The following is a 61,889-nucleotide window of genomic DNA, read 5'->3' on the forward strand; positions in this document are numbered from 1 at the left end:
TGTGAAATATGTGAGGTCTTCTCCAGCTAGGCTTCAACGCTTTAAGGGATGTGTTAAGAAAATGAAAATTAAGAGTAAAAGCCTTGTTTCTCTTGATGTTGAAACAAGGTGGAATTCAACATACTTGATGCTAGAAAGTATCATCAAGTTTCAAGATGCTTTTGATTTATTGGAGGAGCAAGATAGTAAGTACAGGTCCAAGCTTTTATCATTGAAGGGGTTGCCCAATGAAGAGGATTGGGAGCATGTTAGGTGTATGTTACCTTTCGTGAGAGTTTTTTATACATCTACTTTGCGTATTTCTAGCTCTTTGTATGTAACCAGCAACAATTACTTTCATGAAGTCTTTGGCATTGGAGCAATAATAATAATAAAAAAGATGATAACAAGTGATGATGGTTTTAAAAATATGGATGCTAAAATGAAAGAGAAATATGATAAGTATTGGAGCAATTCATCGAACATAAATGTGTTTTTATTTATTGCTCCAATTCTTGATCCACGATACAAGTTAGGTTATGTTTCCTTCATTATTAGCCAAACTTATGATAAAGAAAAAGTCAATAATTTGTGTGATCAAGTAGAGAAAGTATTGTGAGATTTGTATGCTCATTACTCACATGAAGTTCGAGTTATTAATGAAAATTCGACACGTAGTTCCGAAAATGTTGAAGAAGAAATTGTTATTGATGTTGATGATGATCCGACAACTTTCTTGAATAACCAATACAAAAGATTGTTGGAAGAGAACTCAAGTGGTACATGTAATTTATAAGTTGTCTTTCTTTTATTTTTGTTATTTATACTTACATAATTGATTTTTACTATTGTAATATTTTTTGATAATTATAGTTGCAAAGTGTGAGTTGGATTGGTATTTGGGTGAGTAATGTGAGTCTTTGGACAAAAAGTTCGATTTACTTACTTGGTGGAAGAAAAATAAGCAAGGTTTCTGGTCATCGCGACAATTACTAGGGATGTTTTGGCAATTCCCGCCTCAACTGTAGCCTCAGAATCTTCAAGGCCCAAAAAAATAACTTAATGGACCGAGATCTTTAATAACAAATTCACTGTTCAACCATGAGATACATGAGCGTATATATTTTGGTTTACCTATAAGACTGAGTTCATCAACATAAACAAGTAAACACATAAGACACATGCCTTTTTGATAGACAAATAGGGAAGTGTCTACACGGCTACAAATAACACCAAGTGTAGATAAGAAGGTACTCAGTCGATGAAACCAAACACGAGGAACTTGTTTGAGGCCATAAAGATCTTTCTGTTGACGACATACATGATTAGGAAACTTGTGATCAAGAACGCTAGGAGGTTGTTCCATAAAAACAGTTTCAGTTAGATACCATTTAAAATTGCATTTTTGACATCTAGTTGTTGTAAAGGCCATTTATGCAAAACCGTCAAGGATAATACAATACAAATAGTGGAAGCTTTAACAACCGGATTGAAAGTAAGGGAATAATCAAGACCTGGTACTCGTGTAAAACCTTGAGCAACCAACTGTGCCTTAAACCTTTCAAGTGAGCCATCAGAGTGATATTTGGTGCGAAATACCAATTTAGAACCAATGACATTTGAACCATTGGGTCTTGGAAAGAGATCCCATTTGTTGTTTGTGCGCAAAGCTATTATCTCTTCTTTCATGGCCGAGAACTAGTTGGGGTCTTTAACAACGCTTTTAAACCCAAAAAGCTCTTTATTGGAAAAAAGAGCAAGGTGAAGGGGATTATGTTGGAGTGCTGAAAAATCAGCAATGTGTTTAGGCTTGAAGATCCCTGCCTTCGATCGTGTTAACATAGTATGTTAACATGTGGATTGGGCCGGAAGAGTTGGAGAATCAAGAGTTGGACCGGTTTAGACTGGTGGGTGACCATTTGCAAGTGTTTGGACTGTAGAAATAGTGGGCTCGGTTCTATGAGAATCAGAGCAAAGAGAGCACCGAGAGCAGTCAGGAGGAGGACTGAGAGAGGGCCCATCAGAAGGTGGATCAGGAGGCCCAAACACTGAAGGTGCAGCATGGGCATGCCGAGTAGTTCGTGTGGGTTGTTCGTCGGTGGTAGGAGATGCAAGTGTAGGACCATCACAGTAGCTAGAGAAAACCAAAGTTGCAAGATCAATAGGAGAGACTTGTCTAGTAAACAGAAAATATGTTTCATCAAACATTGCGTGACAAGTGGTATAAACATGAGATGAAACCAAATCAAGACACCTGAGCTGTAGCCTTTGTATTGAATCTCATAACCAATGAAGACGCATTCAACACTTCGGGGAGCCATCTTATGAGGAGAATAATCACGTAAATAAGGAAAGACTCGACAACCAAAAACATGAAATGTGTCATAATTCGGATGTGAACCAAAAAGTAGCTCAAATGGCGTCTTGTGATCAAGTACCTTTGTGGCCAAGCGGTTTATGATGTAAGCGGCTGAAACAAAAGCATCCACCAATAAGGAGGCAAAGGCATGGGCATTAAAAAACATTGCAACTCCAGTTTTAGTAATATGGTGATGTTTTCTTTCAGCCCGTCCATTCTGTTGAGGTACATACACATACACACAAGATACCCTATGATGAGTTCCATTTTCCACAAAAGGCTACCAATATTATATAGTTTTTGTTGACGATTATTCTCGATTTTCTTTGTTTATCTACTTATGGTCAAAGCCGATATGTTTGAAGTTAATAAGAGATAATAACTTTGTGGAGAGGACTTTATTAAGTATTTATAATACAATTACAAATAGGGACAATACAATTTGAATAAGTTTAAATATAACAAGATATACTCTATGCTAGCCACTGGACATGGGATTATCGCTAATAGAAAGCATCTTTTAAATTATTCTCGCCATACCAATGATCTTTCCAAAAACTTTTATCCCACTTCCAACCACTCTTTTAAATAGACTATCAAAAGGAATTCCTTTATTTTCAAATTCATAACCAATTTGAGAGATGCTTGACCAAACACACTTTATAATCTTTTTACCAATTGCCTTACCATCAATAAGCTTAAAATTATGAATGGTTTTTATACAAGAACACCAAAGGAAATTTCACAATAGATAGACGTGCTCAATTCATCCACATCATTTATATTCTTTGATTTGTTATTTCTTATTGGACGGTTATTCTGATTTACTCCTTTTTTTCATCGCCATGTCCAACCGCTACTTCTTTCTAAACCACTATTTTGAAAACCGGCCGACCGGTTCAACCTTGGACCAGTGAGGAGGCCGATTTTCAAATGGCAAAAAACCGCTATATAATCAAACCGGAAGAAACCGCCCGGTTCACTAAAAAACCGATTCAACCAGACCAGTTTAACCATTTAAAAAACCCGTTTGTAGTCGTTGGCTATAAATCCGAATTGACCACTGCCGTTCCATTATAGCTTTGCGAGATTTGCTTTGATTATATAGGGCGCTCTCCCTTTTTCCTTTACTTCCCTCAACCAATGTGGGACAAACTAAAAACCCACAAAGTGTTCAACTTTATATTTTTATTTGTTCTATATTAAATGCAAGAAGATTTAACAATACATAAAAAATTAAGATTAGATAAACATATGAAAATTTGAGCTGGCTTGATATGGAATTCTATTAAAAAATCGTTGCTTATGTGTTTGAACTCCATATATATATATATATATATATATATATATATATATATATATATATATATATATATATATATATATATATATATATATATATATGAGTAGGATCAAATGAGAACACCCAAAAGGTTGAAAACGCGAAAACAGATCTGAACCATTTAAAAAACTAAATCTAAGGTTATTATTGAATGGGTCATTTATGTAAAATTTCAAAAGTTACAGGTATTAAAGTGTAACTTCAAATGGTGATAAGGGTATTATAGTAATTGGACCTTTACCACCGTTATTTAATTCCTGTAATTCCTCAATCACTCGCCTATTTCCTTCTATTTCCCATCTCTCTCTTCATCTCTCTCTGTAAACCTAGGTACGCCTCCACCCTACATCATCGATCCACCACAAAAGGGAAAAGAATGGTGAGACAGATTGGAATCGATGAAGCCAAAAAGGGGGAAAGAGAAACAGGATCTCTGAATTGCTTTTGATCAGAAGGAGAGGATTCACGAACGGAGCAGGGATCTGGAGGCATAGTCGATTGGGGAATGTTCGATCCTCGTCTGATCGAGTGACAATGAACGGAAACAGGTCAGAAATCATTTGGGCTGCTCTCGGTTTTTTTTGTTTGAATCAGCGAAAGAGCACTCCTACAAGTCGATGTTAGTTCATCGGTTTTCATTGGAGATTCTAGACCAGCAATCGATTTCAAGTTGGAAGGTATGGTCTCGATTTTGCTTGAATGTTGTTGTGAAGATAAAGGTTGATGATGGAGGCTATGTCGATGGTGGTTTCCTGGTTACGAAGGGTAAAGGGTATGATTAGGGCTTCCTTTTATCTTTCATTTATTCAGAATCGATTCATTGATATATCACCTTTATTCGATGTTTTGAGTTGCAAATCCGTCTCTTTCACTTTAAATCCATCTCTTTCACTTTCAATTTTGTGTTTTTCCAATTTCGGGGTTTTCTATCAAGAACATGAAATGATGAAGTATGAAATTGTTTCAGGAGCGAAGAAAGAAGAATAGGGAGCACCTCCACCGATTTGGTGGTTCATCGCAGTAGTGGAGTGGTTGGGGCTATTCTGGCAACCTCTTCACCACTTCGTTTTCTTGTTCCAGTTACTGTCGATGAGAGGGGGAGGAAGGCAGAAAGAAAACGACAACAAGGGGTGTTTGGGTTGCTTGGTGTGTAGTAAAACAGTGGGAGAAAACGGAGGGGGCTGCTGCCCTTGGCTCGCCGGAAACCACCAGCAAACACCTCTGGTGGGGGTGTTTTTGTTGCACCTCGAAGATAGGAGAAAAAGAAGGGAGTGAGAGAGGAAATGGAAGAATGAAAATTTGTATTTATCTATGAATAGCAGTTATTCATTTGTGGATAGCAGTGCATTCATGTGTGAATAACAGTGAATGAATAGCAGTGCATTCATGTGTGAATAGAAGTGTATTCATTTGTGAATAACAGTGAATGAATGTATTTATTTATGATTACAAGTATTCATTTATTCAATTATGAATAACAGGGTACTCATTTGTTAATAGCAGTGTATTCATTTGTGAATAACAGTGTAAGCATGTGTTAATGAGTATATTTATTTATGATTAGAGGTATTCTTTTTATGAAGAAATGATAATTTTTACACTCTTTTTATTTTCAATTGATTAAAAAAAGGAATTAGATTACTTGTAAATTGATGTGTATTTATTTGTGATTGGAGTAGTATCAGATTTTTTGAAAAAAAAAATCATTTATGAATACAAATATACTAATTTGGTGTTCGATTTCTATTCATTTTTTTGAACACAAAAAAAAATGAAATTAGAGAAAAAAAATTGATTTTTTTAAGAATTTTTTTCAGTTTTAAAATAAATTTTGGTAAAAATGTTATATTCCATTAATAAGAAAAATAAAAAATTGAATATTTATTTCTTTTTTGGTAACTGATCCTAAATTTAAGGGAATTTGATTGAATTTTATTTTATTTTAATTTAATTAAAATATACATTTACTAGTATGCCCTTATATATTGATTGGCCCAGAATTGTTCTCGCGTTCTCAACCTTTTAGGTGTTCTCATTTGATCCTCTTCCTATATATATATATATATATATATATATATATATATATATATATATATATATATATATATATATATAGAGAGAGAGAGAGAGAGAGGAAGGATCATTTGAGAACTCATAGTTTCCCGAGAACCCGAGAACTAATTTTAGGCCCTAAGATCAAAAAAATAAAGGGTTGAGATCGCTTGTGGCATTTTTGTAAATAAATGGAAAAAAATGACACGGGGGTATCTTTATTTTTTTGATGCAAGGGTGTTATTGGAACTAAAATATCATATTAAATGTCATCCCTAATTCTAAGAACGTCAAATCTTTTTCTCTCACACAAAACCCAGCGTCGCACCCCTGTATCATGAGAGATCTCTTCCTTTCTCCGTCTGTGATGGCTTCTAATCCCGACTAAATTCCCACTGTGTTGTCAAAGTCGATGGTGCTTCTGATTACACATATTACTTTATCAAATCGATCCAATAGATAGTGTGTAATTATGATTCAGTTGATGATTTAACTAAGCCACAATCGTAGATCTGGAATGAAACTCCATCCACCGCCTCCTTCCGACGAATCTCTTCCTGCACGATCTCTTCGCCGCCGATTCCCACTAAAATTACCGCCACATTGAGTATCGAGCTCGATGCACACAGTAAGGTTCAACGATCGATCCAATGATTTCACCTGGATATCAGCGATGATATCTCACACTCTCATTCGGTGCTACCTTCTAATCGCAACTAAATTCCAACGAAGTTGGCGAACGCGATGTTGCGAACGGCGTCAGAATCATCGAACGTTGCCTCTCCCCTTCCTCCAAATCTGATCGTTCACCACATTTGTGCGCCTATATTCCTCTATTCCGATCTCGTTTCACCGGAAACCATATGATACCAGATCCCATTACACTAACCGCTGCTGCTATTGAATCTCACATCATTGCTGAGTCGACACAAACGTTTCTACCTCCTCCACTTGTAAGCATCTACTGTGAGTAAATCCAGTCTCATTATTGTTACGTCGATCACCATTACTGTGAGTAAATCCTGTCTCATTATCGTAATTAGTTCGCAAAGAATACACACTTTGTAAGCATCCACGTATTTGCAATTTAACTATTCGATGTTTTGCGTGTTAGAGATTTATCGCCTTTTAGCTGTTTGATAGTTTGCAGATTACAATCTGCTATCTGTAATGCATGATATCTGGGACTGATGCCCTATTTCTTTGTTAATTATTGATAATTGTCGTCTAACTATTTTCTGGTTCTTATTGAATGTCTGTTTTAGGTTGCTTAGTTAGCCAACATGTGTATTGTTAGCCTTTTGCTTTCTTTATTGTTTCCTTCTTTGGTAGAGTTTTGGGATTATGATTATCTCAACTAGTTTGTGACACAACTGAGTTTAGTTGAGACCTGAGGAAGTTGATTGATTATATTGAATTTTTGAAATAAAAGCTGAGTTTTGAAATAATTTCTTTGTTAATTATTGATAATTTATCCTCAACTTATTTACCTTGACTCTATTTGATGAAAATATATCCAGTTATATCTTACATTTTATTTTCTTGCAGATATTGTTTCGGTAATTGATATTTGGTTCTATATGTTGTATGATGATATTCGTGGGTGCAACACACCTGATTACATTACTCTAGATCCTCATCATTGCTAGTCACTCTAGGATGCAACAAGGTAATTTTGAAAAGAAAATATAAAGTCAATTTGTCAGTTTTAGAGTTTTTTATATTGTAATTGAATTGTTTTCTACTTTTTATATAGTTGGAAGAGTTGCCTTTCCCAAAATCACCGGAAGAAGTTAAAGTATGTTAAAAGAAAAAGGCAGATAGAAGGTTAGTTTGTTGGCTGCCATAAAAGTTTTTGATATGGGATTTGAATTCTCATCTTTATTGCATCAACTGTCATATTCTGATTGTAATCTAATATCAAACCATTTTGCATTGGAACAACATTATGGAGCTGGAAAATGATCAAACAGAAGAATCCTCCTTGTATGAAGAATCAAACATAAATGATACTTCAGATAATGATACTGATCCATTCGGCGACCAAAGATCAAAATGTGCAGGTATATAGGTACTAACTTGGTATCTATACATGTACATATTTTTTTCACATATTTGTTTACTAACTTGGTATCTATACATGTACATATTTTTTCACATACTAACTTGGTGATTCACTTGTGATTCACATATGAATTACATGTGATTCACATGTAAATCACATATGAATTACGTGTGATTCACATATGAATTACATGTGATTCACATGTAAATCACATGTAATTCACATATGAATTACATGTGATTCATATGAATTACATGTGATTCTTGGCTAATGGAAAATCCATATGATGATATAATGAACAATCACATTTAATTAAATCACATATGAATTACATGTGATTCACATATGAATTACATGTGATTCACATGTAATTCACATATGAATTACATATGATTCACATGTAAATCACATATGAATTACATGTGATTCACATATGAATTACATGTTATTCACATGTAATTCACATGTAATTCACATATGAATTACATGTGATTCACATGTAAATCACAGATTATTACATGTGATTCACATGTAAATCACATATGTATTTTTGTGAGTGTTTTTGCATCAATCAGATTCTTTTTATTTTTCTTGTAGATTTGGAAGAAATTGTGGTGAATATTGAAGATGTGAAAAATGATAAATTGAAGAAAATATGGAAATATTGACACGAAGACATTAAATGCTTTGAAATTTTGTAGCATTTTTTTGCTTTTTATATTTTATATTGTATCGAATAAAATACTTATTGTATTGTGTTTATAGATTAGTAAATAAAATGAGTTTTCTTATGATTTTCTTACAAATATTATAGAATATGAAATATGCATATATGCATTTGTAAAAATATGCATAAATGTACCAAAAATGTTGATTTTTTTGGTTAAAAATTTATAGTATTTTTTAAATATTCCAGTTTTTTTTCTTGATTTTTAAATGTTTTTAAAAAAATGCAGTTTTTTTTAAAAAAAATCTTTTTTTCAATCTTTTTTTCAAAAATTCATGTTTTCTATAAAAAAAACTAAGAAATCTACACTTTTTTTTCAAAAAAACTGAAAAATACTATTTTTAAAAAAAACTGAAAATTCTATTTTAAAAAAAAAACCGAAAATACTATTTTTAAAAAAATCTGCAAAAAAGTGAATTTTTTTTCAAAAATTCATGTTTTCTTTAAAAAATTAAAAAATCTGCACTTTAAAAAAAAACTGAAAAAAATACTATTTTTAAAAAAATCCGAAAACTTGATTTATTATGTAATTTTTTAGACATTTCTATTAATATGTAGAATAACACAAAAAATTAGACATTAAATGAAATCTATAAGATTACAATCATACCCTTAATGAATTAGTTTTGATCTAAGGGTCCACTTTTAGTTCTCGGGAAACTATGAGTTGTCAACCGATCTCAACCCTATATATATATATATATATATATATATATATATATATATATATATATATATATATATATATATATATATATATATATATATACACACACACACACACACACATCCGGTTTTTCCGGTTTTTAGACCGATCGAACCAGTTGAATCGTCGGACCAGTAAGACAAACAGGTTCGATGTCCAGTCTAGTTTTCAAAACCTTTTTCTAAACCCACGTCGTCGGCTCTGAAGTTGGATTCCTTTTCATGCAGTGGCCCTAATCGACTGCGAACACATAATACGTTTGACTTGTTCTCTTCCTTTCTATGCACACCAATGACAATTTACAACCCTACCATTCCGTTTTTCATTCTAATCATGTTCTTGCACTTTGGTTTATCACAATTCACACAGCATGTTTGTTTTTTTACTCATATGTTATTTTTCTTACTTTTTCTCAAGAATGGTATAATCATTTTTTTTGCAAAATTCCACTACTGTTTGTTATTTAACTTTGCTTTTCTGCTATTTGTTTGTATATATGATGCTAAGGATCAATGTGTTCAAGACTAAATCACTAAGCTCAAGATTCACACTATGTGTGTTCAGATGTCTTGCTTCCGCCAAAACCGAACCGGTAAATCTAAGAAAACTTGATGCAAGGTTGAGACGATTAGTGCATATTGGCTTCGAAGCAGGCTCAAAAGCTTATCGACTTTTTAATCTAACGAATCGGAAAATAGTAATAAGTCGAGATATTCGTTTTGATGAAACTAGAGAGTGGAATTGGAGTAGCATTTCCAAACCTGATGATCAACTATCGGGTACGTCTACAATACAAAGGAACCATTGTATTTTCAAGTTTTAGAGCTTACTCTTTATCGAAAAAAAAGAAATCTAAAAATATCTAAATTCTAAACTTTTTATCCTCTTTCCATTCATATCAAATTCGATATATATATATATATATATATATATATATATATATATATATATATATATATATATATATATATATATATATATATATATATTACTTTTTTGATCTGTTCAGATTCACTTTGAGTCTGCACAGATTCACAGATTCACAGTGTGAATCTGAACACATAAAAAAAGTAAAAAAAAAAAATTATCGAATCTGATATTAATGGAAAAATGATTAAAAGTTATTAATTTCTATATTTTTAGTTTTTTTTTAAATAAGCTGTAAAAGTTGAGAAAATGTTGGTTCCTTGGTTTTTAGGTTTAAAATGGTTTTTGTTGAACCCTACCACACACACACACACACATATATATATATATATATATATATATATATATATATATATATATATATATATATATATATATATATATATATATACACACACATCCGGTTTTTAGACCGATCGAACCAGTTGAACCGTCGGCCCAGTAAGACAACCGGTTCGATGTCCAGTCTAGTTTTCAAAACCTTGTTCTAAACCCACATCCTCGGCTCTGAAGTTGGATTCCTTTTCATGCAGTGGCCCTAATCGACTGCGAACGCATAATACGTTTGAGTTGTTCTCTTCCTTTCTGTGCACTCCAATGACAGTTTACAACCTTACCATTCCGTTTTTCATTCTAATCATATTCTTGCACTTTGGTTTATCACAATTCACACAGCATGTTTGTTTTTTTCCTCATATGTTATTTTTCTTACTTTTTCTCAAGAATGGTATAATCAATTTTTTTTGCAAAATGTCACTACTGTTTGTTATTTAACTTTGCTTTTCTGCTATTTGTTTGTATATATGATGCTAAGAATCAATGCTTTCAAGACTAAATCACTAATTTTCGAACATGTCTTAGGGGTTGAGGGTTCAACCCATAGCTGAAGATAATACCAAAGTTCCCATGAGGGCAAAATGGTCATAATAATTTTTAACAATCTTGAAAGGCATTTTTGTCCGAATGGAAATTGAATAGATAGATGAAATGGCATACCTGAACGAGTTCACTAATAAAGCTAAGTCCCCCAGGTCCAATCACAGATCACCTGTGAACAATTAAGATTTTATAATAAGAATTAAAGAAAATTCCATATTTGCTCTCATTACTTTGACCATGTGTTGTCTTGCTTTCATATCTGGGAACATGTGGAATGTAAATAAGCTTATTAAATCGCATCCTCCTTATATTAGTTGGTAGTAGTAACTTTCTTAGCTATTGAATAAGAGTTGTTTATTTACTAAAATACCCTTCTAGGATTTACAGATAGTCTACCGACAGAGTAGGGGCATGGTCTGCAAGTATTTCATGCCTGTGTAGAAGTGTGGTTAATTAAGTGGTGGTTTTTATTTGAACAACAATTTCACTCATTTCCTTCAGCACTTAGGGATTCAATCTTAAGGTATATCTAACAAGCCATGTACGTTGCTATTTCCTCCAATGTCCTATATCAAATAAATGAGTGGATATTTTTTCTTATTAACTGTTGTAAAGTTTAATGAAACAATAATATGAACTTAACATAAATTACAACAAAACTCTAAAGATGTATATTGGATAGTGGTATCTTTATTTGATCAACAAAGCCTGATCCAGGTGCTTATTCTATTCATATCCCCACAACAAATTTAAAAATTGCCCATCTAATACATAAAAAATCACATCTTTCATTAAATTGCTATACAAGATCATGTGTCTTTTTTTTTTCTTTTTTTTTCTATTAACTTTTCATTTCCGGTGTCGGTAAAAATAGTAACGTACACTGCTACTTCCTCCAATGTCCTAAGTCAAATAAATGAGTTGAATAATTTAATAAAAAACCATACAAATTTAATTTGATAAATAAAACCTTTTACGTGTAATTGGTTTAGCCTATCATGGTTTTACCTTGGGTAAAGGCATGTTTATACAATAATGTTTCTCATTTATTTTTACCAATTTATGCAGCAAAGATGTTTTCCACATCTTACAATGATTATTCTTTTTTTTTAATTAAATCATAACCAGTCATGTTTAGACCAAATCATCACCTTTGAAATATAGGGGCAGAACAGTTTGCACCTTGTTGACGTGTTACTCCAGAACTTGACCATTCACATTTGCAACCTTTGGAAAAATTTCTTCTATCCGATAATAGGTCTCCCCCTCCCCTTAATTCCTTCAGGTTTCATTGTCAGCCAGTGCCACCATTTATCACTTTTTTTTTGTCATATTTGGTTGCACGCTTGCTTTGTTTCGTGGTAAGGTCTCTCACAGGATTGTGCTCGAATGCCATGTAAATGTTTGATTTAACAAAAAAAATATATATATACATTAATGATTGAAAGGGATCAACTTAAGCCTAAGAAATGCATGGTTGGAAATATACAAAAAGAGATGAGAGTATTTGGAGTGCTTCACAGGAAATAGGAGAATATTTTTTTTCCTTCACATTGTTCTTGATTTGTCAATTTGGGTCCTGGAAACTAAGTAACATTACAAGAACCAAAAACATAACAACATTACACCAATTCTAAGCATATAGAATTATAAATAACACCCACAACCAAAACTACATACCAGCTAAGCCACATCCAGTTTGCATATGTTAACCAATAAACCAAAACAATTAATGTCTTCATTTCGTGTCAACGAAACCTACGATACCTTACAATTCCTTCATATTCCAATTGCCTGATCAAGTCTTCAAGGCTCTCACCTTCAGAATAGTCATCCACATAGGAACGCCTGGGGAAATCCAGATCATCAAGGTAATCATAGTCATGAAGTTGAGGATGAATCCTGCTGTTGTCTGTAGAGTCATGCTTAAAGTCTTTGATTCGTTCCATACACAGTTCTCCTAAATTTCCATGAAGATCGAGGTTATAACACATACGAACGTCTAGGGATTCAAGGTAATGGCAGCCATCAAGAATGGCCTGAAGTCCATCATTTGTGATGTTACTATTAGACAGCTGTAAATGGCGAAACTCAGGCATGCTATTCGCAATGGCAAGGGCATCTTTGTCACTTTCGATGAATGCTTCACTGAAGTACTCTTTGGCCAACATGAAGGACTTTAGCTGAGGGCAATTCCGTCCAATAACTTCAATGTCTTCTGCTTTCGTAGAGATATAAGTAAGGTGAAGTTTCTCCAATCGTGGTACCTTTTTGACTGCCTGACTCAACCCACTACTCGTCATATTATAGCAGTTTGTAAGGCAAAGACGATTCAGCTTATTTGACCTGGTGACAAATCACCACTCAGAGCCAAAGAAAACAACATATTTTCAGTAATTTAAAACTACTACAAACCAATAAAATATCTGGCAGCAAACATAAACAACGTCTCAAGGGAAATTTTCAATCACTAGAAATTTTTGATAAAGAGGGTATTCACGTCTTTTGCACAGAAGAGAGATCCAGAGCAACACACAGGTGTCATAACTTCCACTGGTGGTTGTAACTTCCGGCCGAAGTTGCAATCATTCTTCATCTCAAGTGTCCGTTCAATTATATTTTAGTCAGATCGTATGTAACCAAATTAATAGTCTCTCCAGGAAATACCAGAAGCCACAAGACGTGGATGATAAAATTGTACCAAAATTCGTATTTCCATAAATTAAGCAGTGGCTTAGACATGTTAAAAAAGGCTAGATGTGTATATATTTTCTACAAATGATGAATGCTTATGAGTATGAAATTGAATAGCGAGTGGAGGGGGAGGAAACAAACCGTAGCAAAACGTGATCAAGGAGATCGTCTGTGCCAAATCCCTCGATACTGAAATCGATCAATTCCCCACAACTTAGATGGACTGCCTGCTTGGTCAGCGTTTCTATGGTGTAATCCCTGGCCCAGTCATCAACAGGTTTGATCATCTCGATGACCATCCACAATGCCGGATCCTTGCAAATTCTCCGCCAAGGTGTACATACTTTCATTGCGCTGTTGAGTATTTCTGAAGTACGCAATCTATGAAATATATTTACCATCAGTTCTTCAGGCATTTTCAACCAATTTGGAGGTTCCTTTGTTGCCGACGAAGTCTCTGCGGCGGAGGTTGACGCCATTTCAACTTTGAAATGCGATGATTTTATCGATTTGGTTTCATCTTTATCAAGTAAGCGTCGTTTCGGTTGTGGAAAATCAGTTTTTTCTGTTGGAGTCTTGGAGAAGGGTGAACTATAAAAACCGTCCCAGACTTTTGTGTACTCTACAGATTCAGCCCTTCGAAAGAAACAAAATTGCAAGTTCACTGGATTCTTAATTACTTCAAAAAAAAATCATCAATAACTAACTTACTTTTGTCCGATTTAGTTCTATAGAATTTATTTATTTTTATGAAAAATAGTAATCAACTTCTGATTTTTTTTTTACTTTTTGTTTTAGGCAATCAATTATCAAAAATAACAACATACTTCTGATAATTTACAAAAAATAACATCCTACTTTTAGTTGGATTTCTATAATAAAATAAATTGCAAGTGACATTCGGGTGGCTAAAGAGAATGGCTTAGAATAGAAGATCAAGGGGATTACTCGAATATGAAATCATTTCCATAGAAACTCAACAAGATTTTTTTGGAACTATGTCATATGTATGTGAGCATATTCTGTAAGAAGTATTCGGTATTGCTACTCATTAAAAAAAATACTATTCATATTTATGTACTTCTTTTTAAATCCAAAATGGGGCTAATCTCAGCAAGCTCATATAATTAAGCTAAAAGATTGTTTTAAGTTTTATGTAAATACTTCCAACTATCTTCGCTCCTCCTCATAAGCTTGTGAGTGTGAAAACATGCAATTTACAGTTTACATCGACAAATCACAAAACTAATTCGATGTATGTTATTTTTATCAATTAGTAAAACAATTACGAATTCTACTAACTTCAATAACTGGATTGACTTAACCATAATTCCAGTGACCAACTTCCCAGCTTGTCTCATAGCTAAAGACTACATCAAAGCCTAGTGCAGTCAGCCCCCGAAGGGGCCGACCCTGTGCTTTCGCTGATTGAAAGTATCACATATCATAACACATATTTTTCAAATTGAGAATTTTTTCGATTGAAAATTGATTTGATTTGCCTTTGGCTTTGATTGCTTCAATCATTTTGAGCCAAGTTGCAACCATAAGTGTGTCTTAACTCTATTATAGTCCCCAATATTAGACATATGCATCCAAATTAATACGCTATACAACACATATACAACACAACACGTAACGCAAGCCAAATTAAAGTAGATTATAAATTTGTACCAAAACTCCTACCCTATATATTGTTTTTTAGGCTTAGAAAGATGCAATAAATGTCTTTATTTTTTCAGTCATGATAGTGTGTACTTTGTACGTGTGGGACATGACTATGAAATTGCATAGCCATGGGAAGGGGAAGAAACCTAAACCTACCGTGGTGCAATGTGATGAAGGTGATCTTCAGTGGGAAAACCCCTCAATACTAAAATCAATCGGTTCCCATAGCTGAGATCGATTGTCTGCTTATCTCCACATTGTAATTGTATCACAATTATCAAGAGATATGGGAATATCGACGACCTTCCGTATCAGAATCCTTTGCAAATTCTCCCCAAGTTGTGCATACTTTCCCTGTGCACTCTGGAGTATTTCTATGGTGCCCAATTTTTAAAGTATATTTTCCATTGGTTCATCAGGCATTTCTAGCCAATTTGGAGATTCCTTCATTGTCGAAGATACCTCTGAGGTGGAGATCGCTGCCATTTCAACTATGAAATACGATGATTTCACATATGTGTCTCGATTTAAAAAGTTAAGCTTGGTTTGGTTGATCAAAAACCTTGTTTTCTATTGGAGAAGTGTAAATTACAAAAAAAAAAAAAAATTGTGTTTTTGTGTGTTCTTCAACTACAATCCTTGAGAGAAAAAAATATTTCTTGTTCAGTTTATCCTTAGTTATCTAATAAAGCAAATAGTCTACATAAAATAAAAATTACTTTTTCCCATTTTTTGTTTTGGGGAATTTACTTTTTTCAACTGAGAATAGCAACCAACTTCTCATTTCTTTCATTTGGGCACCCGGCTATTGAAAATAGTGATATACTTCTGATTTTTCACAAGAAAAAGCGAACTTTTTAGTATGATGCTATAACAAAAGTATGATGCTATAATTAATAATAGTGTTCATAAACGGGTATACACTACTTCCGTTTCGGAGGTTATAAACGGGTATATGGAAGGTATAACCGTTTTCCCACCACCTTTCAACTTCGAAATTTCCCTAATGAAGGTTATGAACACTATTGGAAGTCATAACCACTAGTAGAGTTATAACAACTCCATGGAAGTGAAAACAACTACTATACGTTATAACCACTAGTGGAATTTATGACAAGTCCATGGATTTTAAAGCCACTACTGGAAGTTATAACCACTATACACTACTTCCGTTTCGGAGGTTATAAACGGGTATATGGAAGTTATAACCGTTTTCCCACCAGCTTTCAACTCCGAAATTCCATATACCTTTTGTTGGGCCTTAGACAAAACTATTCTTATACAAGTGTGGATTCTGCACCTCCTAGCTTGTAATAGATTATAGTGTTAATCCCCTTGGCACTCGTGTATACCCTAGTTACATCAAATGGTCGGTGACACTAAAATCACCAACAATAAATGATGTGAAAGTAAATCACATTTAGGTATCACCTGTTATGTATAACTATACAGAATCAAACAACAATACTCATTTTTTTCGAATTCCAACATCAATATGTTTTTACCAATTTATCACATAAAATATAACGCAAGATATATTCAATCACAGGATATATATATATATATATATATATATATATATATATATATATATATATATATATATATTAAAACGATAACACGAGATATATCACAGAAAACATATATTAGCATCAAATTAACTTTCTATGCATACGGGAACAATATTGATACCCTCCAAACTCCAAAGATATACAATTTTTTCACCAAATCTTACTATACATTATCCAAAAAATTTCCACATGTTCTCAAAGGATTGATCATATTTTGTCAAAACTGAACTGAGGGCTTGTTGTGTTGAGTTCTATTATAGTCCCATTTTCCAATTATTAGACGTATACATCCAAATTAATACTCTACGCAACACTTATACAAACCAAAAAACATAGATGATAATGCTTTTACAATAATTGGCACTCCCTAAACTACCTTTTTTTATTAGTAACTAAAAATAAGGAGCGAAGTGTCTATTTTGCATTATTGATGGCGTGTAGATTGGCAGTATGAATATGAAATATAATAGCGATAGAGCAACTAGTCTGCAGCCATGAATCTATAGCTGCAAAGTGACTTCAGGGTAGGCTCAGGAGACACTGTAGGGGCAGCTGAGTTGCGTTGTGGTGTAAGTATTGCTGTTTACGGCTGCATGTACGCACCGCAGTGTATGGCTGCGTGTAGGACTGCAGTGCTCAAACACTGAGTCAGATATTCATTGTTGTTCATTTAGGTCCACTCCATAGCTTTAGGTCAACTTGTCTCTAAAAATAGAGCTCCGTTATAATGTATGGAAGCATTTTTTTGACAACTGTTGATAAAAACCTCTCTGGGTCGTCCGTGAACATGGTTTAATCTAATCGAGTGAACCACATTAAATCCTTGTGTTCTTTATTTTTCTTGGCATATTTATTTGTCGTGTTCGTGTGCGTTTATCAGATCTTATTCCTAACATTGTACCTCAGTGTCTGAGGAATAAAAACCATCATGTGATATACACACACACTCGAGAGGCTCATTTAGTACACCCAATGTAGTGGCTTTTGAATAGAAGCGCACGGAGCATAGGAAGCAGAATCACATCGAGATGACTTTATTATTATTAGACAAGTATTAAAGTGAACAAGCGTTAATGAGGATATAATCATTGGAATTGTTAAAAGAGCAATATATTTGAAATTAAACAAATATCTTGAATGACCTTCAGATGTGGTGTTTTATCAATACTCTTCTTCTGCGTAAAAGATTTGGTCAAATTCACTTTATAAATTATAATGTCATAGCTAGAGATACCATAATGTGAAGGTAACACTTTTTCGAAAGCAAAAAGATGTGTTAAGTTTCTGTTTCAATTAAAGTTGTAAATTGTTGTAGATTTTCCCATTTGGGTCCTGGAGACCTGCAGCTAGCATGAAAGGAACAAAAACATATATACCCACCCACATCAAACAAACTCTAAGCAGAAAGATAGATAGTATCTCAATATCTCTAGCTAATTTATCAAAGCTGCAGACCAGCTAAACCCAATCATAGCAATCCTAATCGGAAACCAAGGAACAACCCATATAATCATCAGAGTCATCATTGTATTATGTTGATCAGCTGTGCTTAAAATCTTTGATCCGTTCCACGCACCTTTGTACTAAATTTCCATCAAGATTAAATCTACAACGCATATAAATGTCTAGGGATTGAAGGTGAGGGCATCCGTTAAGAATGGCCTCCAATCCATCATTTGTCATCTCATCACCATAAATCTGTAAATGGCGTAACTCGGGCATGTTGTTTGCAATGGCAACAGCATGATCATCACATGTATATATGATGAACGGCTTTCTGGTTATCATACATATTTTGAAGGACTTGAGCTGAGAGCAATTCCGTCCAATAACTTCAATGTCTTTTGCTTGCATATAGGGACAATTAATGTGAAGTTTCTCCAACTCATGTGGTACCCTTTTGACTCCCCTACTCAGCCCACTGCTCGTCATATCAAAGCAGCACCGAAGGGAAAGACGCTTCAGCTTTCTTGAGCTGGAGCCACAGAAAAGAAACAGATAACAAACATAAACAACAATTAAATGCTGTGAAATTAAAAAATATTTAGGTAGCATTTGTTATGTTGTACTAAGCTGATAACCGTGGTATCATGTTTATAGTCGTGTTAGAAGGCAAACTTTCTTCAGATTTCGAAGGGTTTATAGTATATTGTCTGAATTCAACCAATTTGGGCCAAGTTACAACCAATTTTCATCTCAAGTGTGCCTTCAATTCTATTATAGTCCCAATTTTCCAGATATTAATTAATACTCTATGCAACAAATAACAGAAGCAGATAAACGTAGATCATAATTTCTTTTTTACCATAAAAATTCTTACTCGCTAACATATGAAACTAGGATGTTGCGTATTGTGTCCAGCATGAGTATTAAATTGAATAGCAATCGGAAAGTGAAAGGGAAAACCTACCGTAGCACAATGTGATGAAGGAGATCATCGGTGCAAAAGCCCTCGATACTGATATCTATCAGTTCCCCACAGCTGAGGTCGACTGCCTGCTTAATCAGCATCTCGAGATTCTGATTCGTATCACAACCATCCTGCCATTTGTTAATATCGATGACCTTCCACATCGCCGGATCCTTGCAAATTCTTCGCCACGTTCTGCATACTTGCCCTGCGCTCCTGAGTTTTTCCGCTGTACGCAATCTTTGAAGTATATCTGCCATCAGTTCGTGAGGCATGTCCAGCCAATTTGGAGATTCCTTCCTTACCGACAACGTCTCGACGGCGGAGGTCGACGCCATTTTAGCTATGAATTACGATGATTTTACCGCATTATTTATCGAAAATCCCCTTTTCTATCGGAATAAAATGATTTACAAATAGTCTCCCTAGCCTTTTTCGTGTTTTACAAATTCATTCCTTTACGAAAAACAATATTTTTAATAAAGCAAATCATATAACTTTGTCCAACATTTAAAAGGCAAAAATGCAGAAAAACACAACCATTTATCACCAAAGGGATTCTACCTCAATAGTATTTGGTGTTGCCCTTATTTCTTGAGGCCGATGGTTCAAGTCTTATTGTGGACATAGATGAATTTAAGGTGTAGTTTAGGTTAGAATTGTCGTTTCAAAAAAAAATTATAACTAACATTCAGAAAAACCTTTACATTTTGTTTATATGCAAAAAAAAAACCCCTTATATTGTTAGTCATTTTTCACATTAACCGAAATATCAAGTTGTTTTAAGAAATTACCGGTTGTTACATTTATTTTTTTTCGTTAAGTTAACACAAAAACAAAAATAAGTGATGTTGTTTCTTGTCTAAGATAAAACACGAGAAATAGACCATTTACTCAACAACTACTTTACTCAAACAAATATAAGTGATGTTGTTTATTTTTTTCAATGTCAACCTAAAACAACATAAATTTCATGACATAAAACAACCGATAACTTCTTAGAAAATTGAATATTTGGGTAAATCTGAAAGGTAATTGAAAATATAAGGGTTTTTTGTATATAAATAATTAGTAATGGTTTTTTCTGAATGTTGGTAGATAAATGGTTGAGTTTTTTATATTTTGTCCATTTTTAAATTAGGGAAATTTACTTTTCTATTTTCGAAAAATAAGAACTAGTATATGATTTCTTTCGTTTAAAAAAATGATAAATTATACCATCTACGGCCAACGTCAACCCACCCCAAAGTCCAAATAGGAGGCCAGTTTCTTTAAATTCATTCGACGCGGCCAACATTTATCAACATAAAAAATTAAGTAAACTTTTGAATCTCCACCTGCAGGTTGACCCATATAAATTTCTTCATCATTCTCCCCGTGAAGAATTCCCGTCTTTACATCAAGTTGCTAATCCAAATTGTGATGTGCTACTAACGAATAAATAAATTCTATTTGACTCTGCATGTTCAAGTGACTCAATGAATAAGATAGACCGATCCATTTCCAACTTCTCAAAGATTCAACCCATAAGGAATCATTACAAATCTCGATAATTGAAAAAGTTTCCTACTTCGACATCATTATTTGAGTCAAGTTTTACTTTTACAGTAATGTCTACATTTGATTATCATAAGAAATAAAAATTTATGTTTCTTTTCGAATAGAATTATCAATGATTTAAAGCAAATAAGCTAAATTGATCGAACAATAAAAAGAAATATCATTGTTAAATATTTAAATTTGAATATAGATGTGTATCGAACTACTAGTGACAAAATCGCATTGTGATCGATCCTCCTTTTGTCTATAACCGTTAGCTACGAGTTGTGCCTTGTACCATGTTGACTTGGCACCCGATAACCCGATTTTATTCTTGAAAACTCATTTGCACCTGAAGACCCATTTACCATTTGGTAACTCTACAAGATATCATGTCTTGTAACATGTGAACCACATGTCATGAAAACCATATCGAATCGGGGACTTACTTATCTCCTTGAGCTATAGAATGAAATTGAGTTTTATTGACACCTTCCGAACATGACCCACCTCTCATGCAAGCTAACCTTAAATCTATTAGACTTTGTAGACATGTATTTTCGGGCTATTTAGTGGCCCAATTTGGTCATCGTTGAAGTTGTTTCTTACCACAATCGGACTGCCATTAGAAGCTATTCGGGATGAACTATGTGTGTAGCCTCGAACACTATTTTTTTCCTTTCTTTTTGGTTGTTATGAACATCTAAATAAAAACTTGTTTGGTTGTTTTAGTTAGGTGTGAGCTTTTGTGAAACAACCCAAAAACAGTGATATTTTTTTTTTCATTTTAAAAACCATTAATTCCGTACGTCAAATGTCTCAACACAAAAACAGTGATATTTTTTTCCTTTCTTTTTGGTTGTTATGAACATCTAAATAATAAATTGTTTGGTTGTTTTAGTTAGGTGTGAGCTTTTGTGAAACAACCCAAAAACAGTGATATTTTTTTTCATTTTAAAAACCATTAATTTCGTACGTCAAATGTCTCAACACCAACCGTAATACAATATGTCAAATCATCATAGTGAAAATAATCATAAATGCGGAATCATGAGGGAGATGCGATGCAATCACATCGGGCCCTTCCCTTTCGAACTGGAAGTACCTGAAATATAAACCACATAACCGTAAACAAAAAGCCTAGTGAGTTTACCCAAAATACTACATGCCATACATACAATTTCCATGGGCTACCCCCATGGTCTTTTCCATGGAATGACATGAGCTACCCTAGGGTCTTACAACCAAGTATCATGGGCTACCCCCATGGTCTTTCCTTGAAATTCCATGGGCTACCCCCATGGTATAACATCCAAATGACATGGGCTACCCCCATGGTCCTTCATCGATTTCCATGGGCTATCCCATGGTCTTTCATATAAATGCCACAGGCTAACCCCAAGGTCTTCCATGAAAGTATCACAAAGACAACTAGCATCCCACACAATCCAATGGGTCGGCATTGGTGCCTTCGACCCACAAGTATAGTGAGAAGACTCACCTATCAGTTAATGATCAACTGCTACTTCTCCTACTGTTGAGAGAACAGATGCAATATACCACCTATACAGCCATACAAGGTACACCCTTAGCTTACCTTTCAAAACTATGGGCTTGACCAAAAGTCAAATCAAGCCAAAAAGTCAACGGTCAATGTTAACTCGCCACATCATGTCCATCCTTGGGTCACGCAAAAACAGACGCAGTTTTCCCCGGTCGCCATGTCGTGGCAACCTAGGGCCATGTTGTAACATCCGGGAATTTGGGTATATCTGTTTAACCCTTCCTCTTCTCCAAATTGTCAAGAGAAGCCCCTTTATGGAAATGTTGCAAAGGAGTACGCTGCGCGTACTGAAGAGTACGCTGCGCGTACTCATTCGCTTTTAATAAACGCGGACTCCATGAAGTACGCTGGGTGTAACCGGCCCAGATGCAAAACCCTAATTTAGACTTGAGCCCTATATAAAGAAGGTTATGGCCTTATCCTCAGCCACCATTTGAGTGAGTGAAACCCTAAAAGAGAGCCAACCTTCGTTCTAAGCTTGTGTGAGTGTTTTTGGAGCTAAAGTGCCTTTGTGTGTTAGTAATGAAGAAGAGGAGATTCTTGTGAAGGCTAAAAGTTGGAGTGCAAGCTTGGATCTGAGTTCTGCAGAGGGAGAAGCTTCACTTGGAGGTAAAAAGCTCAGAACTTTCCTTGTTGTTATGGTTGTGTGCTTCTTGGACCAATTTTAGGGTTTTTGGTCCCAAGCTTGAGGCTTTATGAGTTGATGCACTCCAGAGCTTAATAACATGTCCTTTTAAGTGTTTCTTGTGGTGGAGAACCATAAAAATAAGGCCTAGATCGTGTGAATCTACCCATGCATGAGTTATGAGCACTTTGGGTTAAGAAAGCAAGAGTTTTCATGTGTTGTGGCCTTATCAGCCATGCAAAGGCTTAAAGTTGTTAACTTTATGGAGTAAGAGATGTTAGGAAGTCCAGATCCAAGAGTTGAGCTAAGGTCTTAACGGGTTAAGACCCAGAAAATGGATTAAGCAAGCCTGATGGTACGCGCCGCGTAATTCCAGTACGCCCCGCGTACTGGGTTGAGGTCCCCGATCAGTTCCTTGAGTGTTTGGGTACGCTGAGCGTACCAGGGGGTGTACGCCCCGCGTAACTCCTTCTGGGGGTTTTTGGGCTAAGCATGTTGTTGGGCCTTGAGTGTTGGGCCGGGAGTTTGGACCTCATGTAATAGAGTCTTGGACTAGAGAAGTGTATGTATGTGCTTTGGGCCTTTGGTTTGGACTTGCCTTTTTGGTTGGGATTTGGGCCGTGTGAGGGCCCATTTATTATTGGGCCTTGGTAGGCCCAATGGACTTAGGGCATTAATGGGCGGATAGGTGGTCTATCTTTAGACCCGATAAGTGAGAGGTTGGACTTAGCTCCTAATTGAGATTATTGTGGGTTTGGCACAGAGTTAGAGTCTGGTGCGTAGCAGCAGTGATTATAGGAGCTGTTCTTCATCCGAGGTGAGTCTTCTCACTATACATTACCTAGAGTGGTATTTATGTGTAGACCAGAGGGTCTTGTGTGCTATGTGTATGTATGAGATTATGTGCATTGTGATATATGTATGCTATGTGTTGTATAGACCGGACCGGAGGGTCCAACGATATAGACCGGACCGAAGGGTCCAACGATACAGATCGGACCGAAGGGTCCAACGAGCTATGACCGGACCAGAGGGTCCAACGAGCTACGGGACTGGAGGGTTCCGCTGAGACACATCGACCGGGGGGTCGTACTGTAGCCTCGAGTGGCGTATGTGTTGTATGTGGTATTTTGGGGAACTCACTAAGCTTTGTGTTTACCGTGTTATGTGTTTTGTGTTTCAGGTTTTCTAGAGATCGCGGGACGGCACCGGCTTGATTGTACACACCAGAGAAAGAGTTATATTTTGAGGATCCTGGATTATTAATGGAGTTGTGCTCTGTAATTTGAATAAACGAGATTTTATACAATTTGTTATGAAAAGTATGCGGTTTTAAAATGAAAAATTTGTTTGAAAATTTACGGCGTTACAAGTTGGTATCAGAGCCTTGGTTTGAGGGATTCGGATGCACCTTCGGGTATATCTGGACTCAAACTGAGGAATTGAGGAAAATTTTCAAAATAAATGATTTTTTTCTAAAACGAGCAAGAGTTCCTAAGAGAAAACGAGAAAGAGCAGTGTGTACAATCAGCCAGAGCCCGAACGGTGATTTCCTAAAATACCCTTACCTTATGTGTTTATGAGATATTATGAGATATTATGCATGCTAGAGATAGGCTAGGTATTTCATATTTTAGGACTAGAGTGGCCTGATTTGTGATGCCTTAGCCTAGGAGTTGCTGTTATATGTGATGCGTTTTCGAGTATGTGCTGAGTAAGTGTATCCAGCGGGAATCCTTGTAGAGAGGGATTGAGTAGAGGAGTAATCTAGGAAAGATACCTAGATGAGCATTTGTGGAGCCTACCGAGAGAGTAGCTAGATACCCGCGGGGGTAGAGTTTCAGAGTTCGGTGATGTCTTTTGAGTATGAGTAGAGCAAGTGGAGTTATCACCTAGAGCGGGTTTTACGTGTTATTTCGATGCCCGAATGCTGCTTGCTTCGTGCTTTGTGGAATTCCCGATGATGGGAGTCGGCTACCAAGTGAATGTGACGATATTCAGGAGGTAGATGACTGGCATCATAAGGAGTTTCTCAGCAGCTGATGGCGGAGAAGTGTAAGAACCTAGGAAGAGCCTAGGAAGTGACCTTAGTCAGATGAGTACGCGGACAGAGTAGAGCATTTCGCTGGGGAGCGAGCACGCGTGTTGGGATTGGTGATTGAGAATGTTGAGCAGCTACTTAGGGAATCGGGAATGGTCCGTGTAAAGAGTATGGGTAGATGTGGCAGGTAGTATGGGCCTGTACTACTGAAAGCAGAGGACCCATACTCGATGCAGGGAGTATTCCAGACGTTCTAAGTAGCAGATCGAGAGGTGATGTCATGTTTCGAGTACCATGATTGGTAGCAGATCGAGAGGTGATGGCATGGTTCGAGTACCATGATTGGTAGCAGATCGAGAGGTGATGTCATGGTTCGAGTACCATGATTGGTAGCAGATCGAGAGGTGATGGCATGGTTCGAGTACCATGATTGGTAGCAGATCGAGAGGTGATTTCATGGTTCGAGTACCATGATTTGTAGCAGATCGAGAGGTGGCCGCATGGTTCGAGTACCATGACCCGTGGCAGTTAGTGTTATTGGTTCTACCGGTTATTCCGTGGTGATTGGCTAGACCGAGATCAGATGTGAAAGAGTATGGGGCCAGAGGGCCATGATGAACGAGTTTTAATGGAGCATACCTTAAAAGGGGAAATCGAGTTAGCTCCGAGGGATTGTTGGTGACATGCCAATTGGAGTCGCAAGACTCAGGAATGAGTAGAGATGGCGGTTATGGAGGATTATGGCATGAGTTGAGCAATCAGCCGATAGTGGAGATGTCATTTTCTATGACCTGAGCGGTGCTATTTCTGTTCCTATGGGAAACAGGAGAGGTATTGAGATTTCCGGTTTCCATGGTTGGGGGTGAGCCCTGTAGGGTAGCTTTGGTTACGATCTTTCATCAGAGTATTTGGGCAGTAGGTCTGCCGAGAGGTAATGTTAGAGCATGAGCAGGTTGTCATCGGGGACTGAGATGGTTAAGGACAAGGATACACCCTATTGAGCATAGTAGGGCATGTATTAGCTGCAGCGGCAGATGATCAAGAAGAGGATATTGGGGCGGTGGCTCTTATTGTCATGATGAGAAGTTTCTGAGGATTTCATTGGAGATTCGGGGTATTTGGAATTGCTTGACCTCCATCGGGGAGATCATCGAGCATTGCGTATCACCTTCCAAGAGTAGGTGCGATGTTGTTAGTAAAAACAATATGTGGGTTAGATTGTTGGCGAACCAATTGGTGATGGTTCGAACCCTGAATGGGGGAGAACCGGGTACTTTTGAGGAGATTAGAGATTTGTTCAAGGGTGGTTAGAGAACTGGATAGAGAGGCTTGCGGTGTGGATTCCTGAGACCAGAGTTATTGGTGGTCAAGGGGAGGTGCAGAGTGAGATAGTGCATGTGGTATGTGTTTGAGAAAGAATGAGTGTCTCCATGGCAAGTGGCCATTGGTCGGAGACCTTGTGGTGGTTAGGAATCCTTCAAGGTTAAAAAGGTGAATTCGAGGTGGTTGGCTTGTGAGGTTAGTTCGGCGGTTGAGAGTTTCTGGTTCAGAGTATGGGCTATTATATGCAGTATGGGAAGGAAAGAAGTTGATTGAGCAATCAACTTCAGGGTTATTATGAGTATTCTTGCATGAGTTTTGAGCAATAGAGGAGGAAGTCTCGGATTGTCATCTTCGTGTTCTGAGTCGTCGGCAATTTCTCCGTGTTTTAATTTGGGAGATGGAATATTCCGGGGTATCCGAGTTTAATGTCCTAAATCTCGGATTATTTTGAGTTTGAGTTTGAGATGACAAGTGGTGCATCGGGTGTCTATGGTTTCGGTGGGGGCCCTTCAGCTAATTGACATCAAATGGATTTATTTGAGAGTGTGAATTGCAGCGAGAAAAAGAGGTTTTTGTCACGACGGTGGTCGTCCGAAGTAGTGATTCTTAGCCTGGATGGGTGTGTGTGTACCTATCTATGCTGGGCCGCAAAGCATGAGTTAATGATCGCAGTGTGATGTCAACCTGAGGATGAGATTGTGAAGTGGTAAGAGTTAGTGGGGTGGGACTGCGAAGAGCTGCAGTTCAATGAGTTAGTGCAAAAGGGTGTTGTGATGCTACGGGGAGCCGTAGTACTCACTAGTCAGAGGAGGGTGTTGTGATGCTACGGGGAGCCGTAGTACTCACTAGTCAGAGAGAGGGTGTTGTGATGCTACGGGGAGTCGTAGTACTCACTAGTCAGAAGAGGGTGTTGTGATGCTACGGGGAGCCGTAGTACTCACTAGTCAGAAGAGGGTGTTGTGATGCTACGGGGAGCCGTAGTACTCACTATTCAGAGAGAAGGTGTTGTGATGCTACGGGGAGCCGTAGTACTCACTAGTCAGAGGAGGGTGTTGTGATGCTACGGGGAGCCGTAGTACTCACTAGTCAGAGAGAGGGTGTTGTGATGCTACGGGGAGCCGTAGTACTCACTAGTCAGAAGAGGGTGTTGTGATGCTACGGGGAGCCGTAGTACTCACTAGTCAGAGAGGGGGTGTTGTGATGCTACGGGGAGCCGTAGTACTCACTAGTCAGTAGGAGGTTGTTGTGATGCTATGGGGAACCGTAGTACGCACTAGTTAGCGAGAGGTTGTTATGATGAAGCATTCTTGATCAGAGCATGACACAGAAGAGTTTTAAGCATGAGTAGCCCTAATCTATGAGTTTTTGGGAGCCTGGTGGTCGGACCAGGGGCGAGACCGGGGTCTCCTCAATGATCGGGAATCATTATATTCTAAGTAAGGTGTGGACATCGCAATCCGAAGGGATTGGATAAGTGAAGTACGCATGGGTTGCGGGTCACGAGTCATGAGTTGATTGGGTCTTGGGGACGAGTGGTTACAACTACGGGTCGGACCAAACTCTCGAGTTGAGTTGAGTCCTGGTGGTGTGTTGGATAGGTGAGATGAGATTCTGGAATCGGAGGTGGGATTCCATATGAGGGGTATTGTTTGTCATCTGATGTCTTAGACCTGAGTAGGTCAGGGCCTTGGTTCGGGAGGTGCAGCGGGATGCACGAAACTATTGAGCAGTAATCGACAGAGTTCAGGGGTGATCCGATCTTCAATAGAGTGTAGTGTTCGCTTGAGGGAAGCGAACTGCGTGACTTGTGCGTCACTAAGAGTCGAGACAGTTATTATAAGATGGGAATCGGTGAAACCTTTTTGGTTATGGGATGGGTGAGCATGAGGTTCATCTATTGGGTTATTAAAGTAAGAGAATATTCCCAGGCGAGCATGATCAATTTCTGGTGTCCAAGATTAGAGTTTTGGGTTCATCCCCTCTGATGAATCCTGATGTTGGTGTTTACAGTAGGTCCTGGAGAAAGGGGGGAGATTATGATCTTTCTGTCCTTTTGAGTTGAGATCGGGTTTGATCAGGGAATCAGGGTTGGTAGAGTGTTCTTAGAGTCTATTAGTCGGCGGGCGGTTAACAGGAGGATGATTCGAGTGTGATCTGGCCAGGAGATAGACCGCAAGAGTTTTCAAGCTCTGAAGATTCAGATTGAGTACCGCAGCGACAGTCGGGTCTGCCCTTTTGGGTCAGGAGACCCTGGTGGGATCGAGTATCTGTGGAAGCGATTGTTGTATGGTTTAAGGACCTTCGCTAGTGCATCTCGGGTAGTTGGGTTCGATCTATGTATGGTAAGGAGCGATTTCGAGGGCGAAATCTAATTCAAGTGGGGGAGAATTGTAACATCCGGGAATTTGGGTATATCTGTTTAACCCTTCCTCTTCTCCAAATTGTCAAGAGAAGCCCCTTTATGGAAATGTTGCAAAGGAGTACGTTGGGCGTACTGAAGAGTACGCTGCGCGTACTCATTCGCTTTTAATAAACGTGGACTCCATGAAGTACGCTGGGCGTTACCGGCCCAGATGCAAAACCCTAATTTAGACTTGAGCCCTATATAAAGAAGGTTATGGCCTTATCCTCAGCCACCATTTGAGTGAGTGAAACCCTAAAAGAGAGCCAACCTTCGTTCTAAGCTTGTGTGAGTGTTTTTGGAGCTAAAGTGCCTTTGTGTGTTCGTAAAGAAGAAGAGGAGATTCTTGTGAAGGCTAGAAGTTGGAGTGCAAGCTTGGATCTGAGTTCTGCAGAGGGGGAAGCTTCACTTGGAGGTAAAAAGCTCAGAACTTTCCTTGTTGTTATGGTTGTGTGCTTCTTGGACCAATTTTAGGGTTTTTGGTTCCAAGCTTGAGGCTTTATGAGTTGATGCACTCCATAGCTTAATAACCTGTCCTTTTAAGTGTTTCTTGTGGTGGAGAACCATAAAAATAAGGCCTTGATCATGTGAATCTACCCATGCATGAGTTATGAGCACTTTGGGTTAAGAAAGCAAGAGTTTTCATGTGTTGTGGCCTTATCAGCCATGCAAAGGCTTAAAGTTGTTAACTTTATGGAGTAAGAGATGTTAGGAAGTCCAGATCCAAGATTTGAGCTAAGGTCTTAACGGATTAAGACCCAGAAAATGGATTAAGCAAGCCTGATGGTACGCGGCGCGTAATTCCAGTACGCCCTGCGTACTGGGTTGAGGTCCCCGATCAGTTCCTTGAGTGGTTGGGTACGCTGAGCGTACCAGGGGGGGTACGCCCCGCGTAACTCCTTCTGGGGGTTTTTGGTCTAAGCATTTTGTTGGGCCTTGAGTGTTGGGCCGAGAGTTTGGACCTCATGTAATAGAGTCTTGGACTAGAGAAGTGTATGTATGTGCTTTGGGCCTTTGGTTTGGACTTGCCTTTTTGGTTGGGATTTGGGCCGTGTGAGGGCCCATTTATTATTGGGCCTTGGTGGGCCCAATGGACTTAGGGCATTAATGGGCGGATAGGTGGTCTATCTTTAGACCCGATAAGTGAGAGGTTGGACTTAGCTCCTAATTGAGATTATTGTGGGTTTGGCACAGAGTTAGAGTCCGGTGCGTAGCAGCAGTGATTATAAGAGTTGTTCTTCATCCGAGGTGAGTCTTCTCACTATACATTACCTAGAGTGGTATTTATGTGTAGACCAGAGGGTCTTGTGTGCTATGTGTATGTATGAGATTATGTGCATTGTGATATATGTATGCTATGTGTTGTATAGACCGGACCGGAGGGTCCAACGATATAGACCGGACCGAAGGGTCCAACGATACAGATCGGACCGAAGGGTCCAACGAGTTATGACCGGACCAGAGGGTCCAACGAGCTACGGGACTGGAGGGTTCCGCTGAGACACATCGACCGGGGGGTCGTACTGTAGCCTCGAGTGGCGCATGTGTTGTATGTGGTATTTTGGGGAACTCACTAAGCTTTGTGCTTACCGTGTTATGTGTTTTGTGTTTCAGGTTTTCTCGAGATCGCGGGACGGCACCGGCTTGATTGTACACACCAGAGAAAGAGTTATATTTTGAGGATCCTGGATTATTAATGGAGTTGTGCTCTGTAATTTGAATAAACGAGATTTTATACAATTTGTTATGAAAAGTATGCGGTTTTAAAATGAAAAATATGTTTGAAAATTTACGGCGTTACACATGTCATGTGTAACGTCTGGTTCCTGGTATGCATTTAACTTATTTATTTATTCATTTTAAGAGAGGAACTCGACGAGTTGGTGGCCCTAACTCGTCGAGTATAAGGCAGATTATGTGCGGGGTTTGAGCCATTTACTCGACGAGTCAAGAGCCCTCGACTCGACGAGTAGCTCGGCCAGGATGAAACCCTAATTTCAGGGTTTTGCACCCTATTTAAGCTCCTTAACCCCCACCCCTTGGCCTCATTTACGACCTCCTTGTCCCAAAGCCTAATCCACGAAACCCTAGAGCTTTCTTTGAGTGTGTGAGCCATTTTGAGTGATCTTGTGTGCTTTTGAAGCTTGTGGAAGAAGAAGAAGAAGAAGATAAAGGGCTCAAGAGGGAAAGAGTAGAGTCAGAAGCTACACTCTATTTGCTACATTTTCTGGTAATCAAGTTTTTATCTTGGCCATTAGTTCATTAGATCTATTTATGTCCTCTTTATGTGGGTTTTGGTCTAAGATTGGTAGCTTTTGGGAAATGGTCGACCCAAGAGGGTATTCTTCCAGATCTAGTGCTTAGATGGACTGTTATGATATAAAGGTGCAAACTTTATGCCATTGGAGCCCCCATGCAAGCTTTAGAGAGTCATATTGGCCTTTTTAGCCCCAAAAGTCCATGCATGTGGGAAAGGTGGGAATTTTACGTGTCCAAGTAGTGTTAGGGGTTTAGATCTGAGGTTGTAAGCTTGAGTTTGGTGTAAGGAAGGCTTAAGGACCAAGTTCTAGGTCCCAAGGAATTAGGGTTTGAGCTAAACCCTTTAAGAAGTGGTATTAATGGGTAAAGTCAGAAACTTTACCCTTAAAAGGACATTTTCAGGGTTTATATGAAGTATGAAGCTTGGATCTGAAGTGTAGGGGCTTAATCCATTAAGATAGCCAAACAGACAGGGGAAATTGACGAGTCTAGTAAAGGACTCGATGAGTTGAAGCCGGGATGTCCCGATTGTATGCCAGGAAGAACTCGACGAGCCTGTGAAGGGACTCGACGAGTTGACTCGGTTGACCATGAGTCTGAGCAGTATAGGAACTCGCCGAGTTGGGAGATAACTCGACGATTTGGGTTGACTGTAAGTTGACCTTGAATTTGACCTTGACCAGGATGTTGAATTTGACCAGGGGTAAAATGGTTATTTTACCCTAAGAAGGATTATCAGATTTTGATTAAGTGTTATTGTGAAATTGATAGTCGGGGAGTCGTTGGAGCAGCCTAAAATTTAGGGTTTCATCCAGACAGGTCTACTCGTCGAGTCGGGGCTTTCGACTCAGCGAGTAGACTCTTCCACCCGCATCCATGATTCACCTCTTACTCGACGAGTTGGGGCCTCCAACTCGTCGAGTCCCAGTGTAAAAATGAAAAAATTCATATTTAAAATACATAACGGGAACCGGGCGTTACACAACGTTTGAGACTTTGAGGCAGAGGTTGTGCGAGGCGCCGATCTTAGCCCTGGCAGAGGGCGTAGAGGATTTTGCAGTATACTGCGATGCGTCCATTTCGGGTTTGGGCGCAGTATTGATGCAGAGAGGGCACGTCATCGCCTACGCCTCAAGGCAGCTGAAGCCTCACGAGGCGAACTACCCGACGCATGATTTGGAGTTGGGGGCGGTTGTCTTCGCCCTCAAGATTTGGCGACATTAACTCTATGGGGTCCGTTGTACCATTTACACGGATCACAAGAGTCTGAGGTAACTCATGGATCATCTGAATCTGAACATGAGGCAGCGTCGGTGGCTAGACGTGGTGAAGGATTACGACTGTCAGATCCTCTACCACCCGGGGAAGACCAACGTTGTGGTCGATGCTCTTAGCCACAAGGCAGCCCCGATTAGAGATATTTGCTTACGGATGACAGTAGTGACTCCGCTTTTGGAGCAGATCCGAGAGACCCAAAAGGAGGCTATGAAGGAGGAACATCGGAAGAGCGAGCGAATTGTGGGTCAGGTTTCCTCCTTCGACTATGATAGTCGTGGGTTGTTGACACTACACCGTAGGGTGTGGGTCCCATATCATGGAGGCATGCGCCAGGTTTTGATGGAAGAGGCGCACAAATCCAGGTTTTCTATTCATCTCAGGGCGACGAAGATGTACAGAGATCTTCGTCCTGATTACTCGTGGCCCTACATGAAGCGGGATGTAGCCTGGTATGTCGAGAGATGCCTGACCTGCAGGATGGTCAAGGCCGAGCACCAGAGGCCTCACGGCAAGACGCAACCATTAGATATCCCCATGTGGAAGTGGGAAGATATTACTATGGATTTCATCACAAAGCTTCCCAAGACCGCACGGGGAGTGGATTTGATTTGGGTCATCATGGATCGATTAACCAAGAGTGACCATTTCATTCCGATCCAGGAGAGCATTTCGGCCGAGAAGCTGGCCGACATCTACATTCGAGAGGTAGTAGCACGACACGGAGTGCCAGTCTCCGTGATTTCTGACAGAGACGTGCGGTTCACTTCCAGATTTTGGAAGAAGTTTCACGACGAGTTGGGTACTCGTCTGCACTTTAACATCGCTTTTCACCCGCAGACGGATGGTCAGAGCGAGCGGACCATCCAGACTTTGGAGGATATGCTGCGGGCATGCGTTTTAGACTTCGGTGTAGCTGGGACACCTACCTTCCCTTGGTAGATTTTTCCTACAATAATAGCTACCACGCGAGTATTGACCGTCCTCCCTTCGAGATGTTATATGGGAGGAAGTGTAGGACCTCGATATGTTGGGGTGAGGTTGGGCAGAGGGTCATGGGGAGTACCGAAGGTGTCACCTTGGAAAGGTGTCATCCGGTTCAGGAAGCGGGGCAAGTTGGGCCCTAGGTACATTGGACCTTTCAGGGTTGCAGCCCGGGTAGGCAAGGTGGCATATAGGTTGGATCTGCCAGCCGAGCTTAGCCAGATTCACAGTACCTTTCACGTCTCCCAGCTGCGGAAGTGCCTAGTAGATGACTTTGCAGTGGTGCCTCTAGAGGATATTCAGGTTGATGACAGCCTGAACTACATCGAGCGACCAGTAGCTATCATCGACAGGAAGTCAAAGGATCTGAGGAACAAGAGGGTCGAGCTGGTGAAGGTGCACTGGCAGCATCGCAAGGGCTCAGAATGGACTTAGGAGCCGGAGGACGAGATGAGGGAGCACTACCCCGAGCTCTTTCAGATGCAGCAACAGACTTCGAGGACGAAGTCTAATATAAGTGGGGGAGATTTGTAACGCCTGGTTCCGAGTACGTATTTTAAATATGAGTTTTGCATATTTATACTGGGACTCGACGAGTTGAGGCCCCAAACTCGTCGAGTAGGGGCGAATCTTGGACGCGGGTGGAAGAGTCTACTCGACGAGTCGGAAGCCCCGACTCGACGAGTAGATCTGTCTGATTAAAACCCTAAATTTTAGGGTTTGCACCTTATTTAAACACCTTATATAGCCTCCACTCCAGCCTCCATCACCCTCAGAGTTGTTTTAGGACTTGAACTAGATAGGGAAGTTTCCTTCTTTTCTGTTGAGGCTCATTCTGGAGCATCCCGCGCATCTCTGTCAAGCCCTCCAACCTCTTATTTCTTGGTATATGTTGTCTTTCCTCAAGGCTAAACCCAAAGGTATCTAAGGGAATCAAACCCAACTTTTCAGGTAGCTGCTTCAATTACATGCATCTCACCCCCACGCTCGTTCGTTCCCCACGCTCGGTTGACTTGCCATATTAGTCTTACAATACGCTCAATTCAAATGAATATCTCGAGTTCAACAACTATTGAGTAAAGCCTAAACCTTACTCCTTTCCTTCTATCAGAACTGGCAACAGATCTCTAGATCCGATGCAACTAGAAGTCAGTCGATTCCGTCTGAGAATGGTTTTAGTCCAAACCTTTTTTGTCGAGTGAAACTCCGCTTCTTAAGAGCTTCTTTGGGCATGCCTGGAAAAGTTCTATTGCTATTTCGCGAGGCAATCCACATCGATGTAATGAAAGTGAAGGGCCCACGACAATCACGGACCGCCCTGAATAATCGACTCGTTTACCAAGCAGATTCTCGCGAACTCTTCCTTCTTTGCCTTCAGTTACATCTGAAAGCGACTTTCTCAAAACCCTAATTAGTTTGTGAGTGTTCTTGAGCTATTTTGTGCCATTTTAGTGATTTAAAGCTTGGAGAAGGAAGGAAAGGCTTGGAGATCCAAGAAGAAGGCAGTAGATCCAGAGTTTTGGTTGCATTTCCAGTTTGTTTGAGGTAAAAAGCTTCAACCTTGGCTTTCCATCACTTAGATCTTCTTTAGGGCTTGCATCTTGTCATTTTTGGGACATTTCTAAATCACTCTCGGGATTTGAGTGTATATTAGAGTGATGACTTCAGATCTGGGAACATTTGAGCTCAGGAAGCTCAAAGTTGCCACCTTTATTGAGCTATGGCCCTATCCCATGCATTAGGACTCCTTTATGGCTTAGTTTTGGTGTTCTAGCTTCATAACACCCATACATGCACGTAAAGTTTGTAACTTTACGTGTTATATCGACCCTAGGAGGTCAGATCTATGCTTTGGATGCAATAAGCCCGACTGAAATCGACTGTATGGACTTGGACTTTGGGGGACTCGACGAGTCGTTCATAGGACTCAGCGAGTCGGGTCATGGTTCCCCAACCTTTTCTGTTTCTGAGTAATCTGGTTGAGTCTAGAAGAGGACTCAACAAGATGGACGTGAATATGGACTTGAAGATCAAAGAACTCTACGAGTTCCAGGATGAACTCGGCGAGTTCAAGACAAATGTCCCAACTGATATGAAGCAGGACTCGACGAGTTCAAGGATGAACTCGGCGAGTCATGAGCAAAAGGTCCCGATTCTTAATGAAGGAGAACTCGACGAGTTCTTGAAAGACTCGACGAGTAGGATCGAAGTTCCAGTATTTTGTGGATCATGGAACTCGACGAGTTGGTGGACCAACTCGGCGAGTTAAGTCAACCAGATGTTGAATCTGACCAAAAGTTGACTTTGACCAAGGTGTTGACCTTGACTTTGACTTTGACCTGAGTTGACCCTTGAAAGGGTTACGAGTATGAAATGGTAATTAAGGAAGGTTGTTATGTGTAGGAGTTTGAGAGGAGTTGACCCCAGCATCGAGGACAGTTCAGTTACTACACGGCATTGAGGTGAGTTACCTTCCAGTAGAAGTGGGTATAAGGCCACAATGCCGGCCCACTAGTAGGAGATGTTTGTTAGATGATTGTCTTCATGATAATCGTCTGGTGTGCCACTATGCTTTATGTGCTAGTATGTTATGTCATAGTATAGTAGTGGTAGGGGTGAAATAGTCCCCAGTTACCGGTTGAAAGATACTGAAGGGGAGGCCAGCACCCAGATATGTTAGGCAGACTATGATAAATGTATGTATGCTAGGGTATTATGTAGTAGTAGTAGGGGTGAAATAGTCCCCGTATCCGGTTGAAAGAGACCGAAGGGGTAGGCCAGCACCCATATATGCTAGGCAGTTACCGGTTGAAAGAGATCGAAGGGGTAGGTCGGGCACCTAGATATGCCTGACAGTATGATGTTGTATGGTATGTGGTATGATGGGGGAACTCACTAAGCTTTGTGCTTACAGTTTTCATTTTTGTTTTCAGGTACCTCTTCATCGAAGGGGAAGGAGTCGACACGGTAGCAGCGCATCACACACACACAGGATTTCCGCATTATGAGATTCTTGGGATTGTACTCTGACATTGTTACTATTTTATGATATGGTTTTATGAAATGATATGACTCGATGATGTTTCCATAAATGTTTTTCTAAATCGTTATATTAAAATGAAATTTTTGGTCTTGAAAATTGAGATGTTACATAATTAATTATGAATTAATTAGAAATAGTTTCAATTAATTAATTGTTGATCATAATTAATCTGAAATTAATTCGGTATTAATTGGAAATAATTAAAGGTGCAATGTTGAATTGTAATTGTTCAATAGTTGAACAAAAGAGACAATTCCAGAACCCCCTATAGCATGCATGGTTTTATGGGAACTCTAGAAGGGTTCAAATTTGGATTCATCTGCAGATTACCTAAATTATTAATAGGAACCTTAAGGCACCAAATTTCATTGATAACCTTCATGGAATGATGAAATCTGATTTTCATCATTGTTTCCTCTTTCTTTGTCGATTTCAAGTGTTCTAGGGTTTTTGGTGTGAGCCATTAGAGGCGTTCACATTATTGATGCTTGCTTTCCATGGACTTTGAAGATCAAAGGAGTTTGACATATTCGATTATGTCTAAGGTATGTTTCTTATCTATGATTTTCGATTATCATAGTGTTTTAGTTTTGTTTCATAAAGTATGTTGTTATTAATAATGAAAAGTCATAGAATGTTTTAGGTTACATGTACCCATAAGTATTATGTTAAATTCTGCAAGTACATTGTTATTGTAATCTAGAAAACCCATCAATAAGTAGTCGGGAGTCAGATAGACAGTCGAATATATGATCATACTCGAAAGTAATAAATCAAACAAGAATCATGCAATAAGGCTTTAGACCAAGAGTTCTCATGCTATCTAACCTAAACTACACACAACCCCTAGGGTATCCCCTCAAATAACAACCAATATTATTATTACCCTAACCAATCATGACACCTAACAGTATTATACAATCAACAGGCACGACCCTACCAGTCTAGCATACCATGACACCAAAGTTCTTATATTCCACATACATAACAAAGAGTTATCCTAGTCAAGTAGCATATATATATATATATATATATATATATATATACTCTAATAGAACCACTATCCTAACAGACAAAGGATATACAATGTCATACGTGGTATAGCGAGAAGACTCACATGAATCACAAAACTGGAGAATCATAACAACACTCTCACTCCTTGCACTGATCAATCCTGCGAACTGACTAACACCAAATAAAGATCAATCCTCAATCAAAAAATCAAATCCTTCAAGTTTGACACAAGGTCAAACTGGTTAAAAGTCAACGGTCAGTGCCCAACGAAATTCAATGGTCAACCAAGTCAATGGTCACCAAGTTGTGGTGAGCTCTTGGCCACGCCATCGGCAAGTCAGGACAAATCAGTCATGATCAGAGCACCACCACGCCATCGACCTTCCTTGGTCACGTCGTAGTTTCTGGTATTAAGAGCTTAATCCTTACAAATCAAGGCTCATAACTTTATATCTGGATATTCTCAATGACTTAACGGATAAAGTTTCCAACTTTATCCAATAAGACATCACCACAATGCAAGATCTTAAAACCTAAGTCTATTAATCCCTTATAATAACCAAAACTAGTGTATGGTTCAAAGGGAACCATGACCTAACACCTTTTCCGTTAGATTAAGCATAGAAATGGTCACCAAGAAAGTCTAAGGTTCTGGAGTTGCTTAAAACTCTAAAAACATCCCTTCAAAGGATTAAAAATGGCACCATAGCATGAAATTAAAACCAAGAATGATAAAGGTGGAAGCTTTATACATTCCAAAGCTCCACAAGATGCAGAATATGCAAGACTTAAAGTAGATACAACCTTTCAACCAACAAGCACACCACCTTTTTCTCCCAAGATGTATTCTAAGGCTTCAAACATCACGAGCACCACACAACCATCAAGAACACTCAAGTGGGGGTAGGGTTTCGAGTTTAGAGGGTGGAGGCTAAAGAGAATGACATAAACCATGAGTTAGCGCCTTTAGATATAGGAGAAACACTAAAATCTTAGGATTAGGTTGCATCCAGTACCACGCCATGGTCTCCATCTCGACACGTCGTAGTAGTCAGCCAGACATGATCTTAATTAAATTGGCATAGCCACAATGTGGCCAAATACTTGCCACACCGTGGCATCAGGTTTTTCCCCAAAACCATATCTTTGAAATCCTCAAGTCTTCATTTGATCAATTCCTGAAAACAGGTGATGCAGTTATTTTACAATAATCTTATGGTATTTTCTTTCTCTGACAGATAATATATATATATATATATATATATATATATATATATATATATATATATATATATATATATATATTCTTCTAAAAGTAATTATTTTTTTAATACTTCATTCTAACATATTGGTATCTTATATTAATTTTATAGTATTTTTTGTCTGACAGAAACTGTCTATTATGAAAATAGTTTTTTTCTTCTAAAAATAAACATTTTTATAATATCTTCGTCTAACAGATTATATTATCATACATTAATCTTATGATGTTTTTTATCTGACAGATAATATCTATTATGAAAAAAAATCTTCTAAAAATAACAATTTTTACAGTACTTATGTCTCAAATATTGGTATCTTACATTAATCTTATGATATTTTTCTTTGTCTGAAAAAATATATCTATTATGAAAATAGTTTCTTTTCTTCTAAAAAAACCGTTTTTATAAGATTAATGTAAGATAACAATCTGTTAGACAGAAATATTATAAGAATGGTTATTTTTAGAAGAAAAAAAATTACTTCTTAACATATATTATTTGTCAGACAAAGAATATATATAATAAGATTGATGTACGATAATACAATTCGATAGACAGAAGTATAATAATAATGATTAATTTTTAGAAGAAAAAAATTTTCATAATAGATATTCTTTGTGATACAAAGAAAATATCATAAGATTAATATAATATAATATAAAAAAATATATTATAAGATTAATATAAGATAATACAATCTGTTTGACTAAACTATTATTAAAACCGTTATTTTTATAAGAAAACAGTTATTTTCATAATAGATATCATCTGTCATTTTTATAAGAAAACAGTTATTTTCATAATAGATATCATTTGTCAGACAAAAAAATTACCATAAGATTAATATAAGATAATATAATTTGTTTGACAAAAAAAATATACTTAGATAATAAGATATATATATATATATATATATATATATATATATATATATATATATATATATATATATATATATATATATATATATATAGACTTATTTGCGATAAAGTCCTTATATTCTATTGGTGGTCGGTTTACCGGCAGTTTACTGGTAAAATGGTCAAAATAAATACAATTGACGGTTTTTAGGATATAATTGACGAATATATATATATATATATATATATATATATATATATATATATATATATATATATATATATGGTCGATTATGAGACCTAAACATAAGGATTTTTCAGTAGATGTTCCTTAACTAAGAATAAAAATAGTAAATATTCATTTGAAATAAATACTAAATCAAAAAAAATCAAAACTACCAAATCAAAATTAAAAGAATACCCATTACCGAATTAAAACCATGGATGGTGTAAGGGTATGGAAACCACACCAAACACTCCACCTCACCACCATCTCCTTCATTCTCACCACGACTCCTTACATACCAAACCTTGGTGTACCTACAACGAGAAGAAGAGAGGAACAGAGAATAAGAGAGATCACTAGTTGTGGTATCTCATGGTATATACCACATGAGGCTACGAACATGGCTCCAAGTCATCACCACATGACCACCAAGATTGTGTGGACAGTGAATGTCCTCCTCGATCTTAGCACAACAAGAGCTTTTATATGTATTCCACCAATACATCTTAATAATAATGAATTAATGGAATAGATTGGGGATGTCATGGGGAAATGTAATTAGTTGTTGGAATATTAATAGCAAAATCATATTTACTTCATTTATGTCCTCCTCACATTGAACATGACCTATCATATTAACCTTCATTTCAAATTCTATAAACGACGTTCTGCACCATCTAACCCTTTCTCCATCCTCTCAACTTGATACCATTCAAATCCTTCACCAAGCAGCCTACGAGGTAAAGCTCCACTATCAGCATAACGTCTGTTGTTAAGAAAAACGATCGTTGAAACAGAACACGGATAGAAAATGAGGAAAACATCTCTGGTAATTGAAATATTTTGACATATATAGAAAACGACATTCTTGTTTCTCCGCCCAAAAAACAATTGCTTAAACTCTTATTTACATCCGTGAGAAGTTGTCAGAATCTTATTAAGGTCAATTAGGTTTTTTTGTCTTATCTTTAGCAGGGGCGTTCAATGAAACATGTAAGTAATGTGAATATGAGAAAGATGTGTGGGATTTTGAAAGGGGTGTGTTGTTGATGGGAAGGTGAAAGGAGTGGCGACGGACAATTTAAAGGTCGGTCTTTTCGTCGGTTTTCTTTGAGTCCCGTTGTTTTCCAACTTTTTTGGTGGGACTAAATTTTCATCAATTAATCCCATTGGACTTGGTCAATGTTCCACTTTCTTCTTATCCCAGGCATACCAAATACCTCTTAAAAAATATTGTTCAGCTTAGAGATACTCCCTCCGTCCCAAAATTATAGTCCATCTTTTCTTTTTGGTTTGTCCCAAAATAATAGTCCACTTCTAAAACTAAATAACATTTTTACCAAAATACCCCCTCATTATTACTTAACCAACTAAGCATTTAATGAAACATTAAATGCAAAGTAATGACAAAACTATCATTTTATTAAATAAAGTTAGTGGTAATTAATGATTTTCTTAATATGTGTGTTTTTTGTCTGTGGACAATAATATTGGGACAGAGGGAGTATTATTCAGGAACCGAATAAACCAAAAACTGAATTAGACGTAAAGTAGGAACCGAAAATCAGACCGATTATACCAATATGGATCTGTTTATGTTCGGGTAATACCGGTTTCGGTTCGGTTAGTAACCGAAAAACATGTACAATATGCTTAAGGACCGAAATAAACCGCAAAAATGAATAAACTCAATTTATTACAATAAAGTAAATGTCAATTTAAAAAGGAAAAAAAAAACAGCTTCAATACCTCCTATTTAGGAGCTTATAGCTCATTGAGTATACAACCAAAAAATGCATGTAAACTATGTAAATAGTAGGTTAAGTTGTGAACTACAAGTTGGAACAAAAATCGGGCAAATCAGACAAATAACGAAGATGTTATGACAATTCAAAGTTGGTCTAAAATTCTGCAAACAAGCTGAAACATAAAACTCATATTCAATACCCCTTGTTTAGGGGTTTGTATCTCACTAAATATACAACCAAAAATAGCATATAAACAGTGTAAACAGTATGTTCAACTGCGAACTACAAGCTGGAAAAAAAATGAGACAGATCGGACAAATAACGAAAACGCTATAACAGTTCAAAGTTGGCTTAAAATTCTACAACCATGTTGATATTAAAAAAAAAAAAAACAAAAAAATGGAATTGAATATGGAATTACCTTTAACTTCAAACTTGCCAAAACCTTTTCAATTTCCGGTTCCGATTCTTTTAAAACCGAAAAACCCAAGAACAATAAGCCTAAAGTACAAATCCGAGAACCGAATTGTATCAGCTTATTCGGTCCTAATTCGGTTCCGGTTTCAATTCAGATTCGGTTATTCGGTCCAAATGTTCATCCTTAGTTATGTTCGGTTCCATCCCATACCACTTACCAAACGTTTTCTTAAAGAACAATTTACACAAAGTTGTGAATATTAGCCTTCCAAATACAAACTTGAATACTTATTAACTACGGTGCAAAAAAGGTTTACATAAACTGGAATAACTGTCCCACTAACATATGACATAAAACTATGAAGAAACTACCCACTACTGGAAGACCAAGTCAAGAAAAACTAAACTACTAAGTAAACTAATAAAATAAAGTTGGACATAAGTAGTCCATGAACGCATGCAAAACATGTACATAATCATAATCCAATCAAGAATTGTGTTTTACTTCAACATCCCCGGCCTCTCAACGTTTACTTCCACAATTCCCATTTTCTCACAAAACTCAATCATCTTCTTGCTTAGCAAACCCTTCCTAAAGATAACATAACATTTTTTGAAAGCAAAAAGGATGTGCATCTGGTGCAATTAAAGTTTTAAATTGTACTAGATCCAATTCTAAGCAAATTTGATAACATCTCTCCAACTAAAGATCCATACCAATCAATCATATAGTATTCCTAATCGTCCGCTTCAAAAGATTCATCAACATCGGACCCAGAGGGATACATATGCATTTCATCATCATCATCATCATAATCATCATCATCAGAGGTTTGTGTTGAGTTGTGCTTAAAATCTTTGATCCGTTTCATGCAGAGTTTTCCCAATTTCCCCCCAAGATAAAGATTATGACACTCACGCACGTCTAGGGATTGAAGGTGAGGGCAGCCATTAAGAATGGCCTTCAGTCCATCATTTGTCATCTCATCACCATAAATCTGCAAATGGCGTAACCCGGGCATGTTGTTTGCAATTGCAACAGCTAGATCATCACATTCGGCGTATGGCCTGGTGTATATAATGTCAAATACCTTGAAAGACTTGAGCTGAGGGCAATTCTGTCCAATAACTTCAATGTCTTCTACACTGATAAAGATGTAAGAGAATTCAAGTTCCTCCAACTGCGACAGTCTTTTGATTGCCCAACTAAACCCACTATCCGCTATATGGTCGCAGGACCAAAGGTCAAGACGCTTCAGCTTACGTGAGCTGGACCCACACAATAGAAACAGGGTTTTCAGTAACATAAAACTACTTAGACATTTGACAACATATTAAATGGTGTGATAGTAAATCATATTTAGGTAGCATAGAATATGTTATCTGTATCAAACTAAACAGGGCATAACAAGATCTAAATATAATTGGTATTCTTATATAGTTTGATAAAAATTATTATAACTTTTCCTCGGGTTTTGAAGGATTTATAGTATGTTGTCAAAATTCAACCAATTTGAGCCAAGTTGCAACCTTTCTTCATCTCAATGTTCCAAATTAATACTCAATACAACAGTACAGCACATAACACAAGCCAAAAAACGCAGATTACCAAATTCGTACTCCATATGTAAACTATTATTAGACTTGGAAAAGAAAGAAGGGCTGTATGTCTATTTTCCATAACTGATGGAGCGTGAGTGAGTGTGTGCATCATGAGTACGAACTAAAATAAATAGCATGAGTATGAAATTGAATAGCGATGGGAAGGGAATAAAACCTACCGTAGCACGATGTAATCAAGGAGATCATCGGTGCAAAATCCTCCGATACTGATATCAATCAGTTCCCCACAGCTGAGATCGACTGCCTGCTTAGTCAGCATCTCGATTTTGTAATTCCTATCACAACCATCCTGCCATTTGTTAATATCGATGACCTTCCACATCGCCGGATCCTTGCAAATTCTCCGCCAAGTTCTGCATACTTGCCCTGCGCTCCTGAGTTTTTCCACGCTATTCAATCTTCCAAATATATTTTCCATCAGTTCGTCAGGCATTAACAGCCAATTTGGAGATTCCTTCATTGCCGACGACGGACCTACGGCGGAGATCGACGCCATTTTAACTCCGAAATACGATTAATTTTACCGGATCCTTTTTATCTTCCCGATTAATGGAAAATCCCCTTTTCTATGGGAAAGGAGTGAATTACAAGTAGTCCGTAGCCTTTTGCGTGTTCTACAAATTCAGTCCTTTGAGAATTATGAGTTTGCATACTCTGTTTATACCCATTTATTAAAGGCAGAATTTCATATATAACCTCAAAATATCATATTTGTCCCGACTTAACATCTAAATATCATATTTGTCCTCTTTAATATTTTAGAATATCATATTTACCCAAATCTATTTTTTTGGTAATTTTTATTAATTTATAATTTTTTTTTATAATCTTAAATCATTATAATTAAAAAAACATACCAAATGGACAATAATGCCCTTACTTCTAAATGACAGATATCACAATCACACGATTAAGATTTACAATCGCAGCTTCTCTCATTCTTACTATCGCATCGCATCACAGTTCCTTCTTCCCCTGTTGTCCCACCTAGCTTCTTGCAATCATACCCATCACGCTTCAGGTAAGGTAATTGACTTCGACCCTAATATGATATTTAGGGAGGGAGGAGTTGTTGAATCCTTTAGCGCTTTTTTTTTGTTTATGATTTTGCCTATTCAAATGTGTTGATACTTTTAGGTAGTGATGAAGTGATGACTACAAGCATTTTACTTTTTCTATGATGGATGTCGGAGATTAAAAGTAGCAGCGGATTTGTGGACTATGGTCCGTAGTATAGATGCATGTGCTATTTTTTCAAGGCGTATTTAATTGGTTCAAGGTTAGAATTACATTTTAAAGTGAGTTTGTTGCTTATTACGAATTGTATGTTAGTTGAATGATTTCAAAAAGTTAATGACTCAAAGAGAAGAGAAATAAGGAATATTTGAACAAAGTTTTCTAATATAAAGTTTGTTGTTTAGCAGATCAAATTCTCTTTGTCTGTCCATGGCTTTCTATTCTTCATTTCTACATTTTAGATGAATACTTTAGAAGAAATATGTTTGTTCTTTCCTACGTACTACTGATCCTAATTAATGTTTATGTGATTGTTATTCAATTCTCACTTACTTTTGTTGTTGAAGTTATGTTTCTTCTTTATTCTACTTTGTTTAATATGGATTTGAAGAGCTTGATCATAAATGACTAGATTGAAACCATCTATTTCTTATGATGATATATGGGGTTGAAGGATTCCAATTTTAACAAAAACTCGGATGTCACTTACAGTAATAGATAGCAGCAAGCATAACTTTGTATTATACTCAATCAATGGCGATATGTGGGATGGATAATTCATAGGTTAGGAGCCTCATGGAACCTGGTTTCTTAAATGGGAACTAGACTAATCTATTTCCCTCGGGACCCGTTTACATAAAGTCGAACCAGACTCTATTTGTTGCATATGAACCGGTTTACTAATCAGGTTTTATTTGTCTTTCACATTATAACATATGTAACATCCAGTTTTGGAAGTGTTCGGTTGTGGCTTCGGAGGCCAAGGGTATAAGCGTAATCTGACGATTCGGTCTTTTATGGGTCTCGGGTTTTATTCGGGAGGTTTTAAGGCTTGTGTGTGTAGCTAGGAGCGTAGGGCTTCTCGCCACCTTTTCATGGATATAAAGTTTGTTGGAAACAGACTTAGAACGAAGAAGTTATAGCACTTTGAAGGTTTTGGCAGAATTAGCCCCTAATGGAGAAGTTTGGCGGATAAGTCTCATGCATGCAAGGGAATGCATGCACGTTTCCGGCTGGGAACGCCCAGCGTAAGTTGGGTTACGCCTATCGTTGAAGGTTGCATGGACGCGGGTGGTATGTGAGTACGTCGGGCGTACAAAGAGGTACGCGGGGCGTACTCCCTTCAGACCAAAACCCTAATTTTAGGGCTAAGCACTATATAAAGAACATAATGCCCTAGATATCAGCCTCCCTCTCACCCTTAGACAGCTACCACGAAACCCTAATCCATACTTGAGTGTTCTTGAAGCTTAGAAGGCCATTAGAGAGCATTTTGGTGTTTTGGATCCATTTTCCAAGGAAGTGAAGAGCAAAGCAAGGTGGTGGTTCAAAGGAGAATTGTAGATCTAGGATTGTTGCTTCATTTCAGACCTTCTTGAGGTATAAAGTCTGGAACTTGCCTCTTAAGTGCTTATATCCATTATGTTGAGTTTTTGGACCTTTTTGTCCCAAGGATGAAGCTTTATGGTACAAATTTGTTTTCTAGGCTTAGGGTTGCCACCCTTGGTGCTAAATGAGTCCCTAACATAGAAAGTTGTCATCTTTAAGGTCTTAATGGGTACATGCAAGAGTTAAGACCATTTTCATGGAAGTAGGATACCATTTTTGGAGTTTGGGCTTATGTGGGACATGCAAAGTCACCAAGTCAGTGACTTTATGGATTCATATGTTAATAAGAACTCAGATTTGGACCATTGACTTGAAGCATTAAGTGCTTAATAGCGAAAAGAGCTTAACAGGGGAGTATGTTGGGTGTACAAGCTGGTACGCGCAGCGTACAAGTCACGAACCCAGTACGTCATGCGTACATCCGAGTACACCCCGCGTACTCAGTCAGAGTGGGTTTTGCACAAGTAGGCCTCGGTTTAGGCCATTCATTAGACTTTGCTACTTTGGGCCTTAGTGGGCCATCTGGAATTGAACATTTGGACTAGAAAAACATTAGTGGGTCTTTGGCTAAGGCCCATGTGAAGGGATTGGGCCTAATTGGAAATTGGGCTATATATTGGGCCTTGTAAGAGTCTTTATCTTTTTATGCCAAGGGTTAAGTAGAGTCCATCTTTGGATAAGAGTATGTGAGGGGTAGAATGGTCTTTTACCCCAGTGAGGACTTATGGATAAGTTATGAGAATCCCGAACTTAATTAGTTTGTATGATGACTAGTATCTCGAGGAGCCGGAGGATCAGCAGTTCGGGGATTTGCCAGCTAGCAGCCAGAGGATTATATGCGGGACTTCAGTAGTGCGATGTGAGTTTCCTCCTGTAGGAACAGGTCGAAAGTAGCAATGTCGGCCCGTATATATGTGTTTATATGTTTTCCGGACTACGGTCCAATGTCGGGCGAGGCCCGAGGAATGTTTTTTATGCTTGAGGTCTTTGTGATTCTTGCAAGTGTTTGTATGTTTCCGGATTACGATTCGATGTCAGTCGGTGCCCGAGGAATGCTTACATGTATGCTTTTCCGGACTAAGGTCCGATGCCCGGCGGTGCCCGAGGAATGTTATATATATGAGTTACCGGACTACGGTTCGATGCCGAGTGGTACCCGATGACTATGTGTATGTTAGATTATACTTGTTGTCTGTGTGATACTTGTATGTGACTGGAAGGGAGGTGAGTGTGGACGGGGTCCCGTATCTCATCACTAGCTGAGTGTGGACGGGGTTCCATATCTCATCATTAGCAGAGCAGGGGCGAGGCCCATGATAGGCGAGACCTTAGCATATAGTACTATGTATGATCCTTATGTGTTAGTATGATTATATGATATTGATTGTATGTGTATAGCGGGCGAGGCCCAGAGACAGGCGGGGCCTGGAAGAAACAGATCTGTATACGGAGCGGGGCCCAATGTCGGGCGGGGCCTGATGCCAGGCAGAGCCTGATGTCGGGCTAGGCCCGAGGAAGTGGCGGGGGCCCAGTATATGTGTTATGTGTATGGTATGTGGTAGTATGGGGAGCTCACTAAGCTTCGTGCATACGGTTTTTAGTTTTGGTTTTAGGTACTTCCAGTTACAAAGAGAAGAGCTCGGGATGACTACATTGCACACAGCATGAAAATTAGCCTGGGATGTTTACTCTGATGTTTTGATTTGGAAACTCTTATTATAATGTTTTGAGATATGTTGACTTACGTTTTGATGATTATGGTTTTATTTAATAATTAAAAATGAAATTTTTGGTTATGATTTTTGGGATGTTTCAAGTTGGTATCAGAGCCTTGGTTTGAGGGATTCAGGCACACTCTCGAGTGAGTCTGAACTCAAACTAAGGACTTGGTATGAAAATTTTCAAAAAGAAAATCATTTTTTAAAAAGGATTTTGAAAAGGAAAAAGGGTGCGGTGCATGCAATCAGCCGAGCTCAAGTAAGTTCTCCCAAATTATCCATACAAGTTTATGTTATGATATGAATTGTGAATAAGTGAACTGGATGCTAGATTAGGGCTAAGGATCTAGCAAGGATGTCTTGTATGCCTACTGTATGAGCTTATTGACTTACATGCTAGTACTGATTAGTCAGTGATATGATGGTCTGATTAGGATATGCTTGGTTTTGTTACTCAATGCTCGAATGTTGCTTGCTTTGTGCTTTTAGGATTTCTAGTCATCTTTAACTAACTAGTAAACGAATATGTTAAGTTACATATTACAAGGACTAAACAATTTCAGGATGTTAGGTTTAGCCCTATTTCGCAGCTCTCGTTTGAGTCTAACCGTTGTAGGGAGAGACCTCTAATTCGAAGAATTATCTGGTCTTAGTAATATGTAATGGTATTCGTGAGCTAGTTAAGGGAAGATAGCAGGGACTTCTTATGCAGTTGATGGCGGAGAGTGGGTCGGAGATTACCCTAGGGTAAGCCTAGGATGAGATTAGTGACAAGAGTTATGTGATTGTAGATCGTATGTGTGGATAGAATTGCTTGATTAGTGTATGCTGGTTGGATTTTCCATTGTCTGAATGTTGTTTGCTCTGTGCTTTGTGGGACTTTTAGTGATGCGAATTGACAACTAAGTGAATATGCTAAGTCACATGTGGCCCAGGTTAAATAATCTGAGAGTGATGGATTTGACCCTATTGTGCAGCTCTCGTTTGAGTACAACCGTTCTAGGGTTGAGTCTTTTACTCGAAGGATTATCTGATCTCTGTTGCATGTGACTATATTCATGAGGAAGCCAGTTGGCATTGATGGGAGTCCTTCAGCAGTTGAGGGTTGGGTGAGGTCGGGAACGTAGGAAAGCCTAAGATATGCTTCATTGGGCTAGTAGTACGGTTTAGCGAGTTTTGGGTGCATCAGTTTGAGGAAGTGACTTAGAGGATTTGGGAGGATTGCTGAGGAAAGTATGGATAGATGTGGAAGGTAGTATTGGGTCCGTACTACTGAAAGCACAGGATCCATACTCGAATCGGTGAGAGCCTTGGAGAATCTAGGGAGCGTAGGAGAGGTGGTTCTAGTTCTGGTTCGAGTTCCGGCTCAGGTGCAAATGTTGAGCTGATTAGCGAGCATTTACGGGAGTCCATCTCAGCGGAGATTCCCGAAGTATCATATATATTTTGGATGAGCGCTTGGTTGTGTTCCATGTGGAGAGGGGCCACATTGTCAGTAGCAGGTGGTTAGCAGATATGGCTAATGCGTCCAGGATGAGTTTTTTCCCCAAGGAGACGAAGGTCAGATATACTTCCTGCCTGTTGAAGGACAGGTCACGCGATTGGTGGGAAGAGGTTGGTAGTGAGTTGGGTGATGATGCGGTTGATGCTACGTCATGGGATGACTTTTCGACCAGATTCCGGGCGGAGTTTGCCCCGGCGATTGAGGCGCAGCAGTTGGCGCAAGAGTTTCTGGATCTCCGCCATTGTAACATACACGTTTTGAAATCGTGTTTTGTAAATGTTAAAAGTAAATAATATTATGAAATATTATGTGATATTGATTATTGAGTTCTAACAGATAGTTTTTACTAGAAATGAAGTAAAACTATGTTTAGAATCACTCAAAAAATATTGGAAGTCTTATGAGATTCCAATTAAAAGTCAAAATATCGAAATTTAACGAAAATATAAAATTTGAAATAAGTAAAATTTTATAATTCAAAGTTGTAGATAATTTCATTAGAAGCATTTTGGCAAAAACCTCATCGAAATCCGAGTTATAACGAAGACGCTATGACCAATCGAAGATTCGCGACAAAATCGGTACGGCGAATGACGTAAAAAGTTAGTTTTTGATAAACTACTTTTTAGACTTAGTAATCTAAATGAAAGTCGTAGTATTTGTTAAACTGAGAATTTTCATAAAAAGAACGTCCAAATCTGACTTCGTATGAGGAAGTTATGATTTTTCTAAGCTTCAGCTTAGCAGTAGACAGCTAAAAACGCGAATTTTAGATCGAGTGATTTTTAGCCGACACAACCTAAACGAGAATCAAAGGTCTCGTAAATAGTAGTACAACGGTAAAAAGACAGACGAAAACGGACATCGGATGAAGAAGTTATGAATTTTTAACGGATTTTCCTGTCCCGGTCTGTTAAAAATAATAATATTAAAAATAAAGTCAAAATTAGCCAACGAAGTCTAAACAAAAGTTGTAGAGCATAATTTTACCTACATGTGCATATAAAGAACGTCAAAAACGGAGCTCGTATGCGAAAGTTATGGATTTTAGAAGTTCGGGGCACAAAATTCGAGAAAATCCCAAAAACCGAGGAATTTCGCATGGCTTAGGTTCGGCCACGTCGCCCCATCTCTCATGCCTGCCCCGTTTCCGATCTCGCTGAGTCACCCGAATCGTGGCACGTCCGAAGACCGATGCGTGTTTGCTGACTCTTCGCATCCGAAGCCACCTGCCTCGCCTCGCATCGGACACCTGGCATTCGCATCTGTTGTCGCGTGTCCACTTCTTAGCCATCGATCTTCGGTCTCGCATCCTATAAATAGGAGGGTGCGAGATCTCCCGGCTAATGTTAGGAAATTAGCACATTTTCACCCCTAAATCCATATTTTTACTATTTCAACTTCCCTCGAACCCCGGGATCATACCCAAACCCCGAAATACGTTCCGAAGTGCCCGAAGACCTCGAAAAATTTATCTTTTCGGTTTTGAAGCTCAACCCTAGCAGGGCCCGATTTTCAAGAAAACTCCTGGTTTTCTTTGAAGAAAGTCAATTATAGTAACGAAGTGCTACCCAAATTACTATTTTAACCCCCGGTTATTTCACGGTGAGTTCAATATATAGGAACAATTGTATGTTATGTGTTATATGTGCTATGTGCTTTTCCGTTGTTATTATTTCCGTTATTTATGATAGCAAAGCTATACCTTTGACCATGTGATCAGTGAAAGGACTTAGATTCACGGTGGTACTGGTATGTAGCCTCTGGCCATGTAGAGCATGTCTCGTAAGAGAATGACTTCTATTTTATGGTATTGGCAGAAGGTTAGACAGGGCTTTCAGCCTGAAATCTACCAAAATGTTTAAATCAGAAAGTATATGTCTTCTGTGCCATTTGGGCCGAAACTTTATTGATGTATATCAAGTATAGAAATTGTCATGTCTCATTGATCGTATATCTTTGAATCAAATCATTGATTGATATGGAAAGTTTGTCACATGATTCACATATGCCTTTGTTGTTTCTTGTTCCTCTTTTTATCTGTCATATTGAAGTATATATATGGCATAACGTTATATTCTATCTATTATTGAACTCACTAAGCGTCACCGCTTACCCCTCTCAATGTTTAACAAATTGCATGAGATAAGTAACCAGTATTGTCATATACTGTTTGAAGGTTTAGAATAGTTATAATATTACTTTTGTATTTAGGGATCATGTATGTATAAAAGTATAGTATCATGGGTAGTTATGTAATATATAACACTTTGTAATAGTCGGTTTGTATCCAATCGTTTGTAATCACTTTATCAATGTAAAATATTGTTTTTATGAATATGCATATAGCATGTTTTGGAGTAACAATTGTCAAGTATGAAAGTTTGGGTCTTTCAGAAATATGAAAGTGTGGGTATTTCAGCCAGACTACTGAGACTGTGGCAGAGATTACTGCCAAGTCTAGGGAGAGGGCTCTATTGATACCGCAATACACAGCTATGAGGACATAAAGGAAGTGAGGAATCAAGATAGGTTGTGGGATGATATCAGGGAGTTCATGAGTAATTCGGGGTGCGAGACCCTGAATGATATGATTTCTAGATCCCGTAAGTGGGAGATAGATTTGGAGCACATTGGTAAGAGGGGGTTAGATCAGTTGCAGACATTGGAGGGTCCCGGGAAGAGACCCAAGTTTTCGGATCAGCTTTTGAGCGGCCAACAGGGTCGGATTCAGTGCAGCACTTGCGGGAAACTGCACGATGAAGTTTTTCATTCCAAGGGTATGAGTAAGTGTATCTTGGAGTTATATTTTCTGCTTATGTTCGAGTTATATGCCATCTGCATACCATGAATCTTATAATAGTAGTTCGAGGTCGCCTCCTTTTATAGTGGATTCTCAAGATGCGGTAGTTGTAGCAAGTGTGATTGGAACTCGGGAAGCGTCCCGTTAGTCTTCACGAGTTGTACTGCTTTAGTATTGGTTAGTTTTGGAACACTAACAGGGGTAAGCGTTGGTTGCCAGTAGATTGATTGTTGGATGGTAAGAAAGGATTGGGAATCCTATCAAATCTGTGTGCTGTAAGATTTTATTTGAATCAAAGTGGGGGAGAATCGTTTAGGTATTTAGGAACAGAAGTAGGTACGAAACTAGGATGAGTTCGCATTCCCGTCGGGTAGGAAGGCGGCCCAAGTGGCAGTTTGGATTGAGGAGGGTGTGAGATGGGAGTTTGGGAAACTTCCCAACAATGAGTTCGCGTCTTCTTGGTATTTGATAGTTGGTGTGGGAGAAACCAGGATTGGGGAATAACAGTCAGGACAGTAGTTCAGTTGGGATGTTAGGTCGTGTGTGTGCTCGACGATGGATGTGTTCGGATTGGTAATCAACGGTTGAGACAGTATGGAAAGTGTTGTAAGACTGCGGGATAGCCGTAGCATTCATCAGCAGCCAGACAGCATGGAAAGTGTTGTAAGACTGTGGGATAGTCGTAGCATTCATCAGCAGCCAGACAGCGTGGAAAGTGTGGTAAGACCGCGGGATAGCCGTAGCATACACTAGTGGTCAGATAACGGGGAAAAGTATGGTATGACTGCGGGGCAGCCGTAGTATTCTTCAGGTGGTCAGATACTGTGAGGAAGTGTTCTTAGACTACGGAATAAGTTGTAGCATTCATAGGTTCATTCAGATAAGTTAGAAACAGGTGGGTTAGTTAGTAGGATCATGGAAAGGCCACGGAAGGATCGGAATTAGGAAAGGATAGGTCGATTGGATTCGAGGTGGAGTTAGGCATGTGTAGCCCTAGATAGGTGAGACATGTGGGCAAGGCCGCTCCGTAGTATGGTATGGGTGAGACCCGTGGGTGAGGCCCGTGCGATTATAGCAATGCAGGTGGGACCTGGCAGAGACAGTTTGGGTCGAGGTATGGGATCGGGGATTCCAGGATTTACAGAGCCAAGAGTGGCAATGTGGATAGGATAGATTCGATAGCCAAAGTTTCCTTCGGAAGTAGCGGGGAGCGACTGATAGGGTGTTCTTTGGCTTAGCAGCTGGGTGGGACTCCGGTATTCCAGATAGTTAACAGATAAGTTGGGACATGGGAGGTCTCGGGTCATTTGGACAGTGGATAAGAGGCAGCACGATGTGCGGGCAGAAGTAGCGGTGTGAAGATTCGCGTGTGTGGAATAGCTTGCTGATCGAAGGTACTAAGTCACTTACAGTTGAATTGAATAATCTCATAGTAATTTATTTGACCCTGTTGCGCAGCTCTCGTCTGAGTCTAACCGTTTCAGGGATGAATCTTCTACTCGAAGGATTATCTGAGCCTTCTGTCAAGTATAAGTGTTCTACAGTTGATTATGGTCAGTGATTTGAGGAGGACTAAGTATGGTAACCTCAGCATGGGTGGTTTCTCAGGAAGTCATACCAATGCGGATTTTCGATTTCAGAGAGGTAAATTGGTTCTTTCGGAGACTCGGGGTTGGTTTTTCTTCAGGATGGAAGTTCGGTTTCGGTTTTGGTTGTCTTGGGAAGATTGTTTTACGCGCAGAATCATCGGTTGTGTTCCTCAGATCATTAGTTTGGATACGGGTGTTAGTAAGGAGCGATTTTGAGGACGAAATCTAATTAAAGTGGGGGAGAGTTGTAACATCTGGTTTTGGAAGTGTTCGGTTGTAGCTTTGGAGGCCAAGGGTATAAGCATAATCTGACGATTCAGTATTTTATGAGTATCGGGTTTTATTCGGAAGGTTTTAAGGCTTAGGTGTGTAGCTAAGAGCGTAGGGCTTCTCGCCATATTCTCGTGGATATAAAGTTTGTCGGAAACGGACTTAGAACGAAGAAGTTATAGCACTTTGAAGGTTTTGGCAGAATTAGCCCCTAATGGAGAAGTTTGGCGGATAAGTCCCATGCATGCAAGGGAATGCATGCACGTGTCCAGTTGGGAACGCCCATTGTAAACTGGGTTACGCCCAGCGTATAAGCTTGCATGGACGCGGGTGGTATGTGAGTACGTCGGGCGTACAAAGAGGTACACGGGGCGTACTCCCTTCAGACCAAAACCCTAATTTTAAGGCTAAGCACTATATAAAGAACATCATGCCCTAGAGATCAGCCTCCCTCTCACCCTTAGACAGCTACCACGAAACCCTAATCCGTACTTGAGTGTTCTTGAAGCTTAGAAGGCCATTAGAGAGCATTGTGGTGTTTTGGATCCATTTTCCAAGGAAGTGAAGAGCAAAGCAAGGTGGTGGTTCAAAGGAGAAGTTATAGATATGGGATTGTTGCTTCATTTCATACCTTCTTGAGGTATAAAGTCTAGAACTTGCCTCTTAAGTGCTTAGATCCATTATGTTGAGTTTTTTGACCTTTTTGGTCCCAAGGATGAAGCTTTATGGTTCAAATCTGTTTTCTAGGCTTAGGGTTGCCACCCTTGGTGCTAAATGAGTCCCTAAGACAGAAAGTTGTCATCTTGAAGGTCTTAATGTGTTCATGCAAGAGTTAAGACCATTTTCATGAAAGTATGATACCACTTTTGGAGTTTGGGCTTATGTGGGACATGCAAAGTCACCAAGTCAGTGACTTTATGGATTCATACGTTAATAGGAACTCATATCTGTGATTTGGACCATTGACTTGAAGCATTAAGTGCTTAATAGCGAAACGATTTTAACAGGGGAGTACGATGGGCGTACAAGCTGGTAATGTCACGAACCTAGTACGCCCTGCGTACAGCTGAGTACACCCCGCGTACTCAGTCAGAGTGGGTTTTGCACAAGTAGGCCTCGGTTTGGGCCATTCATTGGACTTGGCTACTTTAGGCCTTAGTGGGCCATCTGGAATTGAACATTTGGACTAGAAAAACATTAGTGGGTCTTTGGCTAAGGCCCATTTGAAGGGATTGGGCCCAATTGGAAATTGGGCCATATATTGGGCCTTGTAAGAGTGTTTATCTTTTTCGGCCAAGGTTTGAGTAGAGTCTATCTTTGGACAAGAGTATGTGAGGGGTAGAATGGTCTTTTACCCCAGTAAGGACTTATGGATAAGTTATGTGAATCCCGAACTTAATTAGTTAGTATGATGACTAGTAGCTCGGGGAGCCGGAGGATCAGCAGTTCGGGGATTTGCCAGCTAGCAGCCAGAGGATTATATGCGAGACTTCAGCAGTGCGAGGTGAGTTTCCTCCTGTAGGAACAGGTCGAAGGCACCAATGTCGGCCCGTATATATGTGTTTATATGTTTTCTGGACTACGGTCCGATGTCGAGCTAGGCTCGAGGAATGTTTGTTATGCTTGATGTCTTTGTGATTCTTGCAAGTGTTTGTATGTTTCCGGATTACGATTCGATGTCGGGATGTGCCCGAGGAATGTTATATATATGAGTTACCGGACTACGGTTCAATGTCGGGTGGTACCCGATGATTATGTGTATGTTAGATTATATTTGTTGTCTATGTGATACTTGTATGTTCCTGGTAGGGAGGTGAGTGTGGACGGGGTCCCGTATCTCATTACTAGCTGAGTGTGGACGGGGTTCCATATCTCATCATTAGCAGAGCAGGGGCGAGGCCCATGATAGGCGAGGCCTTAGCATATAGTATTATGTATGATCCTTATGTGTTAGTATGATTATATGATATTAATTGTATGTGTATAGCGGGTGAGGCCCAGAGACAGGCGGGGCCTGGAAGAAACAGATCTGTATACCGAGCGGGGCCCGATGCCAGGTGGGGCCTGATGCCAGGCAGAGCCTAATGCTGGGCGGGGCCCGAGGAAGGGGCGAGGGCCCAATATATGTGTTGTGTGTATGGTATGTCGTAGTATGGGGAGCTCACTAGGCTTCGTGCTTACGATTTTTAGTTTTGGTTTCAGGTACTTCCAGTTACAAAGAGAAGAGCTCGGGATAACTGCATTGCACACACCATGATGATTAGCCTGGGATGTTTTGTAACACTCAACTTCAGGTATTACCATAGTAGCCCTTGAAGTTTTATTATTACACATTAAGTCCCTTAAGTACGTTGGGCGTACTTCATGAGTACGCTTAGCGTACCATGCATAATTGATCGCGGAGGGCCAGCACGTAATCTGGGCGTACCAAGAGTACGCGGGGCGTACGTGACAGATATCCAAACCCTAATTTTCGGACTTGAGACCTATATAAGCATCCTTATCTCATTTAAGCTTCACCCTAACCAGCCTCCTTCACCTTCAAATGTCCCTAAAAATCCTAGAATCATGTGAGAGTGTGTTTTGAGTTTAAGGAGTGCATTTGTGGCCATTTTAGTGTCCATTCAAGAAGGAGGAGTTGCTAAGCAAGCTTGGAGTGGCCTTGGGCTTCAAGAATCTGCATCTAGTTCACCTTGAGGAGCTTCTGGAGGTATAAAGCTTTGATCTTGCCATCTTATTCATTAGATCTAACTAGGGTTTTCTATTTTGTCCCTTTAGTTGGTTTTGGACCTCCTCTTGACAGTTGAGCAATTCCAGAGGCTGAAATGGTTAAATCTGAAGTCCTTTGGTCCATTCATAGCACAAAAATGAAGTCTTGATGGGTGTTTTGACCTCATGCATGGTTAGATCTGAAGTCCTTTGGTCCAACTTTATGCCCTATAACGTCTTAATGAGCTCAGATCTGATTATTGGACGTTAGAAAATCGAGTATTAAGCACTTAATGGAAAGTGCTTAATCTGTTAGTACGCTAGTTGGGCGTAACTTTGCGTACGCAGCGCGTACGACCCAGAGACTCAGTACGTTGCGCGTACCAGGGTGGTATGCAAAGCGTAGGCACAGTACATGTGTGCATGGGGTGGGTTGGGGCAATGGTTGGGTCAGAAAGGAACGTATCAGGAACTGCGATTCGTGGGAAGAAGGAACTGCAATAGGATAGTAAGGAAGAGGGAAGTTATGATTATAAATCCTAACGTGATTGTGATATCTGGCATTTAGAAGTAAGGGCATTATTTTCCATTTATTATGTTTTTTCAATTGTAATGATTTAAGATTATAAAAAAAATTATAAATTAATAAAATTTACATAAAAAATAGATTTGGGTAAATATGATATTCTAAAATATTAAGAAGGGAAAATATGATATTTAAATGTTAGGCCGGGCAAATATGATATTTTAACGTTTAATAAGGGTATATATGAAATTCTACCTTTATTAAAATAAAGCAAATCGACAATATAATTTTGTCGAATTTTTTTAAATAGGGAATTCCTTTTTTTATAACCTATATATGTCGTTTGTTAAAATCCATTTTTTAGATTATAACTTAACTTATCAATAAGTTATATCAAGCTAGCTTATCATAAATATAAGTTATAAGCTACCATTTATTGACATAGGAAAATAAAATAAAAATAGGATTTCTTTCCTTCTAAGCAACCATTTATTGACAATAGCAACATACTTATTCTTTTAAGAGAAATAGCAACTTGTTTAGTTCGTCAACTAAGATAGAACTGGACATACCTTATTGTTTCAAAATAATTAAAACATCCATAAAATACAAGGTTCTACGTGACACCAGCAAGTTTTAGAGAAAAAACTATTCATTGTGATGTGAATGATCTATATACTTCTATTTCTTGTGTGCATGAGCCTCTTTGTGAGTCTTTGAATGAACATATTGCTATTGATTAATGTTTCATACAAGACATGATTAGAAATAATCAATTAATCAAAAGGACAAACAAATAAAACAAAATTTGATAATATATTTAATATTCTAACCTTACAACAACTTGTATTTCGACCTAAACCTCTCAACTTTGATTAGTGGGTAACAGGTAGCGGGTAACGTTTGATTTTGGAGCGTTTTGTTGAAAGCTTCTTCATGTAGCTTTTGATTTCCGAGCGTTTTGTTTAGACTAAAAGTTAAACGTTCTTGTCGCCGAACAAAGTTTTTTATTTTTTACGAACGTTTTCTTAAAATATAGAAGTCAAAAGCTCCTAAAAGTTGCGTGTCAAATACGCCCAATGTGTCTAATAAGGAAGCATCTTTCCATTTGAAATCATTTTTTTCCGTTCTATACAATAACCATATGATATGTCGGTCCTCTTTCGTAATCATATTGATATGTTTTTCAAGGAATGGCAAAATTCAGTAATAGAGTAGAACCTCTGTTCCTTGGCCTGTTTACTTCTCTATGCAGCGTGGTCTTCTTTCCACTCCAAGTTATTTACCTAATTGGTCATCAGTCCAATGGCACAACCAGGCCATCCCATGTTCATCTACTCATCAGCATCCTTGGGCTCAGCCTCCTCAAGCCCAACAAAAGGTTATGTTATGCGTTGGAAAACCCTTCACAAATAATTCAACATTGCCCAATTAGGCAATTACCCATTTGCTCCATTGGATCAGGCCACCAGTTTAACACAATCATTTTCAACAATGACTCTTCAAGATCTGGGCAACGTTGATTGGTACATGGACACCGGGGCCACCGCCCACCTTCATGCCGACCTAGGTATCCTCAAGTCATTTACTAATAATTACAGGAATTGTAATTTCTCAGTCTTAGTCAGTAATGGATCTCGCGTTCCCGTTCTTAAAACGGGTCACACCAATCTTGGTTATAACCCATTTCGAACACTTAGCTTAAAACACGTTCTCATTACTCCCCAAATTATCAAAAACCTCGTTTTTGTGCAAAAATTTACTCATGATAATAAATGTTCTATTGAATTTGATGAATTTGGTTTTTCTGTGAAGGACTTTTTGACCAAACAAATCCTCCTCCGATGTGATAGCACTGGTGACCTCTATCTCGTTACAAGCCCAACTCTTCAAGCTTTTCTCAGTGTTGGGTCGTCCACGTGACATCAACAACTCGGTCATCTTGGATAACAAGTTTTTAGCATTTATTATCTAAAATTTTCATTACATTACATGTAATAATGTTGGGACTGGAATATTTTATTAATTTAGCAAGATATTATTATATCGATAAATTAATAAATTATTAATTTAAAGAGTTGGCTTACATTCCTGAGCTTGAGAACTTGATTACGGGAATGCATTATCGGCACAAAATGGATGTGAATGACTTGTTGGATTATCCATGTGAAAATAATGAATGTTACGATGTCCAAAGCATTGAAGAAATTATCGCAGATACCGTTCAAAATTCGGTTGATTATGAAGTTGATGATGATTCAATACCTTTGGAACCGATCACTCGGAAAGAAGCATTGCAAGCAGCAACAACTCTTCACAACTTTTTGTTGCAATACGAGAATACAGTGCCTCGACTCTTAAGTGCAATTGGGAGATTTAAAGATGAACTCAATATAGATTTGAAGTTCACAAAAAAAAAAACAAGTGACTATAGATTCATTTTTTACTAGACAATTCTACAATTTTGGAATATTTTAGTAATTATTAATTTATAGTTTCGTTGGGACCAATATATTTACATTGGGATTTCAAAAAAATATTATTTTATCGATTGGGGTTCAATTTTGTATTGGTCCCAAGTTGGAACCGGACAAATTATTAACTTTATCGAGGTTATTAATTTATCGAGTATTAAATTATAGAGGTTCTATTGTATGTTTATGTGTTGGCACTTTGGGGGAACTTACTAAACGTTGGCTTACAGTTTTTAGGTTATGGTTTCAGGTACTTCGGGTGATCGTGGGAAGGCGAAGGCGTTACCGTACACATCCTCTTGTTTATGGCTTATGATTTTGGGAGACTCTGATATTTGAAAAAAAAAATATTTTGAAAACTATGATTTGTAAACAATTTTTGATTTTGGGTTGATTTTAAAATTTTAAATTTATTGTGATTTTTATGGATGTTACATTATGTTGGGCCTTGGGCTTGTTTAGGTTGGGCCTTAAGCCCACCTGTTATAACAAGATATTTTGGGCCTAAGGCCATGCTAGGTGTTCTTGGGCCATATTGGGCCTTAGAGGCCCTATAGTTGGGCTTGGATGCCTTTTTGGGTTTTTATGGATTTGAGCATTGGAGGGAAGTAGGCCCAATAAGGCAAAGGTAAAGGAGCCCTTTTACCTTAAGTCAAGAATTAGGGTTTTGGACTTTCGAGTTAGAGTATGGCCCAATTCCTAATTAGGATTTTATGTTTGTGCGTTAGGAAGTTCGCGAGTCATCCGCCAAGTGTGATTTGATATCTTCAGTCTAAGGTGAGTCTTCCTTCGCAGTATCTGTAGGTCGAAGGCACCAATGTCGGCCCACTAGTTATGATGTAGTGTGATGATTGTCTTTGTGACAATTTTCAGTCATGTCTGTATTTGCTTGATGACTCTGTGATTTTCTGTTATGATATTATGTGGTAGTAGTAGGGGGTGAAATAGACTCGGCATCCGGTTGAAATAAACTGAAGGGGATTACAAGTACCCAGATATGCTTGATAGTATCCGGTTGAAATAGACCGAAGGGGTAGGCAAGCACTCAGATATGCTTGATAGTATCCGGCTGAAATACACCGAAGGGGTAGGCAAGCACTCAGATATGCTTGATAGTATCTGACTGAAATAGACCGGAGGGGTAGGCAAGCAACTAGATATGCTTGGCAGTATGTATGTTTAGTATGTGGTGTTTTGGGGAAACTCACTAATCTTTGTGCTTACAGCTTTCAGTTTATGTTTCAGGTACTTCCAATTCGAAGGGGAAGGGTCCGGTCTGATCGCACCACATCACCCTACGATTTCTACATTTAGAGATTCGAATTTGTACTCTGATAACATTTGATTATGACACTATGTTAACTATTTTGATATTAGTATTGTATGAATTGAATGGATTTTAAAAACAAAATTTTATCTGTACTTTTGGGATGTTACAAACATTTTTTTCATTTAATTAATATGACATAATTTTTTTTAACGACACACATTTCATATTAAATAAAAATGATTACAATCATTTAAAGCACAATTTAATACTACTTAAGACCTAAAACACTATTTAATACTACCTAAAACATAATTTAAGATGACAATTTAATACTACCTAAACAACCTAAAACTTACTTTAGACATAAAACACGATTTACTCCTAGTTATATTGTTTTTCAAGGTCCTGTCTTACATTGTTGAACACTCAGCCATCATCCTCAGACAAGTTTTTCCCCGGTTTTAACCAAAGCTTCAATGCACGGTTTCTTTCTTTTTCCTTTCCCGATTCAAAGAAAGCATCAAGCTTATTTTCCAACCTTCGGATATCGTCCCTAATCTCCTCCACTTCAGTCGACGAGCTTTGAGCAACTTTGTGCTTTCTTTTTTGCTTTATTTCGTCCCATAGGACGAGTTGGAACTTCATATGGCTCATCATTGTTGAGGTCAATCCCTCCGATACACGCATCGGAAGATTGATTTTGGGCAGACTCCAAAGTTTTCCTTCGTTTGGACATCCCCGCGTACTCATCAAGACTTTTTAGATCTAGCCATTTTCGATTGCCCTTCACAACTCCCCAAAACGACTCACTGGCAAAA

General features: G+C 38.4%; 3 protein-coding genes and 1 pseudogene across 3 annotated transcripts; 1 reads left to right on the forward strand and 3 right to left on the reverse strand.

Annotated features, from left to right (window-relative positions):
- Positions 1-12,784: 12,784 nt before the first annotated feature.
- On the reverse strand, positions 12,785-14,209 carry LOC145126686 (F-box protein SKIP19 pseudogene; annotated as a pseudogene).
- Positions 14,210-18,227: 4,018 nt separating this feature from the next.
- On the reverse strand, positions 18,228-19,724 carry LOC145126212 (putative F-box/LRR-repeat protein 23). Its single transcript, XM_079061616.1, has 2 exons — positions 19,380-19,724; positions 18,228-18,944 (listed from the first exon to the last, which is right to left on the reverse strand). The coding sequence occupies exons 1-2, from the start codon at positions 19,715-19,717 to the stop codon at positions 18,509-18,511; spliced, it is 774 nt and encodes a 257-aa protein (XP_078917742.1). The 5' UTR covers positions 19,718-19,724; the 3' UTR covers positions 18,228-18,508.
- A 22,679-nt stretch (positions 19,725-42,403) lies between these two features.
- On the reverse strand, positions 42,404-44,144 carry LOC145126211 (F-box protein SKIP19-like). The gene is made up of 2 exons (XM_079061615.1): positions 43,742-44,144; positions 42,404-43,229 (listed from the first exon to the last, which is right to left on the reverse strand). The coding sequence occupies exons 1-2, from the start codon at positions 44,077-44,079 to the stop codon at positions 42,698-42,700; spliced, it is 870 nt and encodes a 289-aa protein (XP_078917741.1). The 5' UTR covers positions 44,080-44,144; the 3' UTR covers positions 42,404-42,697.
- A 14,677-nt stretch (positions 44,145-58,821) lies between these two features.
- On the forward strand, positions 58,822-59,777 carry LOC145126687 (uncharacterized). Its single transcript, XM_079061998.1, has 2 exons — positions 58,822-58,897; positions 59,404-59,777. Exons 1-2 carry the CDS (start codon positions 58,822-58,824, stop codon positions 59,775-59,777), a joined length of 450 nt encoding a protein of 149 aa, XP_078918124.1.
- Positions 59,778-61,889: the final 2,112 nt, after the last annotated feature.

This window comes from Lactuca virosa, chromosome 7 (genome assembly GCF_052849685.1).
Source record: "Lactuca virosa cultivar CGN04683 chromosome 7, Lactuca_virosa_CGN04683_v6, whole genome shotgun sequence".
Classification (NCBI taxonomy): Eukaryota; Viridiplantae; Streptophyta; class Magnoliopsida; order Asterales; family Asteraceae; genus Lactuca; species Lactuca virosa.

Excerpts from the sequence above, each read along its gene's own strand:
- LOC145126212 (XM_079061616.1), bottom strand. The coding sequence starts at position 19,717 with ATGGCGTCGACCTCCGCCGTCGAGACGTTGTCGGTAAGGAAGGAATCT. Across the intron at positions 18,945-19,379 it reads CTTCATCACATTGTGCTACG|CTCAAGAAAGCTGAAGCGTC; the intron begins GTAGGTTTTCCC and ends CTGTGGCTCCAG.
- LOC145126211 (XM_079061615.1), bottom strand. The coding sequence starts at position 44,079 with ATGGCGTCGATCTCCGCCGTAGGTCCGTCGTCGGCAATGAAGGAATCT. Across the intron at positions 43,230-43,741 it reads CTTGATTACATCGTGCTACG|CTCACGTAAGCTGAAGCGTC; the intron begins GTAGGTTTTATT and ends GTGTGGGTCCAG.
- LOC145126687 (XM_079061998.1), top strand. The coding sequence starts at position 58,822 with ATGACTCTTCAAGATCTGGGCAACGTTGATTGGTACATGGACACCGGG. Across the intron at positions 58,898-59,403 it reads CCACCTTCATGCCGACCTAG|AGTTGGCTTACATTCCTGAG; the intron begins GTATCCTCAAGT and ends ATTAATTTAAAG.